This window comes from Haliotis rufescens, unplaced genomic scaffold (genome assembly GCF_023055435.1).
Source record: "Haliotis rufescens isolate VD_foot unplaced genomic scaffold, xgHalRufe1.0.p SCAF_2, whole genome shotgun sequence".
Taxonomy (NCBI): Eukaryota; Metazoa; Mollusca; class Gastropoda; order Lepetellida; family Haliotidae; genus Haliotis; species Haliotis rufescens.
In genome coordinates, this window is record NW_025963890.1 from 61,238,669 (window position 1) to 61,308,874 (window position 70,206).

A 70,206-nucleotide genomic window follows, 5' to 3' on the forward strand; every position below is an offset into this window, starting at 1 on the left:
TCTTTTGGTTAGCACAATATAAAAGAACAATGATAATTTTACATTTCAACATTTGAGACATTCAAATAATATTACAAAACATGGGATATATTTAATATATAACATACTTAAATGAAATATATCTATTTTTCATTGGGACTTTATTGTACTCCGATAACTATATACATCTGTTAAGAGAATTATACATATGTACACATGTACACAATGATAATTTTACATTTCAACATTTGAGACATTCAATTAATATTACAAAACATGATATGGGATATATTTAATATATAACATACTTAACTGAAATATATCCATTTTTCATTGGGACTTTATTGTACTCCGATAACTATGTACATCTGTTAAGAGAATTATACATATGTACACATGATGGATATTGTTTCACATACATATGTCTTGTAAGCAACCATGATAACACAAACATATTACATGATACATACACTGTAACGGAACTTGATTGGACACATGCTCCAAGACAACGTTTTTTTCACCTTATCATTATTGGTGTAAAATACCTCTGTGTAAACATGCGCTGACTCTTGCCCCTACCTTCTTACTGCTAGAAACGTTTCTACTTTTAAAAGTCTAATTTGGGCTAACACGACTTCATCTATAAATAATTACATCATCCATCGCCTAGGCACAATAAAACCACGAGGCATAACCTATATTACATAACCACGAGGCTTCACACGCACACATTAAGACCAGATTCACACTTATTTGTTACAGGAAGACATGCCATTGTACATAGCTTTCATAAAGTTAAAAAGGAAAGGAAACAGGGTTGGCTCTAGGGTATTGGTGCATCGGTAAATCACAAAACAAGGTAAAATATTTTGTTTTCAGAGAAACAGATACATTCTGCAACACATGAAATACATTCTTTGGATAAAATAGACAGTATTTCTTTGAAGGTCATTACAAGGGAATATGTTTACTTTTGCAGCTTTGAAGGAGATGTACTGAATCAATACATTGATATATACATCCTGCTGACCTTCTTTACGTGAATTCAAAGGGAACTACGTGGCGAATGTACAATACGAGTACCAATATACCATGAAATGAAATACTGAATACAGATGTATCTCACTTTCAGTCAGTCAGTGAGTGAGTGAGTGAGTGAGTATGGTTTTACGCCACTTTAAGTAATATTCCAGCAATATCACGGCGGGGGACACCAGAAATGGGCTTCACACATTGTACCCATGTGGGAATCGAACCCGGGCCTTCAGCGTGACGAGCGAACGCTTTAGCCACAAGGCTAACCACCGCCCATCTCACTTTCATACAACATATATAAACTGATATATGATTGTCATGAGACACATACATGAACACTCCTTTCACTACAGCAAGTGAACACTTCAAATTATCTATGGACATTTCTGTAGTTTACTACCTTGATGCTTAACAAGGTCGTCATTTAACGTCATTTACATACAGCGATTGTTTCCATTTTACGTACATACACATGTACTCCATTAAGGATAAACATGTAATCGAAATCTTAATTAGTTTCCAAAGAAATGTAATACATCTGTTTTCAGGATTACAATCCATAATGTTCAGTATAGCAACGTAACAATCGTATAATCTAACACAAGGTGACACAAAGTCATTTCTCTTGTCGGTGAATATGATGTCCCTGTAGTTGTAGTTAATCTTCACTGGTGTATATATATACATTCAAGATATGAAAGTCCTTAAAGTCCCTCGGTGCCAACAGTCGTGTGTTTCGCTTGGTGACTTCCATACATTGGATTATTGAAAATGACTGGTTTTGTAAAATGTTCCTCATTATGTATATTGTTTTCTATGTTCTCTTCGGCTTCCTTCAAGCTCGCGTTTTGCCTATGTCTGAAAAGAAACATACAGAATGAAGGAATCTTATTCTCTCGTTGTTCTTATATGTAAATTAATTAACTTGTCTGACAAGTCTTGTCGTATATACACCATCGTATTAGTACTTACTTTATAAAGTGATGGGCAGAACTGAGGTAATAGATGGAGAGCATATTATAAGATCACAAAATTTCACTCAGCAATATTTCCAGCTATATGACGACGGTTTGTAAACAATCGAGTCTGAACCAGACAATCAAGTGATTGACATCATATACATCGTTCCACACACTTACGCAATTGGGATACGATGACATGTATCAAGTCAGCGATTCCCGTTAGTTGCCTCTTATAAGCACTTACGACAAGCATGGGCAGGTGAAGACTTATTCTAACCCGGAAATTCACGGGTGTCTGGTTGTGTTTAAAGAGCAGTTATAATTATTATCATTTCTTCTATTTACATGGTAATATGTAATTATGTATAAGTACCTGTACAGTTGTGTTCGTGAACTTCAAAACAAATGAACCGATATTCTCCAAACAATTTTCATAAAAAGGCAAACAACATGAAGTGGGAGTCTTTTTTTATATGTTTTGAAAAACTCCGTCTTAACGATAAGCAAAGATATGTAAACAGAAGTTCTGAAATTAAGATTAATTTGATCAAGGTTAATCGAAATATTAGCAGAATTAGCAATAAGGCGGGGGAGGGGGGTTTACATGCCGCGTTACGTACCTTCTAACATATACAAAGTAGAATACGGCGATGCAGATTAGAATGAAGGCAAACACGGAACAAAGGACCGCAGTGGGCACCTGCCAGTCAGTGTTCTGGAACAAAACATAGTAATAATCATGGCTGTTAAATGAACTTGTTGTGAAACAATAATTTTAATAACATGTCAAAAGCATTCATACGAAATATACGCGACAAAACATTTCCCCCAATCATAAGAAATCAGATTGTACGATTCCAAGTATATAGATATATTTATAAGTATATGTTTATGAATCACTATCAAATAGTGATGGTACCAGGTGTTCGCCAATGCGGAGAGCTTGGTTGGTTGGTTGGTTGGTTGGTTGGTTGGTTGGTTGGTTGTTTAACGCCGCACTCAGCAATATTCCAGCTACATGTATATGACGGCGGTCTGTAAATAATCGAGTCTGGACCAGACAATTGGGATACGATGACATCCATCAACCAAGTCAGCGAGCCTGACAACCCGATCACGTTAGTGGACTCTTACGACAGTCATAGTCGCCATTAACGGCAAGCATGGGTTGCTGAAGACCTATTCTCTACCCGGATCTTCACGGGTCTTCCCCGAGAGCAGGGGTTGAACACAAGATTATCACCTACAGCCTCCGTGTTGTACAAAATGTATCTACTTCAAAGGTAAGAAAGCGTGATACATGACATGACTTAAAGGACAACCAAAATTGATTTTTTTTAAAATGAGCATGACTATTATCCTTTTGCAGAAGGTTGGGTGCCAATTGTATTCCTTATTCTTGGATACATATCCAAATGATACAAAAGGTAAATAACCATTTTGATATTATGAGCATGGATCCACGCAATTGGGATCGATGACATGCATCAACCAAGTCAGCGAGCCTGACCACCCGATCCCGTTAGTCGCCTTTTACGACAAGCATAGTCTCCTTTTACGGGAAGCATGGGTTGCTGAAGACCTATTCTACCCCGGAATCTTCACGGGTGCGGAGAGCTAGATACAGGCGATTTCGTATTACACTACAGCGCTTAGAAAAAACACACCGTACCTCCATGATAAGCTATCTCTGAATATGAATATGAACTCTCCAAATGAATTATTTATGTTTTGTGTCTATGCACGTGCATGACTAGAAGATATTACAATAAATGTTCACATGAGGTAGTACCTCTGACGTTGGTGGTGTAATTGGCGTTTTTTGTTCGCTCGCCAAAGACTTTCCTTTTGCGTTTAGAGCCTCACTAAGGCTAGCCTCGGAAGGAGATGACAATGCCCCAACGTCACCGTTGTCATGACGACGGACTGCATATTTGACGTCAGAGACAGGTCCGCTGAAACATGTAACAGTTTATAGAAAAGACAAAAATTAATAAGACGTTCACGTTCATTTTTTGTTGACAATCGAGAAAGTATTTTAACCTAATCATCGAAATAAAATGAATGTAATCAGTTTTCCTCAAATAGTTTATTAACAGTGTAGGTTAATGATAATAGAAAATTGTTCGTCAATTTATCGGAGATTTATTTTTAACTGTAATGATATTTTACAGATTACCAATGAAAGACGATTTTAGGGAAGATTGCACCTTCTCTTCAATTGCAATGAAGAGGTTATTTTACAACACTTCTTTCAATGTTGTTCATTGAATGCCGTCCAAACAACTATTGATGATCAGAGTGAGCTGCCTTTATTGGAGGATTGGCCTCAGCTAAGTATGTCTCTTATAAACGTTCACGATATTCCGAAACCTGAGATCATATTATATATTATTAATAATTATATGTAAATCCCAATGAAGCATTGGTATTCTGTTCCACATTTCCTTTCAATATTAGCAATACGGATAAACATGAGGCTGTGGAAGCAAACATCATACGGATGAGATATACGTACCCGTCTTCATCGTGATTATTGACGTCAAGAATCTGAACGTCCAAATCTGCAGGGCTCACGCCTGAGAAGAGGGAGATTTAATCATACTACATTCCACATATTAACACTTTGAGAAACACAATACCGTACACTTTTTCTCAAAATATATAACTCGATGACACATTTATATTGCAAACGTAGTGATATATTTATTCAAATATGTAAAACCTTCGGAGAAACATTAACGTTTTATACATTCACTAAATAATTGGGTTGGCTGTTCAGTCATTGAACACATTTATCACTGTTAAAGAATCGAATGTTAAGCAAGCAAGGAATTGAGCTACCCTGCTGTTATTTTTTCTCGTGTCCTTAATTCTAGGTACCTGGATTGGACTTTGCGATGGCATCCTTGACGGCTTCAGCAACGTCGTTCTTCTCGGCTTCCTTGGTGGGGCCCTTTAGCTTGACGTGGCCGACCTTGCCGGGCTTGCAGTTGCAGTTGTCTATCCCACTGGCCTGGAGACTTCGGTCAATGTCTTCCTGGGAAGGTGGCTGCACAAACAGAGGGTCTGGCGCCTGTCCATCTATTGACACTGTGTAATCAGCTGGTGAGACGGTTTTCCTAAAATAATAATAATAATTATTATAATTTACAGATTAAAATGAGAAATGCAGCAAAGAGGGTTTGGGTGATCCTGGCCACAGTCAGGCTGGTTAGGCTCATCATCAGCTCAGGGCCCTTGCCCCCCTCTACACGCAGCCCAGACAGCGAATGGGACTTCTCCCAAGAAGCACTGCCTAGCCAAACCAGCCCAGAACATTTCGGAGAATGTAAAGACGATTAAATTAAAGACGATAAACGTAAGTAAGGAGAGTTTCAGCGATTTCAAAATTAATGACTATAATTAAGAGTCATGATAACAATGGTTGAAACAGAAAGTAAACCTTCTATTACTGTAGGTCAACTTAGTTCCTAGACTCATGCGTGTCGTACGAGCTGACTTAAGAGGATTGTGTGGCTGGTTGTGTGTGATCATGCTGAAAGCGTGGATCACTGGTTTGCTGGTCCAGACTCGATTATTTAAAGGCCGCCGTGTAAAAGCTCTAACATTGCTGAGTGCGGCGTTCACTCATAGCTGTAAGCCCCAATTCCCAAATGAATGAAATACGAGAGAGACGCACCCTTTGTCATCTACCAGTTCTGCTGCGGGAGTGACAGCTCTTCGTGTCCTCTTGACCTGCAACTGTTTCACATCCACTTCCAGGGAGGTCTCTAGACTCGAGGAGGCTGCAGAAAACATCAATCACAAGACCTAAATTACAACCCACAACTGACTGACAAAGGTGTAAAACTTGCATCATTCAGTAAATCATCCCCGTCTTAAAGATTTGATCTTCCTCCTCCATAAATTAGGCTTTGCATCAGGGTACCGTTTCTCAAAGCGATATCAACCATACAACTTCCATAACTCCTTAATCCGCGAGGAACCAGTTTAGAATTGGTCTTCAGCATTCCATTCGTGACGTACAAGGCGACTAACGGGATCGGGTGGTCAGGCTCACTGACTTCGTTGATGCATATAATCGTATCCCAATTGCGTAGATCAATGCTCGTGGTTTCAATCAGTGGATTGTCTTATCCAGACTCGATTATTTAGCTGGAATACGTTAAACAACAAACAAACAAAAAACAAATACATAATTCCTTCACTTGAACATAAACTTACGATACTCGTAGCGCTAAGGTCGATTTGTGAAACGGGACCGAGAATCACTTATATTTCGTCAGGTGCAAACCATGAAAATCTAACGGTTTCGTGGCAGATTTGAGCTTCCATGTACATGTAATATCAAACTCTGGTGAGAAATAGATACGTGGGATATTACCATTATTCTTGTCGATCCACGACTTTTTCACGGCAGCGGCAACGGCAGTGTAGTTCACGCTGGCTCCCTCCACATGCATCTTCCTCAGCTTCAGCCCCACGCAGTCGCAGAGATGTTGCTGTATGCCGGTGTCGGTGAGGGCTTTGTTAACGTCGTCAGTCGTCGGTGCTGGCCGCAACAGTAGGTCGGGGTCGGTGGAGTTGAGAGACACAAAGTACTGAACCCTTGTGAGCTTCTGCCTGGATGCACGGAGATTGGAGTTAATTGACATGAGATGAGGTGAAATGGGATTTAACTCGGTTAAACCGAACTCGGTTTACCAATGCAAGCCGAAAGAGATACCATGTCCCTGTTCAGCACTGATACCCAACACAGTAAACTGACTCCGCGCCGACCAGTCCTTGTTTTATCCCCTTAATGCCGAGCCAGGCAGGGAAACAACAAGTACCATATTTTAACGTCTTTTGCTATGACGCGGCCAGGGGATCGAACCACCGACCTTCCGTTCTCCTGACAGACGCTCTATCTACGAGACCACGTAGGCGGTCCTGGAGTGAACTGACACTATACAGATACCAAATAATGGTTTACACCGTGGTGTTTAATGTACTTCAGTATCTATGCTGTTTTATAAGATAAAATAATGTCTTTTACACAGAACATGGCTCTCAGGGGTTCGTGTACTGGTGTACTGGGGAGGCTGTGCTCCACGGTCAATGACCCATTTAGTGTCAAGGAATAAAGGTCATGCGATTTGAGACATTGCCTCTATGTGATAGGGTAACATTTGTTAGACTGAAATACACCATTAGATTTGGGTTAGCAGACAAAAAATGAAGTGTTGGAACGGCTTGATTTAGATATGCTAGGGCAACCAATTTGCCCAAGCCGTGCATTGGCGGATCCCCCAATCCCACCAAATACGTCCGTAGTTTGTTATCGGAAGTAAAATTATCTGAGGGAGGATTTTGATATTTTGGACCCCTCCCTTTTAAACAATGCTGGATCCGCCCTTGCTGTGCCTCTCTTTACCCCAAGTTACATACATGTAACGATGAAGCATAATAGCAAATGTCAATTCCCGATGTGTGCCTGTATGAAAATGATATTTGATAACGAGGAAACGAAATCACTCAAGTTGTGCAGTTTAGTATAGATTCTTACCATTGTTTATCGACGTAAACATTGACATCTCTGATCTCACCAGACACATTTGTTGATTCTCCTGAACAGGAACAGAGAAGTGACATTAATGGAAAAAGACCTGTCCGATAATACGAATGGTAATGTATCTCGTTTTTCGTAATCTTGAAATATAGTGATTGCGTTGAATTCCAATGCCGATTTTAGCAATATTTGAACTATATTAGGTGTTATTAGTGATACAGTGATTGCGTTGGGTTAAAATATTCCAGCAATATCACGACGTTTACCACTTTGGTGAAACTCACGAGCGCTGACAGACCATGGAACATAACAGAATCTTTCATACGAACTCTAGGTTTGATCATTGTACCTACTGCACATAATTGTGAACAAATTTAAACTGTGTTTATAACGAGCTGACCGATATATGGAACTTATTTTCTAGTCCCAGACATTTTTGTATATATGGCGTATATATGCTTATGACGAACTACGGTTATTACGAACTAAAATTAGTGGTCCCTTTGAGTTCGTTATAACCATAGTTTACTGTATATGAACATATACATGTAAAAGAACATCCCTTCACCACGTACCTAGACTACCCAACCATGCTTTGTGAATGCCGGTCCGTAACTTAACCAGGTCGATCTTCGAGGTGTAGCCAACCAAAAACAGGTTTCTAACTTTGTAGGTAGGACGAAGCCACACAGACACTCCTGCTGATTGGCTGTCGATGTTGACTGCCATGTTTGCCCTTGTTGGAGAACTCCGGACCCAAGGCGTGATGACGTCACCATTTCTCGTGATGGTGTAGGACACATCTGAGACACGTACGACACCAGAGCTGAATGACAAGAGCACAACGTTCAATCACAACTGTTTTTGAAAATAATAACATATGCATGGTGTGATTATATTTCTGTAAAGAATCGTTAACGGGGAGAAGATGTTAGAAGTTCTGTTAACAAGCCGAAATTATTATCCAAGACTTAAAAGAACACGTGATGATACATCGGTTGATGAACTTAGTGACTTTGGTCACTCGCTTGAACAGACACGCTAAAACTCCAGTTAACTCGGTTAAAAAGAGAGGGTGAGTAAGCTGGATGATTTTACGACGCTTTTAGCAATACTTTGGCTGTAACACATCGGGGACACCAAATATGGGCTTCACACATTGTGTATTCATTTGGGGAATCGAGCCCGGGCCTTCGGCGTGACGAGCAAACGCTTTAACCACCACCTCCTAGGCTACAAAGCGCAAAGATCACTCAAAATACACATTGTCACCACGATGTGAGTGAGTGTCTTTTTGTGTTGCAGTACGATCTCTACAGCCAGGTTACGGTAGTCTAGGCCAGCAAACCAGTGACTAATAGTGTGAGCATCAATCCATGCTGTATGGGTACGATGACACACAGGCCGCTAGCTACAAGGCGCTGTTACCAGATGGACACCATCCAACAGCTAGGCATACTCGACAGTCATTTTAGCCTCGTCGTAATTAGAACCAACAGTCTTCGACTCTTTGGAGTGTGTAAGCACTGACAGAACCTCTGAATGTACGTACCTGTTATAGCCATAATATGATGTCCCACCCACGACGCGGATCTGGCAGGATAGACACTCATCTGCAAGGAACGTACATGTGTTCAAAATTTTACCAATGCATCTAATGGCAAGAGAGTTAAGGCCAAACCAAGTAGATCTGTTGGGGAGACTTATAAGACCCTATGGATTTGTCAGGCGCCGTTTCTACTAAACTTTCATGAGTCGCTGCCAACAGGATATTTTAATACCGATAAAACATTGTGTGCGTCATCGCCAATGAAACAAAGTTCATCTGAAGCATGAGATACTAGTATGTTTTCGCCGTGAGCAATAGATACTTACTTCTGTACTGCTGTATCCATACACCGAGCAGAGCCGTCTCCAGTTTGACAATTTGTTGTGATGTTACCTCTCTCATTATCAGTGACTCTACTTTAATGCTATACATTGCTTCAAGTCTGTAAGACACCTTCCCAGAATACACTTTCCAAGATGACTTCGCATCCGGTTGATGAGCCTCGATGTCAGCATTGGTTGGCGGAAGGTCGTCATCTGCTTCTGAGAGCCGCGCGTTGATTCTTGCAGTGTATAACACCTGGGTCAGCCCAACGCTGAAATATGGGTAAATGAGTTGTTTCTGGTTTCAAGACACTTTCAAAAGGATTTCATCTCTATCATGGCGTGTGGCCGTAATGTTAAAAGAGCATCGATATGTTGTGCCGACAGACCAACTTAGGGACAGCCCATTTGATATTCCGGGGTGAGGTGTTGGGGTGGGTGGTGTCCCGGGAATTTTTCGAAAAATATATATTGTCCCCGAAAATTCTTGAAACAATTATGCTTCAGTCTATTCAGGCGTAAAGTTTTAAATATAAAAAAATATCTGGTTTTGTAGCTGTTGCTGAAACGTATATCTAATCTCGATTCAAAATCACAGGCCCCGATCCCCCAGATCATCAAATGGTCGGTCCCTTAATGGTAATCGTGGGAATTAATTTCCCAGGTACATCATTATGAAATGTTGCCATAGTAACTGATGTTCTCTGAACAATTATATACTTTGGCCACACGGTATTTTTACTTCAGACATTATATTGTATTTATGACATTATTACGACAGTAACTAGTATACACACCCGAATTCCCCGACGAATTTCTCTGTTTTGTGGACAAGAATCTCCATTTTGTCGTACACACCTGTCACAAAGGATAATTATATTCCACATTACAACTTCATTGTATTAAACTACATATCTATTCATAAAAGGCCCATTTCTGGTGTCCCCCGCCGTGATATTGCTGGAATATTGCTAAAAGCGGCGTGAAACCATACTAACTCACTCACTATTCATAAAAGGATTCTTGTTTGATTGATATAAACATGTTACATGTAATTACTTGTGCTCTTATTCAACTACTCACTGTACCTTCTCTCCCTCATTGGCTGGAACCAGTTGGTAAATGGTGAACACGATCGAAAGTTAGACTACCGTTATTGACATGTTAGAAGTGATTCTAACAAACATGTGGACACTTACCTGTTTTATACTGCCATGCTTGCTTAAGAACGTCCAGCAGATTTGTCTGCTGTGCCATTTTCAGAGTTCCTTTAACCAGTAACGTGAAACAGGACTCGTATCTGACCACCGTCCGACCAGTGTAGGCCACAAGGGAAGGGCCATTTGTTCCATTCATGGCACCAAGGACGTCATGTAAAGAGGGGGTCTTCATTGTGTCTGGATCAATCACGCTGGTCCCTCTCAGAGCGAACAAGGACAGCCGTGTCACGATAATGCTGAAATTAGTGAAGATGAGACATTGTTTTACAAGTAAATATAATATTATATGAAGTGATATTTATAAGACAAGGAATAAAGACTCGGCTAGCTTAAGACACAAAGTAGGATGTCCATAGTGTTTACTCTGAAATGACATATTAATCTTTTGAGATAATAAATTTTTGTTTGCTTATTTTAAATTCAATATTTGTGTATGTACAGTCCAGTGGTGTAATAATCTGCAAATAACTGTGCAGCGTACCCTCATCTTGCCAGAAACCTAAACCTAGGTTTCAAGTGATGAACGTCTCTGACCTGCTTTCCAGTTGGGTTTAAACCCTCACTAAGCTGACACATCGCCATATCACCGAAGTACTTACAAAGAGGCGATAACCAAACTCACTCACTCATACATTATTGTTGCAACGTGTATGACACACCCACCTGTTGTCTCCTATGTATTCCTCTGTTGACTGGATATTGATGGTTACAGTGTCATTACCTGGGAAAGGTCAAGTCAAAGTAAACAAAAGTTGTAAAATGAAAGATTATAGATTTCAACTGATTTGAACAGAAGGCAGATTTCCGATATATGGAGTCTTTTATTTATATAATATACTATTGTTTCAGCGCATCCATGATCAAAATCCTAATATAATTGTTTTGAACATTTGGGAGGTTCCTTCAACAAGTATATGGAAGCGGAATATACACAAATTAAAATGATAATGCATTTCTACAATCACGACTAGTCACCTTGTGTTATGGTATAAAGGAAATTAGTAGACATGGTCTGCTTTCATTAAATGGAGAATTTTATGTAGTAATTATAAATAAGGTGTAGATATTTGAAGTGTTTTAGCAATATGCTAAGAAAATATGGAAATATTGATAAAAGACTATGCACGCATCATGTAACCTGCACATTGGAGTCTTTTTAAAAAAGTAACTGAAAGTCAAAGATCAGTAAGATCAGTAAGACCAGTCAAAACACTCTGTTTCCCCCAGTGCTTTGTTTTGTTTGTTTGTTGTTTAACGCCGCACTCAGCAATATTCCAGCTATATGACGGCAGTCTGTAAATAATCGAGTCTGGACCAGACAATTGGGATACGATGACATCCATCAACCAAGTCAGCGAGCCTGACAACCCGATCACGTTAGTGGACTCTTACGACAGTCATAGTCGCCATTAACGGCAAGCATGGGTTGCTGAAGACCTATTCTCTACCCGGATCTTCACGGGTCTTCCCCGAGAGCAGGGGTTGAACACAAGATTATCACCTACAGCCTCCGTGTTGTACAAAATGTATCTACTTCAAAGGTAAGAAAGCGTGATACATGACATGACTTAAAGGACAACCAAAATTGATTTTTTTTAAAATGAGCATGACTATTATCCTTTTGCAGAAGGTTGGGTGCCAATTGTATTCCTTATTCTTGGATACATATCCAAATGATACAAAAGGTAAATAACCAATAATTATCTATTCGACTCACTGTATATCCTATCCCATGACGTCTGTAAGGCCATCTTCACACTTACTTGGTCCCTGGTTTTGATACGACCTATAACTGAGATACTAAACTGCTCGTCGGCACGAGCATAATGCATGGACACTGACGATCTGTTGATCAAATCATAATTATCTCCCTTGATCGACGTAAAGTTGAGAGTTATCTTTTCCTTGTTGAGACTACCGTAGTTGAGGGGTGTAATGTACTTATTGTTCATCTTAACGAGGAATAACTGCCTCCATGCTGTCGACCTGAAACAGAAAACGGTCATCCAGTCGCCCGAAGATGTTACAGTAAAATAACTAAAGTAACACTGTTGATGATGATTTCGATCAGGAATCATTGTTGCTTCTGCAGCTGTAAGTCTCTGAATTTCCTGTGTGAAAGGAGTCGGGTCCAAATTAGCAAACCTTTATCCCCAATCACATGATCACTATGCCTAAATATGAACCACGGATCACTCTAAAATCATCATTCTGCATATGCAGTAAGATGTCATTGTCAAGCCACACTGTGCATGATAATACACACTGCGTGCGTGCGTGCGCGTGTGGCTGCTTGTGCTAGTCCCAAACTCACGCCGGTTTCAGTGCCGACACACTGACATACCATGCCGCAGTTTAACATGGACACCCCACTCAGACACAGTATACTGACTCCGAGCTGACCAGGGCCCACTTGCACAAAGCAATCTTAGCGCTAAGACTATCGTAAGACTATGTTAAAGTAAAGGAGTTACGATCATCCAAGCGTAAAGACCGCTTCGTGCAAGAGGGTCCTGTCCTTGTTTTGTCACTTAATGCAAAGACCCACTAAGAGCAACAATAAGTACCATCTTTTAACGTCTTTTTGTATGACGTGGCCTTGGAACGAACTACCGGCCTTCCACCCTCCGGGCAGACGCTCTACCACTAGACCACGAGGTTGTTATTTGTTGATAAACCCATGGGGAATTCGGGTTAAAATACGTCGCCAGCAACCAATGCTTGACATTCGAGGCACATACATAAATCCCGTGGTGAGACTCGGTGATTGCGAGACGCTGTACCCTGAAGGCATGAGGCGCTGCTCTCAATACAAATCACTGGTGTGTCTGGGACACACCCCAGTATCTGCTACCCGCGGTCGTATAGCCTAAATATCGCGGCGTTAAACAACAAATAGACAATCAGGTATAAACGTCAAAACTAGCATATGAGGGCTTCAGTAGCTCTCCTGGTCGTCTCGTAGATGACTCAGTTGGCATTTTTAGAAGTTGGTAACCAGCATAATAGAATAAAGAAGTTGTCATCCATAAACAACCTTGTCTTTACCGATGACGCAATTGTTGTTTAGTTAGAATATATATGGAAATAAACATCCATGACTTACTTTGAATCCGTTATGTGTTTAAACTGAGTCTGCCCCTTCCATTCAACGTGTATGTTAGTTGAGTTGTCACCTGGTGAAATATGATAAAATAAAATAAGAAAAATATGACTTTCCCAGTCAGTTTGGAGAATTTCCAACCTTCTGATGCTAATGATTTTGAGAAACATTTAAAGAAGAGCTGCATCCATTAAACCGGATTTAAACAAATATATTTGATTGATTAGTGTAAAGTTTTGATCACTTTTCCGAATATACTCCTCCATCTAGGTTCCAAGAAGGCAAAAGGAACATTAATCCCCGACTACAATGACGTATGAAGCTCCCATCAGTCTAAACCCTTACATAAAGAGCCATAGCGACATCAGGTCATATTTGTTCGGTGATATTGATATGAAAATAACAAAATTACGACAAACCTGGCACAATATTTTCGATGGTCTCCTGCAGAGATGCTGTAAAATGAGTGACATCATCCCGGAACACCTTCCTCGTGACGTATAGTTGATACACTTCCTCCATCCTCACCGTCTCCGTGACGTCAACTATTGTATACGTCAGGCCACGAGGACTCGTGACGTTCACGCTCTTCATTATGACGTCAGCCGAGGCCTGCACTATCTTCTGTGACGATACCAAGGTGTTGTTCTTCTTTAGGACATATGATAACTTCCACACTGATTCACTACGACAGACAAACAGTAAAATATGAACGATACGCGAACATCGATGGCTTTCTTCTGAAGGCGACGAACAAATACATGTGTGAAAACAGATGTTCTTATGGCCGATAACAAAAAAAAACAGAAAACATAAAAGTCAGCTGATTTCATATTTTTTCTTTCTTACCGTTGAATATATCATATTATTATGTTTAAATCTGAAGCCCCTGATCCACTAAACGATACGAGCGCAGCTCACGTTAGAGTAAGTCTGTTTACAACACCATAATGGTTCTTTAAGTGAGTTTGACGGGGACCCTAGTTTGTTAAGGAGTGGCTACTCATCATTAAATATTCAGTGAACATTTCGAAACCTCGTTAAACCAGCAAAATGTAACATACAAGATCAGTGCTTTTTGTCATAAAATGTTTCCGAATCGTTAGCACGAAAACTAAACCATCATGCGGTCTGCGTGAACAAGGTTCCTCCATTGCTGTGTCTTACCCGTGGGAGTCGAGTTCTTCCTCTTGTTTGCATACTGTAGCTGTGGCACCTGTTGAAGATATATCAGATTAGGAAACGTTTTCTTGAGGATTTCTGGTGTGCTTTAGTGGACATTGACTGGACCAGTGTATTGAAGTATTTACAATACAAACATTATTCATGCAAGCCGATATCTTATAGGTTTTAGAAACAGACTTGTAAATGCGAGAATTGTTAAAATATTTGGACTATAAAAGTTTGGTTGGTTGGTTTTAAAATACCGAGGTTGAAATATTTTTAGATGCAGCGTTTGCATGTACATTGTACGACTGCTTCTTACACCGGCTTTCTCAACTGGTTGCGTTAATATAGCCAATCATGTACATATATTTTATGTAATCTACAGTGATTGGGTGGTGTGGTGTGTTACAGTTTTCTAGTCACATCATTAAGGTACCATAATTACAGTGTTGTTGAATGTGTAGAATTTTAACAACGGTGCCAATCTCACTGTGAAAACATTAACAGAAACTTTATCTTTCTTATGTTCTGCAGTACCATTTATGTCATCTTTCCAGAACGTCGCAAGGGATGTCTCGAACTTTGTATAATCTATGGCAGCCACTCTGTGTTTGATATGCAGGGAGAAGAGGTCCGTGTAGCGGTAGATTGTCTCAGCAACGGTCACGCCCAGGAGGATATGGGAGTAGTTGGTGGACGTCGTGGTGAATTTGGTGTTGAGAACTGCCTTGATCTCAGTGACGCTGAGTCCGACCTCTGATCTTGAGTCAACCTTTTTGGAGTCTCTTTCTGAAGAGTATGACACTCTCCAAAACGTTTTACTGGAAACGACAGAGTGCAATTTTAGCTCGTCTTTAGTTATTATATTTGTTGTTGTTTTCTATTAACGACATCCTAGGAGATACTTTATGTATGCCAACTTCTATATTGTTAGGAACATAATGTTTCGGAGAATATTCCTACTCACACATCATCTGATGAAGCAGTAAGCATATACCCCGAAACGTTGTAAAGAAGTCGAGATCCATAACTTCATTGTATCACTTCTACATGCCATTCAAATATCTAATGACAGTAGTTTTACTGCCAACACTTGAAGACAAACTAACAATCTGATATTGTAGAAAAGACAAACAACAACCAACCTGACCTTTAAATGAATAATAATAGAACAGCCATCAAGAGTTACGTCCCTTAGAATTTACATCCTAACATGGACAACTTTGACGAAAATTAAGTTGTATTTCTGAACGACCACCTCTCGAAATTTAACCAGAGGTCCAGCGAAGCACCAAGTGACAATGGCTACGGTGACCTTGGTAATAATACACAAGGAGATGTCAACAGGGAAGTTATTCCATGCCACAATCATACCTTAACGACGTTCCGTCAGTAAGCTCTTCTTGTAGGAGTATCCGTGAAGTGACATTAACCACACTACTTGATGCTGAAATGATAAATGACATCTCACAGAATATTCACTTATTACCTTCTGTGAGGTTGAATATAGATTACATGGTTTGTTGAAATGGATCGTTAGACACGCCAGAACGTAAGCGGGTCTCTTTAGTTGTACTTACGTATTTACGTATGCGAGACTCAAATATAAGCATCTACCCGTTTCGTGAACACCTCGTGAATTCACAGATTTTCAGTGATCCATTCATATTATTTCAGGGGCGGTCGGGTAGCATAGTGGTTAAAGCGTTCGCTCGTCACGCCAAAGACCCGGGATCGATACCCGACAAGGGTACAATGTGTGAAGCCCATTTATGGGGCCCCCCGCCGTGATATTGCATGAATATTGCTAAAAGCGGCGTAAAACCATACTCACTCACACACTCACTCATATTATTTCACCCTCTTTTTTGCCTGTTCCGCCTAATGGAATCTGTTTCGGCCGATAATCGAGAAATGCAGGTACCCTTATATGACTACGCGTTGTGATTTGTCTAAAGGTCTTGTTGGTCTGTGTGTTCACTAAGACTCACCAAACTTTGTCTTCCAGGCGACCTCTAGTCTTTGCTGAAACTCGTGCGTGTCCCGCAGCAGGACGGGCGATGCCATGTAGAACGCAAACAAACTTTCGTAACGCAACAGCGTCATTTCAGTTTCCAGGACAACTTCATACCTCTCCTTAAACCATGAAGTCAGTGTTGCTTGAATTCTGGTCTCGTTCTGAGGCGGGAGTTCGTCCGCGGTCAAAGTTTTTTCATCCATTTTGAGGAAGTAAACGAGTCTTGATATAGTGTTGCTGAAAGAGGAAGTTTTGATATGACGTACATTCCAAAAATCCGGTTACTAAGAACAGCGATACTTACGGGGGAAGTACCAGTTAGATATACACGAAGTCGTTTCAAAACACGCATACTTTAACAAAGTCGTTTCCGTGAAATCGTTCGAATTAACGTTTTTCCAGAGTGACGAATCGTGTGCATGGTATACTACATAGACATGTTTAAAATAGTCGCCATGACAACAGTATTTCCGAATAAGTGGGGTCCACTTACCCATTTATGTCTACGAGTTCCTCCTGTCTTGACACCTCTACAGTGATCGCTTTCTCCTCTACTGATTCTGGGGGAATATAACGAAATGGTAGGTTCATGCATGAATGATTTGTACCAAACCTTCTCTTTGATTTTTATCAACTGGAAATATTTTTTGTTAATTCGTTTCTGTCAAACATAAAATAAGGACCGGTTTTGACAATATGTGACCTGGATGATTACGTCATCGTTCCCGGGTGGCGATAATTACAGCTTAAGGTATCAACCACTTCTATGCCTGGCCTGGACTTGGTTATTCTCAGTTCATAATTTCAATTTCTCATCAGACGTTAGGCAACATACACTCACTCATTTGCAAATCAAACAATAATATGGAATATTATTTATTCCGGTGAAGACAAGTAATTCACCAACCTCTTAAATGGGGCACGGGTGGCCCAGTCGTGAAAGGCGCCGCAATTCGCTGTGCAGAGTTGCGTCCCTTGGGCACGCCAGGAACCTATGATTGTGGGTTCGAATCCCGGTTCGCCCTGATTATGTTTCTTGGTTTGTCAGCACCATACCCGTGCTCGTGGGTTTCACCGAAGTGGTAAACGTCTGAGACCTGCATCACTTCGGGCTTTCCTCCCACATTAAGCTGACACGCCGTGATATAACTGGATTACTGTTAAAAGCGGCGTTAAACCCAACTCACTCAATCATTCACTCACCAACCTCTTAACGTTGTATTCCACAGGTTTGTCAGTGCCACTGATATGTTGACGAAGTCCACAGTTTTGATGACGTTCTTCACAATAATGCTGAGGCTCTGTTCATAGAGACGCAATCCCTCTCCGGTAGTTTCCAACATCTCTACCACTCCGTGGACAGCCTCTATCTTCAGACTCTTCACCTCTGACATCAGCCGGGTCATATTGATAGTGACCGTCGCCAGCCCCCAGCCAGGAACATAGGACACAACGTTGTCCTTACCACCTTCGTAAATAAACACTGAAAGCTTCCACAACGACGTCCTGAAATCAGTTCATGAAAACTCTGTATAAGTGAGGAAAATCATGTCACGCAGGCGTACAACAAAACAACAGGAAATACCCAATTGGCCGTTATCGCAGTGCCAAACGAATAAGAGGAAAAGGGAAGGAGTATAATGTGCCACGATCGTATTATTAAAGCAGCAAATGGATAGATGGTAGTATGTGCAAACAAAGATGGCTGAGACACATGTCCATGGCAGAAATCAAAACATGTATACAGATCCTTGTAACTGGAGTGAATGGTTTGAGAGACACTCAGAAGAAATTAGTCCAGGTCCGGTAAATTGAATGTCGTAATAAGTAGGATGCAGGAATGAAGAAGACCCCGCCCAAACTGCTTCATAAAGGTTGAAATCGAAATCAGTCAATACATGATGATCTACACGACATATTGTTTGCGACATGCCTCCATTTCACACAGAGCGCTGAAAGTGAGGTTCAGACGGTCTAGTCACTTTTTGAAAAACTTAATTTATTAACATGTAGCGTGTACATTTACTTACCCAGAGATGTCAATCATCTCCTGGTTGCTTAGGATGAGAATGTCAGCTGAAACATGACAATCAATAGTGATAATGTCCAGACGAAAGGTGACAGAAAATAGTATACTATCCAAAGTTATATAGGGATACAAAGCTATTGTTTATTTGCTGCATATAAAAGTATTCAGTCTGTTGTATCGCTCACTAAGATGAGGGTGTTTTCTTTAACTGTAAGCATGTCTCAAAATTATAAAAGGTATGATTCATATTTAAATGTTAAGCAACTGGTAATCCACAAAACAAATCATATATATTTTGGTAAAATAAAACCCAAGTTTTTACTTACTGACAGTTACACTGTATGAAATGTTGACAGCTTGTTTGATTTTAATCAAATGTTCTTCCGCGATTGGAGCAGAGAAATATAGTTCCACTTTGTTACGATAGTCGATCAGTTCGCGTTTTTGCACTTTCTCAATGGCATAAGCGGAAGCGAAAGTAGCATGGATCTCTGATTGGACGACAGTGACGTTGACGCCAGTGGTGACCTCTGCATCCAGTGAGACGTTGTCCCTCAGAAGTTGATACTCCACCTTCCACAACACCTGTCTGAAATACATCCATTTGGAATCGATTATTATCTGAAGGTTTGACTCAATAGCAAAACTCACAAACTGAATAATAATCTCTTAAACAACTATGACAAATTTTGCCAGCGTTACCAAAGATGAAAAACACTTACCCTTTGACAGTAATGTATGGAATTTGCCTCAAAAACCGAACTGAGGTGCAGCATTCTGCAATAGAAGGAACTAGACATACAAACACAATTAAATAATCCATACAACATTTTATCTTATTAATCCGTTATCACTGCAGCTTTATAGTTACCCGACGTATTTCAATTTTCAAAATATTATTTATTATTGTTGTACTAATAATGATATGACTGAATGTTTTACTTGAGGTAATTTGATAACGGAAACGACATATACATTGTCATACATAGAGTCACATCTCAATTATCCAATTGTAAATTTCATCACGATTGTCATTGCTTTTGAAGAGTATACTTCATTTGAAATTTAGGAACTATTCACATGGTTTCAGAAGTAATTATGCTGTGGCAGAATTTCTGCATGACACATATTTTTATGAATATATCATCGGATCATAGGTTTTCGGACATCGTACGTTTTTGGACGGCCATGTGTATTATCGCGATTACTCGCGCTATAACGGGGGAATGGGGTGGGGGTGCAGCATCACACAGATATTTTAGACACTAAGATGACGGAAAACCCATAACACTGAGATACTATAAAATACCTCCTTTGTTGTTGTCCACTTTATAAGCCTTTTCAATCGATTTCTCCATCCTTGACCAATGGTCGATCCTGACCTTCTTCTTCAAGAAGAATCCAAACAGAGTATCTACCCTTGTGGTCACGCCAGCCACCACTTCCACAACACTGTTATGCTGACCCTGGACTGACCGGATGTTCTTCAGTTCCGATTTCAAGATGGTGGTACTCAGCTTCCGGTGTGTCATGGCGTCAACCATTGTGGTATTTTGTTTCATGAAGTACAGGACCTTGTAGAATGTGTTTCTGAAGCGAGTAAAGGAAATGCAAGGAAACCGGTATATACCGTGTGTTAATAGAGTCAGTTGTCACTGGAAGCGTTTCCTAAACTAGCGGGCAAAAGAAACGCTAACAAATAAATAATGGTCGTCAGTTTTCAACAAATTTGCCAAACAGCACGAAGACAGTTGGAAACACAAAGCTGAAAGCAACTGACTATTTCCTGTGAACATGTGCACGTGCTTCACGTGATTTGCGTGGAAAGTGAATTTAATCACTAAAAACATGCAACATGTGCACAACGTTACCCGTATGAAATTGTTTGGTGGCGTTTCTTTTGCCCGTTAATTTAGAAACGCCAGAGTTGTGGAATTGAAATATTTTGGAGATGGATAGAGTTCATTAATCATTCTTTTACTATTATGCACAACCTATAAACATATGAACTGTGTTTTTCAATTTATTGAGTTTATTTTTGCTATATATGCCTGGTACCTACCCCTTGCTGTCTATAACTTCACGTATGGATCCAAGAACAAAATCCAGGCATGCACACGCTTTGTACTCTGAAAATATTAAAATAGTAAACCATTTATTGTGATTTTTTATACGTGTACATGTACATTAATGAAACAATCAGATTAATATTATCAACCAGTTATTAAATATTGCTGCAGACACATGACGATGCACTAAAGCTCTTACATATAAATTCTACAAACAACGTTGTGTTAAAAAATACAATTGCATCATTAACCCGAAATATAAAACGGCATTGAATACATCGACCTACCGTTAAGGGTGGACCAAGATCTGTTGAGGGCTGACTTTATCTCTAACCAGGAAGAGAAAGACACATTTTTCTCCATGTAGAATGAGAAGCTGTTTCGGAAGTCGAAGTAAGAAGTGGCTGTTTGGTTTGATAGTATATTGACGCGGTGGCCAGTGGACGTCACCAGCTCAAAGTGGGGCCAGGTCCCGTTCAGGGTAGACAGGGGGCTTAGCGTCCTTCCATCCACCTTGATTGAGAACAGGTACTTCCAAGCACTCTCGCTATAGGAGAAGGAGGAGACGATATATGAATAATATAGGATCGACCATTTCCTATTTTTGGAGGATTGTAGGTGTGCGAGTGTGGTGTCAATTCAAGACCATATTAAACACAAACTCCCACATAAGAACTGCCAGCACGATATCATATTAAGTTTTCATTACGTAAACGTGTCATCATTAGACCCTTTTCATGAATAAAAGTATAGTAATATGACAATAATTCGTCAGTTTAGGTATCAGTGCAATTGTTGCTGTTATTTAGTTGGGGTTCTTGAAAAATTATGTCTGATCGAAATTCCCATTTTGACTGTGTTTTTTTCAAGTGAACAACTGGCTTGCCTTACATGTGTTTGTGGCGGGTTTCACAAGTGGGGCAGAATATGGGGCTTGGGATTTTTTAGTCAGGACATTGTTTGAACCATTGCTTCCCAAACGTAGTGTTTTGTTTCAGGACCGCTATCATGTCCAACCTGACAAGAAATTATTTTTTCAGGATCGAATTGATATATTTTGACAATCACACGTAGTTTAAGCATGGATGCTATGCACATCATACCCCAGCGACGGTTTGAGGTTCAGGTAAATAAGTACAGCAAGGTAGACTGAACTGGGGTAAACATACAATGTTCTCGTTGTCACTTCTTCGTGTTTCAGGACATCCACTGTGATACTTGCATTCTCCATAACTGAAAAGAGAGGTGGAAATATTTTATAAGTATGAAAACAAACAACAGCGTTCTGCTATTTATTATTATCAATACATGGTTACCACCAATGTCTAAGTGATACAATGCCACCCCTATAATGACATTATTACAATATTTTTCATGTAGTTTAGTTGTCTGATGATTGAACTACTCTAAGAACCAAGCACTTTGCCAGTTGAAAATAGGATTGGTACTATATTAAAACGGCTAACGCCTCCTGAAGCGTATAGATAGTGCAGTGTTATTTCCAACCTCGGTGATATGCAAGCATTGTTTAATTTCTCACATCTGCCAAATAGGAATACCAACACAAGTGAGAATGTACCTTTCAGCTGTTGTCTGACTGTTGTCTCAATTGTTTCTTTGAACTTCAGTTCTACCTTCTTGTCAAACTTGGCACTGAGGAACAGACTGAAGGTCTGGTCTGCCCGGAATAGGTGGTCAACAGAAGTCACCACAGTGTACGACTGTCCGTTTACGTCTGTCACATTGGCGATTTCTTCAGCTAGTAGAGTGGTGACATTCTTGTATTCCTCCACGCTTGAGTCCAGCACAACTGCAGTGTCCGTTGTGTTGGTGGTGGACACGAAGTATACCAGTTCCCAGTACGATTTGCTGAAATGTTCACAGTATTAAGAGTTGTCTTTTCTCATTTAGTCATGATCACACAGGTTTTGTCATTTGTTTTGTGTGTTTGATGTTTAAAGGACTCTATATTCCAGCTATTTGAAGGCGGCCTGTAAATAATCGAGTCTGAACCAGACATTTGATATTTCGAGCAGTGATACACGCTAAGGGGGAACGCGGGGTATCAACCAAGACACCAGACCACCTGATCCATTAAGTCGTCTCGGGCGGCAAGAAAGGGTTACTAGGCGACTTCTAACCCAGAATCTCCAATGTGGCAGATATTTTAAAAAGATGTGTCTAAATAACCCTGCTTTGAATATCAAGAGTCCAAAAAAATCACATACATTAATGTACCGTTTTTGTCAAAGATTGTATGGCACTTTGATTATTAATGCAGTTATTTGAGGACATCATTTTTTTTACCAATACTTTCATTTAAAAAAGTCTTTAGACAATTACGACTTACCCGGACTTGTCGATCACTTCTTTTTGGGTAGAAATGTCAATGCTTACGTTGATTCCTGAAACAAAGTTGTTCAAAGTTGTCCTCGGTCGTGTAACACCGTGTCAATGCTCGTTTCAAGAAAGATGTTACCTCTACGACCAGCCTCGGTCTGGAACACTGTTCAAAGCGAGGTTGAAACCCAACTCACTAACTCACTCACATACGCAACTAAAATATACTAAAAACAAGTTGAGGACCACCCGAATCTTTCACATTGCTTTTGTTAATCTGTCACGGAATGAAAGATTAACTACAGCGATATGAAAGATTTGGGTGATCCTCAACTTGTTTTTAGTATATTTTAGTTGCGTATGTGAGTGAGTGAGTGAGTTGGGTTTAACGCCGCTTTGAACAGTATTGCAGTTATATCACGGCGTGTCAGCTTAATGTGGGAGGAAAGCTCGAAGTGATGCAGGTTTCAGACGTTTACCACTTCGGTGAAACCCACGAGCACGGGTATGGTGCTGACAAACCTAGAAACATAATCGGGGTGAACCGGGATTCGAACCCACAATCATAGGTTTCTGGCGTGCCCAAGGGACGCAACTCTGCACAGCGAATCGCAGCGCCTAAGACGACTGGGCCACCCGTGCCCCCCAGTTGCGTACGTGGAATACACTATATTATCGTTAACGTGTATAACATACACTTGCATAGTTTAGCCACTTACCTTTCTTTAGGGTCCATGCACTTTCCAGTCTCTCCTTCATCGCTTCAATGTCTTTTTGTGCAACTTTTACACTGAAGTATATCGGGAAGTGTTTGGCGTATTCTAAGCTCGACGTCTCATCTACCAAGGTATAGTTGTCTCCCCTTGATGTAACAACAGCCACGAGTCTAGCTTTCAGCTCTTGCTTCAGCTTCAGCTCGTGGATGGAGAGGTCAGTGCGGGTCAAAATTGTTGAATTCCATTTCAGAGAATAAGTCCACCCCCAAGATGACTTCCTGTAAGTAAAGTACTGTTAAGGGAAGCGTGTATACAAACAATGTGATTATTTCAAACAAACCCGCCATTAAATACAAACTGGTGTTGATTTACATTCAAACCTATTATGATCCACATTCTAGTGTAATGTGTAATACATACATTCATAAGCAGTGTAGTACTATATGGTACTATAATCAGTCACACTGATAAGATCCGGGGTAGAACAGGTCTTCAGCAACCCATGCTTTCCGTAAAAGGCGACTAACTGGATTGGGTAGTCAGGCTTGCTGACTTGGTTGATGCATGTCATCGTATCTAAATTGCGTGGATCGATGCTCATGATGTCAATCACTGGATTGTCTAGTCAAGATTCGATTATTTACAGAACGCCGTCATATAGCTGGAATATTGCTGAGTGCGGCGTTGAACAACAAACAAACAAATTACACCTACCCGTTCTTCATGACGTATTCATTTGATGCTTTGAAATCAATCAGCAGTTCGGACTCTGAAAAACATAAAAAAATTCATCTGATTTTGTTGGCCATCAACAACTAGCGTAACATGAAAGACATTATCATAATTTCGAGTCATTAATATATTTATGATGATGCACATGCCACACATGGATACGCTTATGTCTACATTACTATGTTTAAACGTTGCAAAGTTTGGATGTGGAGATCACTGGCTGAAAATGTTGATGTTCGTACTATCAACCATTGGTTCATCTTGTTTATCGTGACTGTAATATTGCTGACCGCGGCACAATACAACATTTCGTCGCTCACAAACGTGTGTCTCGACAGCCAGTGAGTGAGTGAGTGAGTTGGGTTTAACGCTGCTTTTAACATTATTCCAGTTATATCACGGCGTGTCAGCTTAATGTGGGAGGAAAGCCGGAAGTGATGCAGGTCTTAGACGTTTACCACTTCGGTGAAACCCACGAGCACGGGTATGGTGCTGACAAACCTAGAAACATAATCGGGGCGAACCGGGATTCGAACCCACAACCATAGGCATCTGGCGTGTCCAGGGGACGCAACTCTGCACAGCGAATCGCGGCGCCTTAGACGACTGGGCCACTCGTGCCCCCCCCCCCCCCCCCCGACAGCCAGTGCAATAGAACATCTTAATAAAACCCACCGTAAACATTTCGATTAAGTAATGACTGATAACAGAGAAAACAAAGTTATAAAAACTTTCAAATCTTACCTGAAACATTCAGGACTTTAGCCCACGACGCCCGTACTGCTTCTGAGATTTTGGTGACGTCAGTCTGTGACATTGGCCTGTTGAGTCTTAGTTCATGGAGCGAGACGGTTGTGTGAGTCTCTGCCACACTGACCTCGGACACACCGTTCTCTATACCATTCGGTCCCTTGAATACCCATAGCTTCTCCAGATCTTTCCTACTGGGGATTTTGAGGTAAGAGGCGTCCACCTTGGCACCGTTGACGTACACGCCATAGTTCAGACGCCACACCGTCTCACTGGAACATGGCAGAAAACACAATGTGAAAATCGTCAAAATCGGATATGTGTTCACATTGGTATCCCTGTTATAAGTGAAAAACCCCAGAGGTATCCATACTAGTATCTCTGTTATAATGAAATAAGCAGAGTAATTACTCATAGCAAAAGTGAAGTGACACTGGCACAATGAGTGAGTGAGTGAGTTGGGTTAAAAGCCGCTTTTAACAGTATTGCAGTTATATCGCGGCGTGTCAGCTTAATGTGGGAGGAAAGCCCGAAGTGATGCAGGTCTCAGACGTTTACCACTTCGGTGAAACCCACGAGCACGGGTATGGTGCTGACAAACCTAGAAACATCATTGGGGCGAACCGGGATTCGAACCCACAATCATAGGTTTCTGGCGTGACCAAGGGACGCAACTCTGCACAGTGCACAGTGCCCCCCTCCCCTGGCACCGAGATTATTGTGGAAGCCGAGTCGAACGTCTCCATCCGAAACAGGTATTGTTTTGACCCCTCACATCCGTATTCAGTGCTACCTACCCTGAGTCAGTAACCAGCTCCTGTTGGCCAAGGATTTTCACTGACACCTTTGTGGTGTTAGACGTTATCAAGTCTGAAACATTGTTAATTAAACACGGTCATCTCTCGTTAAAAGGGTAGGAGACAACAGAAGCTGCTTATCCGGTTTGCAGCTTATCCGAGTGTTTCAAACTTGGTTTTATCAAAATGACATTTCAACATAAATGACAGATAGTAGTTATTCTAGATGTCTTTGAAAAAGATTTAAAACCATTTACCAAGATGCTTTCCTATTTATAAGTTGATTTCAATGATAGTAATGATCAGAGAAATCGGTAAATATCATTCAGAGTCAGTACGTGGTTGTCTCGTTAAAGTTTTGATAAGCTGATAAGTTGCTGTTTATTCTTAAACGGTAACATACACTTGAAATGTACAGCTTTATCAATTAATTAATAACTTACTCAGTTCTCCCACCACGATTTTGTTGATAGGTTTTGTCTATGTGGCCGTTATCTAAAGTTGATTAACGTCAATGGCCTTGGTCTCGTGGGATGGTAAACGCCTACATTTGTGGTTGGGCTTTACCTCCGACATTAACCTTACAAGCCACGACATAATTGAAATCCCTGTTCACAACATAACTAATGCCTGAGAGAGTTAACTGTAATATTCACCTGGGTTAGTTTTGACGATGACCTGGCTGAGTTTCGTCTCAATATCTGAGTAACTGCTGGTTGACACCTTGGCCTTCATATTGATTCCAAATATTGTTTTCTTGCTGTGGACGTGGGTTGTACTGCCGAACTTCAGCTTGTACTCCAAACCGAATCTGGACTTAAAATGAAACCATCTCAGGAAATCCTTCTCCTCTGTTGTGTTTATTGGTGATGGGCGAATCGTTTTTCCGTTCTCTTTCACGGAGTATGTGAGTTTCCATTCCGACTTGCTGAGAAGTTCAAAAATAATAATTCAGTACATGAAATAAATTGATGAAGGTCAAAGAAAATCAGGTTTAGAAAAGGTGTTTTTTAAAACCTGCCTTAGATTTTATTTAAACAATTTGTCCTAATCATTAATCAGTAATATATTTTAGTAAGTCAATCGTAAAGATACCATTAGGTTATACCAACTCAAAATATTTAATATTATAACGATAACAAGTGTGAAGGGATCCATTTACCCATCTTTCGTTATCACTTCTTCTGCGGGACCAACAACAATGGAGATGTTGGAGGATGCACCTGAAACGGATTGACATGAATCCTTAAAGCATGAAAGTTGTAGTGAATTTCTGGTGTTTCGTCATAGACGTCCCCCTATGATAATCTTATAGGTCTATATACCTTGGTATTAACGGTTAAATTTGGAACTAATAGACGAGCATTGCAATTTCATGTTCACTTAACATTAGTGTTCCTCATAATAAAGAAGTTGACATCCATATATTCTTTTCCTTATATGTATTACTTCAAAATGCCCTTCAAAGACACTAGGGGCGGTCGCTTACCTAGTGGTTAAAGCGTTCGCTCGTCACGCCGAAGTCCCGGGTTCGAATCCCGACATGGGTACAATGTGTGAAGCCCATTTCTGGTGTCCCCCGCCGTGATTGTGCTGGAATATTGCTTAAAGCGGCGTAAAACCAAACTCACTCACTCACTCAAAGACATTAACATAAGTTTATCCTTGACTAATCTAGGACGTTTCTAGAACGCGTTGTTGATAACATACCAGTCTTGTTCCTGTAGTACTCTTCCAGGGATGCTGTAAACTTGGCATAGTCCTCCTTGTGGATGGGAGACTTGACGTAGATAGATCCGAGGTTTTCACTCGACGTGTACGTGTTACTGCCCGATGCCTCTACGTTGACCTCGAGGCTGGTATTAGATGTCTTCAGGATGGTTTGTATTTGTGTCGTGTTGACGTGAGTTTCTTCAGGTTTGATGACTGCCCCATTCACCTCAATGTGGTAGCCGAGTCTCCACTCCCATTTTCTGCGATAACGTGTAATAACTAATAACAGTTTTGTCCAAAGTATTTGATTTCTATTTCATTGAGACTGAACGGTCCTTTCATTTCTATTTACTTATCTAACTCAAGTCCATTTAATCTGGAGGAATCTGTTTACTGATACACAAGGCTAAAATCCTCCACGTTATGTTAATAGAGCTGTTGGTTTACATATAATTACATCAATATATTTAACACGCACGTGAATGTATTATTTATTCAGTGATTTATTTACCCTGTCTCTGTGAGGACTTCATTCTGAGTATCAACAACAACTTTGATATTTGTTGAATTGGAATATTCTGGAAAAGAATAGATGATAAAATGACATCATGGCTGACGGTATAGCACAATTATTTCGTTAATTTATGTTTCCAAGCTCTTTGAGCCGGCAAGTTACATGTGTTTTGTTTGTTTGTTGTTTGACCACAGACTCGGCATTATTGCAGCTATATGACAGCAGACTTTAAGTAATCGATTCTAAACCAGATAATGAAGTGATTTGATGTTATCACCAATTATCCACGACGTTGGGGTACGTTGAAACGCTATCAACCACGTCACCGAGTCTGACCAACCCATTCACTAAATCGCCACTGACGACCTCTTGCACAGGTTGATGGGATCTGTTCTAACCAAACATTCCCACTGTGTTCAAGTTACATTGAGAATTTGCGACACATGATGTGTACCTGCATTGGTTTTCTTGAACGTTTCCAATATGGCTGCTGTGACGGAAGGGTAGTCTTTCTTCTCCACTCTGGATTTGAAGCTGAGAAAGAACTGGAAGCTCCAGAAGGAGAGGTCAAAGTCGAACCAATGGTAGAATCTAATCGGGAACCTCTGACCGATGTTAAGAGTAAATTTCTCAAGGTCGAACTTGGGCCACGTCAAGAAATCAATTTTGATGCCATCATACTTCAGGAAGTAGTATAAACGCCATATTGAAATGCTGAAACACCAATTGAGTAAGAACTGAAATCAAAATATTGAAGGAACTATACGATCATACATATAGTTAAGGCTGTACTTCTCAATACATTTCCTCACAAATGTAATTCCTAGATTGCGTGAAAAGTAATTATTACAAACCCTTATATTAATCGCAGCTATTACACTAACACAATTGAGGTTAGTTTATCAGGATAGATAACTAGATCTACAGAGTTATGAAAATGAAAAAAATATTACCCTGATGACAACTTTATGTGTGGTCTCCTGATTAGCACGATGTCCATATGGTCACAAGAAAGGTTGTACCCTGCAACATAACGAATAAAACATGTTGAACAAATTTCTCAAAGATATGTTGAATCTTGATTTAATTACTAATAGGGGCGGTCGGGTAGCCTAGTGGTTAAAGTGTTCGCTCGTCACGCCGAAGACCCGGGTTCGATTCCCGACATGGGTACAATGTGTGAAGCCCATTTCTGGTGTCCCCCGCCGTGATATTACTGGAATATTGCTAAAATCGGCGTAAAACCAAACTCACTCACTCACTAATTACTAATATGTTCAAGTGTGTCAAATATACATTGAATCTTGCACTCAGTACGAAGATACTCTTCTACAGACAGGAGCAGAGTGTTAGGAACCGACAAAGCTGACTAACAATTGTACCTTTCTACAGTTACAGTGAATATTATTAAATTTACACTATTGCTAGCAAGGTATATTATGCATCAGTGTATTACCTAGTCCATTTATTTTGTCACACCAGGTTTTACTGAGAGCTTTGTTAACACTCGAGGAGTACTCCGTCACAGATTCACTGGCGATCAACCGGAAGGCGGCTGAGATTCGCCTCAGCACACGCGTATAATCCACGACAGTGTAAGTATATCCGTAGATGTTGGTGAAGTCCAAGTGCACAGTCTCAAGATTCATGCTCTTCCAGTTTCCAGGATATATGGATGTGTTGGTGGAGGTATCGGTCATACAATACACCAGTCTCCAGTACGAAACGCTACACGGAACAGAAGAGTCATCATTGTATCTCGCTTTTGATTGATCAACTCTTCACCAGCAAAAAATACTTTGTAAACGTCGATCCTTAGAGAATATTTTCCTCATATGAGAAGTAGTTTGTACATTTTGTAAAACATAATTTTGTATGTGCAAACTTTGCACTTGGAAAAATGTTTTTCTAATGATATTAAAGTCCATAGTCTTTGACAGGCATTTTCAAGTTGAAAGAACAAAAATGCAAGAGGTAGCCCTGACACGTCGTTACAAATAATAGGAAGATGTTGCTCTTACAAGTTTGAAGTCCTTTACTGATAATAACGTCTAAATGATTACCCACCCAGGAATGTATTCACCTGGATACATCAACATGAAGAGTGATTAAGAAAACTTACCCTTCCGTACTTATAACTTCCTCCACCTCCTGGATCTGCACAGACACGTTAACTTCAACTGAAAACAAACTTGTTCATGTCAAAGCCAAAAAAAGATGACACAGTACTATTTTTCAAATATTCGATTACAGACAATATTCCTGTACAAATGATATTTACTTACTAACGGAAGGTGGTGGGGGGTCATCTATGGCATCCATTAGGTTTGTCAGCACCATACTAATGCTCATGGATTTCACAAAAGTGGTAATCGCACAACACTTGCATCACTTCGGACTTTCCTTTCACACCAAGCTGACACACCGTGATATAACTGACATACGTTTCAAATCGGAGTTAAACCAAACTCACTCACTCCCTCGCTATTAAAGAGATCAACCTTGGGGTTGAGAAACATTACTGAGGGCAGGATACGCTGACCTTTCCGCGGTCTCCTTATATCACCACTATTTGATAGTGACTGATAAACACTTTTATGTTTTTGGATATTCCGATGGTGTTTGTTTCGTGGTTTAGGGTACGGGGATTGGTGTTTACTGATCATAATTCTTACATTGAATCAGCCAAGCCTTCTCGAGTCGGGGTTTGATCTTAAACCAATCTTTTGGAGACACTCTCTCGCGGAAATGGAGGAAGAATTGGTAGGAATAGTCTAGAAGCTGAGTTGTCTCTCCTTGGTACAGTTTGTAGAGTCTGCCGGTAATCCCAGTGACGTTGAAGGACTTGGCCAGGTCTTTCACCTGAACCTTCTTGTGTAATCCTGGGTACACAAGAGCTGAATCCTGGTGGATCACATAGAAGATTCTCCAGTGCCGTGGTCTGGCCACACCACTCGTCCTGAAAAACAAAGGGTCAACTTAAAGCTAGCCATCGACGGACCATTTCTTTAACGGCTTGTGCAGACGCTGTGTTACAAAACTGAATGGAGGTACAATGTTTACTCTATTAAATGGTTTGTTTTGTTAAACACATTAGATTGCAGTGTTGTACAGCTGAATGGGAATTCCGTTATGATGCATTTAGGCCACGTGTTTCCTCAGTACCTCCAGGTTTTTTTTAGTGTGACTCGATCTTAACTTCAAGCATTGCATATAAAAAGCAACTGATGTTGTATGATAGCAAAAATATTGTCCCACGTTGATATTAAGAGCAATTAAGCAATTGATCAGTCCCCCTGTAAGAATCGTGTTAAAAATGTTGAATTTTATATTATTAACAATTATGCGTTATTTAGTGCTTGTGGTTCTAGTAAGGTTTTTGTTTCCACACACTGTACTTACTGCGTCACTTGTTGAAGAAAATATTCCTCCTGTTTTATTATCTTCACTTTCACGTCCTTGTTGAGGTCTATAATCACAGATAATTGTCATTAACATTCAAAACAATGACATCAAATATATTCGTTATGAATATATTACATGTTTTACGTAATGTTATTTTGCCAACACTACGGTGCATACACACTGGTACTGACACCGAATTGGATTATTGAATAAGCAAGATCCTGCCTCGAAATGTATTTCAAACTGTCCATTGTCACTTTTTCATTTCTTCTACATTGACTTTGCATTGATTTTGTTTTCCGAAGGTTAGTAACATGACGTCTATCTGGTACAAAAGATGCAACCACCTACATACTGGATATATGACTACTATAACACTGCATACACTATATCAATATGTGTGCCAAAATGTTACTCATCCTATATAAATCCAATAGTGCTAGTGAGAAGGTGTCTGTTTTGAGCAATATTCCAGCCATAGAGTGAGTGAGTGAGTATAGTTTAACGCCGCTTTTAGCAATATTCCAGCAATATCATGGCGGGGGACACCAGAAATGGGCTTCACATATTGTACCCATGTCGGGAATCGAACCCGGGTCTTCGGCGTTCCAGCCATAGAAGTGCATGGGGATGCTAAAATGGTCTTCACACTTCACTTATCTAGGTAATCCAATACTTTACTAAAATCAATAGAGAGAGTGAGAATGTCTCTGTTCTGTACAATGGTGCATATATATAATGAGGGAGCACAACTAAATGGTCTACACATCTAAAGAATCAAATACTCGAAGCCGGATCCTTGGCGTGACTAGCCAACGCTTTGACCACTAGGTTACCCAACCACTCACAAGAAACAATAACACTATTTATTGGAAACGCAACACAGTATCTATAAACATTCTTACTTAAATGTTGCTGCAGGTACTTGCTGAGCTGTACTTCAACACGAACGAAATCCAACCGTGCTAACTCCGTCTCAAAGTACAGATCGAAGGTGTATCTCCTGGAGTATAACGTCTCCTTGCCCGTGTACAAGTTGTAGTTTTGGTGTTTGTTGTAGCTCAGACTAAACAGATTCCTTTTAACTTTTCCATAAAATCTTTCTTTTGCTGTAGCTTTCTCAAGTGGGTTGGTGATTTTGACCAGCGATGCTTCCGTCCTTGTGAACGTGTAGAAGAGACGTGATACAATCATCCTGTGAAGAAGAACCAAACGCGTAAATGTACCTCCACTGCTATTGAAGAGGATGCTCATCAACAGTAGAATATCTACTGCGACCACTCGATAGATTATGTCTTTTTTTCCATATTTAGATATTCAAACACTTAACGCAGCTTTTCCATTTTGAAGGGAAATATGTCCATTTAAATGTATTATGGAAAACATGAAGTTACTTAACATGATCTTTATCTAATCTAGGTCTCATATAACGTTCAAATGTAAATAACGGACTTCTGTCACTGTGTATACACCCTTGGAATGTCCCCAATCACATCACCTTGTTGTAAGGAATGCTTAATCATGATTGGATGGTTGTAATGTGGGCCCTGACTGGCCCTGTGTCATCGTGCCCTGACTAGGTGATGGTCATGTTGTTAATGTTGTCATATTGTTAATGCTGTTATGTTGTCAAGCGCTGGTCAGCGTGGATCCCACTCTACATGGAGTGCTGGATCTACTTATAGGTCGTCGTGTTGTAACTGGAGTGATACAAGCGCCAAACAACATACAGAACTCTCAATGTGACATTGTATAGGTTGTTGGAAAAGTGCCATGCGTTCCCCTGTCCTGGCTAACTTACCCTTCTTCCGTTACCATCTCCTCCACTGCACGAATGTACACGTGCCTCAGTACAGCTGGAAAGGGATAAAAGTGTTACACTGACCCTTTATCAATATTTAAATGTTTTCCATATTATGAATCATGTGAATCATTAATTTCGCGAACACCAGGCGTCATCACGGAATTTTAGGGATCAATCATATAATTTACAACACAGTTTGAATTTACGGCCAATGAGTGAGTGAGTGTGGTTTTACGCCGCTTTTAGCAATATTCCAGCAAAATCATGGCGGGGGACACCAGAAATGGGCCTCACACATTGTACCCATGTCGGGAATCGAACCCGGGTCTTCGGCGTGACGAGCGAAGGCTTTAACCACCAGGCTACCCGACCGCCCTTTACGGCCAATGGAATCTGTTGCGGCAGATAATTGAAGTTGATTTTTTTCTGGCTTTGATGTTACATATTTAATTTGTTAGATGAGGTATCATCATAAAAAACGAATCCATCTAACCCTCTTACATATTTATTTCAATATTGTACGAGAACTCAACTCTCTTGGAGTCCGTGTGTTAACTTCAGAAAACTGTTGTTGAAAATTGCCCCCCTTGGAATAGCGCATATGGGAACTTATAGAAACGTTGAAATTCGAATTTAAAATTAAATCACTTCGTTTATCCGAATTCAGTGTGTACCTGTTATTCCTTCCACCTGTTTCCATGCTCCTAATATGACCCCCGTCAGGAACTTCCTGTCCTGTGTCAGCACGACGCCTTGTAACGTGATGGTGAAGTGTAGCCTCATTTCGACCAGGTCGGCCGACTGGGCAGAAACCAGTTGATAGCGCTCACCGCTCATCTTGGTCACTTGAATGTAGTTCTGCAGCACTGTGACGTCTAACTCCTTGTACTGGGTTCCGTCTACAAGCTGGTGGTTCTCGGTCATGAAGTACAGCAACATGTCAGCGAAACGGCTGCAAAAATGAACAGAAGGCTGACTGAGTAAATGGGTCCCATCACGAAGATTGACAAATAGAATGGGCTTCACGCGCACGTGGATCTATGTAGGGAATCGAACCCGGGTTTGGGTTTGATGAGCATCGCTGTAACTACTGGTTTAAACACCCACTCGACCAGCATCCTGGTCCCACATCCTCATCATCACTCCCGAACAGAACATTACAAAAAAAAACAAGTCTATTATAATTATACTTTCAGAAATGTATCCTAAGTATATGTGTTATTATTATATCTTTATCACGCTGTTATCCTTCGAAATCGAGGTAGATAAACATTACTAGTATACAATTCATATACAATAAAAATTGTATCTGATTTAATATGTGATTTTAAACGCTTCATTCTTTCTACACAAGTGTCAAAATGCTCTAAGAAAGATATTGTTTACTAATATGACAATAACGGTTTTGTCGCAACATATCCATGCTGAAAAGATCTTACCCATCTGCGCCAATGTATTGCTTCACCGTTATGTAGCGGACCTTGAAGTTTCTGATATCCCAGTCTGAATCACAAAACATAAACAATGTGGTTTCCGATATTTATATTTCCCCCACATCTGGTCGGGATAAGGCTTGTACAAAACGGGCAATGGGCACGTAACGACACGTCCACATAGGAATTCCGTGTACAATATATTAGGTTACTCGTATTCTTGGGTGCAAAAATAGCCGACTGATATGAAGTTTGGATTGTTGATCTTGCTGTCAATTACTCGCATCCCTGACTGCCGTAGTATAGCTAGAATATTGATGACGACAGGCTGACAATTCATTCGTTTACTCACTCACTCACTCACTCACTCACTCACTCAGACATTCAGGCATTCATTCATTCAAGAGATAAATACTATTTTATTATACTTACTATGACCATCACGTTCAGAGTGAGTGTGTGACTATGGTTTAACGCCGCTTTTAGCAATATTCCACAATATCACGACAGGGAACACCAGAAATGAGCTTCACACATTGTACCAATGTGGGGAACCAAACCCGGGTCTTCGGCGTGACCAGCGAACGCTTTCGAACGTTTTCCGAAATTGGGATTGATACCAAAAAAAAGAAACTTATCCATAAAGATATTTGCGCCGTGAATAGTCCAGGAGTGGCCCTCAAATCCGATTTAAACCCATTTTTTAATTGCAGCAAACATTTATTTGAAACAAGATTCTGTTCATACAGGTTAATTTTGTATTGCGTTTACATCAATGGCTCAGTTGCCTCTTCTACCTGCACAACGTATCATTTTCCCTGAGTATTCAAGGATAATGTACAATGTTTGAAGGGTTATTGTGTACAGAGAACTTAAAACAAAGAGATGACATCGGGATATTATTAGGTTTATGTCAATATGCTGTGTTCAAAAACTAGTTTTTGGCTTGATAAAGCCTGCAACGTTTTTTATTGTGATTTTGTGGGCGGGATTTTACTTAGCTTTTAGCATAATAATTTCTTTTCGGCGGACCCAAAGCACACATTGCATATGCAGCTCTGTTGGGAATCGAAGCCGGGCATTCGTCATGAGTAGCGAACGTCTAACCCACTTTACCCGCTACAGCCACAACGTTTTTTGAATAAATGGTGTATTTCTTTGACAATGTTTTACTGCTCCTTGGGCAAACAGGGTGATCAACATATACACTTACGTAGACAATACACTGTATTCACATGCGCTTGTTATGACTTAGTTTTAACTACAAATGAAAGTCCGATGAACGTTAAATCTCCTTATCATTTAACACATATAAATGCATACACTCAGATATACCGCGAGGTCGTCACCGAATGATCAGAATCTACCCCAATGGGGGGGGGGGGGGGGTTATACATTTTCCTTCTTTCGGTACCAAATTCTTTTGCGGAACACATATGTTCTTTGTTAGTTCAACATTTTACAAATTGTGACGGAATGTTATATATTTACTTTAACAATACCTCCCTATTATACAAGTGTTTGAAACGGATACAAATGTGGAATGCAATGAAAGGCTCGAATGTTTAATGTCTACTTCTCCTGTGACAGTCAGGAGGATTACGTCAAAATAAGTAAATAAGGCATCTCCTAACTGTATCATAAATCAAACATTTGATATGATTTTTGTGTGCACGGCTGTAGTTTCAAACGCCATGTACACATGAATAACTCACACAATGTCTGGCAGGATCTGTAATTGTGTGCGTGGGTGGGCCTTTTCACCCTGCCGCTATTGGGCAACGTTTTGTTTGTTAGTTGTGTGACGCTACACTCAGCAATATTCCAGATATATGACGGCGGTCTGTAAATAATCCAGTCTGGACCAGACAACCCAGTGATTTACATCATGAGCATCGATCCGCGCAATTGGGATACGATGACATGCATCAACCAAGTCAGCGAGCCTGACCACCCGATCCCGTTAGTCGCCTCTTACGACTAGAATAGTCGCTTCTCACGGCAAGCGTGGGTTGTTGAAGACCTATTTTATCCCGGATATTCTCAGTCTGTTGGGTAACGTAGCTGCTTTAGTCAATGTTAATAGAGTAGAGGTGGTGAAATGGGGTTTAACGTTGCGTCCAAGATTATTGCACTTATATAGCGACGTGCATGTACGTGTGTGTGTTTGTGTAGCTGCTTGTACTAGTCCGGACTGATGCCGATTTATGGTGCTGGCTAACTGAGATACCATGCCGCAGTTTAACATGAATACCCCACTCAGACACAGTATACTGACTCCGAGCCGACCAGTCCTTGTTTTAGCCCCTTAATGCCGAGCGCCAGACAGGGTAACAACAAGTACCATCTTTTAACGTCTTTGAGTATGACGCGGCCGGGGATCGAGCCCCGGACCTTCCGCTCTCCGGGCGGACGCTCTACCACCAGACCACGGAGGCGGTCTGATAGAGTAGAGCTGCCTTGTACTTTAGATTAAGCAATAAAACACCAGGTGTTGAGGCAGCATCTTGATTTAACATCAATGGATCTTAATGAGGACTATAAAGGTAGTCGTTGATGGTTAATCGACACAGAGATAATATTACGTGAATAAGATTTAAGGAGTTAGACATGTTTCTACGGGAATTTACGTTGTTTTTCACCATGAGGCCAAAGGGAGCATGAACACTCAACTCCTGTAACATCTCGTTTTGTCCGCTATTGAACCACGTACCGAACTATTCAGTACGTGTTCAACGGTTTTCTCGGGACGTCTTATCAAACATATGACGTCTTTGAATTCGTACAGTCCGACCTGCAGACGTTTACAGACGCTGCCAAATCAGAAAGCTCGATTTCATGTCGAGTAATGACAATGATAGTTGAATTGGACAGCCTTATTACTAGATACGTAAACTGCCGGGCAAAAAACACTATCCAACCATGTGTGATGGTGGCTTAAAATGGATCAAACAAGAAATTGTTAATCGTTTTGGACCTTAAGTTTGTAGTGTTTCTGCAACTGTTTTCAGCCCAGTAACGTTTTAATAGTTGGGGTCAAATCTAATTTTCAAATGTATATTTTCTTTTGCCCAGCACTGTACTAATTGTCTCCACACCTTGTGTAATGAGTTCCGCTTTCCAGGCGTTCTCCAGCCCCTCCACCAGTTTGTCGATGTCATGAGTGGTGTCGATCTTGTCAAGGACGTACAGGCCAAGGTGGAAGGAGTAGCGGAATAAATCCACTTCATGATAGAGTCTGAAGACTTCTCCACGTGTGTTGTTGACGTTCAGATTCACGTCGAATCTTGATGTGTTAGGGGGCGACTGCAGCACTGAATATACTGTGGAGTTCTCAGATGTTACTTTGTAGATCACCTTTGTGATGAAATCTCTGGAATGATCAGAAAACGACCACCATTTATTCACACATATGTTTTATATTTTACAGCTGATCGAAAATCAGACTGCTTTTTTAAAACTATGTAATTTGTGACATTGATTTTGGGTTACATGTATATAAAAAATATAACCCAGGTAATGTGATGTATATTACATCATAGAAATGTTACCATACTCGTTTTAATTAGGTAAAAGAACTAGTATATGTCTCACCCATTAGGTTCAATGTACCGCTCACACCTCAGCAGGATAATGTTCACATTTGTAATAAGCATGTCTGTTTCTGAAAAAGAAAACATCAATGATAAACTCACTGAATATAACGTTTAAGTAGCTTTGGTCTCTTTAGAATGAAAACAACCGGATCAGATGGTAACAGCCTCCCTCTGCTTACCGAAATATTGGGCTATGGTAATCATGCAATCATCTTATGTAGTTGTGCATTCGATGACGATTCTCCAGATGGAGTGGGGGTAGCCCGTCACCCTGAAGGCCCAGATTTGATATACCACGGGGGTAAAATGCTTGACGCCCAATTCAGGGGTCCCTCACTGTTTTTCATTTGTTTGTTTGTTTGGTTGGTTGGTTGTTGTTCAACGTCCTTCTCAGCAGTATTACAGCTATATGACGGCGCTCTGTCAATAATTGAATCTAGACCAGACAATCCAGTAATTGAGTGAGTGAGTTCAAGTTTAACGTCGCATCGGCATTATTTCAGCCATATAGCGACCATATTGCTATATGACATCGGTCTGTAAATAATCGGTACTGAACCAGACATTCCAGTGATTGAGCATTGAACTACGCAATAGGGATACGATGACACGCATCAACCACGTCAGCGAGCCTGACCAGCCGATAGTCGCCTGAAGGCCAATTCTAACCCAGATCTTCACGGGTTCCCCGATGGAATATTGCTGGTATAATGCTAAAAGAACCCTCAAACCCTACTGCCTTACTCAAACTCAGATGACACCCACCGTTCCATGTCAGATGAATCCTATCCCTAATGATGCTCTGGTCCATGCTGGTTACCTCTCCTATGATGTTGATACTGAAGGTGAGGCGGTAGCGGACAATACTGCGGCCCTCTTGGTGCTGATACAGCTCATAGCGGCCGAGTGTTACAAGCGAGGTTACGTTTGGCTGTGTCACTTCGGCCGGGTGTATCATGGTGTCATTGGCGTACAGGAAGTAGTAGATTCTCGTTATCTCTTCCCTGAAAGGTGCACACAGTTGAGTGAGCTGTATGTGTCAAATGTATGATGATATAACACTATGCAGCGTTTTTATGTTTACTTGGAGGAAAATATACAAAATATTTTGAAATCACACTTCGTTCCTTATTAAATTAATGCCAAAGTTAATATAACCACGCACATAAAACATTGTTATGGAAGTGATGACACAAGGTACGAGCCAGGTGCATCCTTCATATGTTACGGTTCGTTTCCTTGTTACATTTTACCTATCACATTACTTTCTATTGGGGGCCGTGGGTAACCAAGTGCTTAAATCGTCACGGCGAAAGCCCGGGTTCTAGCCCCCACATGAGTACAATGTGTGAAACCCATTTCTGGTGTCCCCCACCGTAATATAACTGCACTATTGTTAAAATCTCACTCACTCACTCACTCACTCCATGGTAATGGAGTGGGATCATTGTAGTGCAAAGTAAATACTCTTACCCATTGGCTCCGATGTATTCCTCTACGGCTGATGTTGTTATATTGAAGGTTTCTGTACCTGTAGGAATGATTGGCAATGTTTTACAAATCGTAAATTCTTTTATCAACACACGTTTGCTAATTTGGTCATGCTGCTAAGTATGCTGCGCAAACAATTGAACAATTGTTTCAAACAATAACATAATAGAATATTGTCAAAACAGTTTAACAATACAATAAACACTGACATTAGTAAAAAAGAATTACATTTTAACTCAGTCACTTCTCAGTGAGCATCACTAACATTACGTGAAATAACTAAAACTAATTTACTTCAGTCTGTACCTTTTGAGCATACATGTATATTACCCATTTAAGATATTTGTATAAACATATTCTTTGTTGATGTACTGTTGCGCGGGTTTACTGTATTGTTAAAGTGTTTTGAAATATATAATAGAAATATTTATCCAGATAGAATAATCAGGAGTGGTTATGATATCAGTACTAGGATCTATTTCTATCCATTTATTTTGGCACTCTAATTGACTGTTTGAATCGCTGATGGTGACTGGTAACGTACAATGATGCCTCAACCAGCAGCAGAATCCACGTATCGAAGATCACCGTTATACTACATGTTTATACGACGATGAAACCCAACATACCCATTGTCATATTCCATATGTCGTAAATATCCTGGTTTATCTCCAGATACTGGTCGACCAATGGGGGCCGCCCGCTGATGTAGAGGGAGAAGCTGTATTCCAGGTACAGGATGGTCACGCCGGTATACAGCTCCGTGTGGTAGCGTCCGTGCAGGGCCTTGGTAAGGTGAGCTTTGGTTGGTGTGACCAGACGGCTGACGTCGACTTCAGTAACATTGATGCTCACAGTGTAGGAGATCTCCACAACTAAAACCCTGCAATTGATGATATTTGTTTCATATTCCTTACGTCGAAATTATTGTGTAGATCCTCTCCGAGGCATCAGATATCAATGACCACATGTATGCACACGTTGATGTTTAATAATTCAATTTTTAAAGGACATCTATAATTTTAAGCAGGCGAATTACCTATTTAAGCAGACGTATATTTAAGATATAAAGATGTAAGATTCTCAAAGACACACTTATTTACAGAAAGTGAGTGTTGAGGAAATATTTTAGAAATACTTTTTTTTCTTTTTTTTTAAAAATATTTTTATTTCAATTCAGTAGACATAAATGTAACACTGGTACATGAGATATATAAGTATAGCAATTCATTGAATCTTAAAACATGATCAGATATGGGTATTTACATAAAAAAAATATTATATTGATTGACTGATCGCATGAGAAATTATAATAAGTAGGCTGATAATTCCTTCCATTTTCTGTCGAATCTATTAATACTACTATTTTTCATTGCGATAATTGTTTCTATTTTACATATATTTTTAGGAAAAAAGAAAAGCATAATGGAGTTTTCTTAATGTTTGACTGGTGAATGTATGTGTTTACAAGAAGAATTATATATATGGTTGAAAAGGTAGTTGTTTTTGTTGTAGCATAATAACTTATCCAGAATGGTAATATGAATATCATATGCAAATTTCGTGTTAAGGTACATTTCAATTTCTAACCAAAATTCCTTCACAATAATGCATTTTCAATCATTCCTTTTTGGTATATAGAGCTCTATTTATGAATCTGTACTGGAAATCTATTAGTTAACATCATTGGTACACATTCTACAATTAGAGAGAACATTATTCCATAAAATGCTTTGATTAAGTTAATTTTCCCATTTATCACACATCAGAGGAAAGTTAGTTGTGCTATGAGTTTATCATAAAATATTCTGGAGCCCTTTTTTCTTGTCAACAAGTCTCTCAAAATATTATTTATGTATAAAGAGATTTTAGAAATACTTACCCTTTCTCTCCTATGGCACCTTTCATATCCAAAATGCTGATGTTGTAGCCATGTTGATCTGGAACTGTGAAAAGAATTCATTTAACATGTTGTAACATTGTCATATCACCACGGTTTGGTGGTATACTCGATACCTAATATGAAAGTGAAAGTATCTAGTCAAACGACGCCTCTCGTACACATGTATGACTTAACACGTGTAATGTTTGATCCATTATTGTACGAGACTTTTCGTCCACTTGATCTTAAATTTAGATCCACATGCAAATGCAATATGTAAGAAGTGATTTCATAACGATTTTGTATATAAAATGTAAAGATCGAAATATTTTCAGTCGAATTAAAATAGTGCATATTGATATTTTCCTTTGCTGAGATGCATCATATTAATTTTAAGAAGACCTCAAACATGAACTTGATTTTCAAATTAATACCCTTAGTATGATTTTGCACAATCATCAAAATCTCTCCCCAGTGTCATTTGGTATCTTGTACTCGTATATTAAAATTCGTCAAAGAATAGAAAACTATATGACACTATAAATAAAGACACTATATTCTTATATTTAACAAATGTTATATTTTGGATAACACTTTCTTAGTAAAGTACAGATTCTAGTTACATTTGACCGCTTTCTAAATGGCATTGTGTGTTCATATTCCTATATAAGTACCTAACAGGATTTCCTAGACTTGCACATCTATATTCAAAAACATACTGTAACCCCATACAGGCCTGTGTTTAACATGTACACTGTCTTACAGATAAGAGCATTAGCTTCTTCCCAGGCCAGATTCAGGATCTGCACCAGATTCTCCTCCTCGCCCTCCATCTCCTCCTCCACAGCTTCAAACATCAGTCTGTAAACTTCGGTAGGCTCGAACACGGTCGGCTTCTCAGTTGTCGTTGGAGCTGTAGAGACAGTCGTAGTTGGTGTTGTTGTTGTTGTTTGCACTGTCGTTTCAGTAGTAGTTGGTGATGTTTGTACTGTCGTCTCTGAGGTAGTTGGTGATGTTGTTTGTACTGTCGTCTCAGTAGTAGTTGATGATGTTGTTTGTACTGTCGTTTCAGTAGAAGTTGTTGACAGAGTTGTAGTAGAATCTGACAAAGATACTTCTTCAACAGTGGACTGAGATGCTGACGTTTGTGGGGTTGTGGAGATGACTGCTGGTCCTTGAGAAGAGTAACCCGTGGTGTTGAAAGTAGTTGCTGCAGTAGCATTCTCTGTTGGTATTGTTTGTGTGATTGTCACCTTGGTCGAGGATCGGGATGTTGTCTCCCTGCTTGATGAATTGTCCGTAGCACCTTCGGTTGTAATGTCTGTTGAGGACATCATTTCAGAACTTCCCGTTGTTGGTGCTGTCGATGTTTTTACAGATGTTGTTCTTGATGTAGTAGTTGTAAAGCAAGAATTGGTCCCTGCAATAAGCCAACCAACAAGTGGTAACTATACACATATACAAGTATTCACCACAGGCAAATCCATGTGATCATCAGAATTAAAGGGGGACACAATCGGGTTCTCAATTCAGGACTATGTCACGATATTGTAGCTGACTAATGTAAAACTGAGTCATTCTCTGTGTGTAACAAGAGTAACTACCAACTGCCAGACATCACACAAAGGGCGATTTTGGGGAATGAATCAACCTCAAGCTCGGTAGGACTGCTAATCGTCCCCATTTAACATTTTAAACGTCACACGATATATAATGTTAATCAAGACTATCTCGGCTCCCAAAGGAATACATGTAATTGTCTTTTTTACTATGAAGGTAACTTTGGTTGCTCAGTGGTCAGACATATGAAATAGGTTTTGTTTACAAATACAAGGGCATTATGAGTTCTACTAGGGCAACGTTTAGTAATTGTGTTACTATGGTGTGATATTATCTTGGTTCAAATGTCTTTTTTGCGATAATGAGTCAACATTCTGTTATCGTTTATCAGTGATGATGCTTTAGGTAAACATATGGGCCACTTCAATTAAGAATATTTTATTTCGCTCAGGATTTCGTATATTAAGATGCAACACAATATAGGAGATAATGACATTTGTTTAAGTGAATTTCAACAAAAGCTTTATTATTATTTATATGGAGACTGGCATTCATCCTTGGAAAATTCAAAGTGCAACAACTATGGATAATATTTATCATTGCTCAGTGTTAAATCACATCTACAAACAAACACATCTCACTAATATTAAATTGAGTTAATGAATAAAAATAGGTATAATAACTTTAGATGATGTGTTGAGATTGGAAGAAACAATAATATTCCACAGCAAATTAGACATTTATGTGAACACACTTATCAATAAAAGCAAAAAAGACATCCAAAATAATTGCAATGCTAACCAACAACTGAAAAAAAGTATCCATCTCATGAATGAATGAATGAATGAATGAATGAATTTCCCCCAAGAAAATCTGAAGAGTCTGAAAGGATCAAAATTATTGGGAATAGTATTCCGCACATGTTCTTCATATATCCAGCATAGCACTGGACTATATTTAGCATAGATTTTTGAAATGAGGAAACACTAATTTCATAAAAAAATACCCTTTTATGCAGGAATTTACCTTTTAAATAATATTGTATTGTGGGTCGATGGCCTTTATTAGTGAATAAATGTATTCGTCTATCTATCTGTTATCCTTTCCATCAAAAATATTCCTGTATTACATACACCAGCAGACCAACATTATCGTTATATATTTACCATCGAAACAGCAGCAGTAGTAATCGCCTTTCCCCTGACCATATCGGATGCACGTTCCTCGTCCATCACAAGCATCGAAATATCCTGTTAACATGTATTCATAATCACCATGTGAACAATTAGACATATATATTTATTATCATGGCTTTCAATATCTAAAAACAAAAACAACAACATAAACAATAATCATTGAGTAGGATCTGAAACCAGTTTTGTTTTAAATGAAACTTTAATAATGTTTGATGGCAATGGGATATGGACATATACCAACCTTCTATCCTCAACAAGTCAATGGGGCATTCGGTGCTTCCTTGTGTTACCACTCCGGTGATGCCAGTGTTATTGTTCATTGTAGAATCAATCAACAAATTGTCCGTCACATCGTGGAGACGAAGACTGTTTCTATCACTGTAGAATACTCCAGTTACGGTGGTAGTGATCTGATCAATTGTTACATAGCCACTGACTTTGGGTATTTTACCCTCAGTTGTTTTTGTGATGTTCATGCTGAATTTTTTTGTGTCACCTGAACAATTCATCAAACCAGACCAGCTACTTGATACAAATCCTGAACCTGAAACAGCAAAGTATGAGTACTTCCTAGTAGTGTCCTATCTGAATACAGATCTGGCTTTGTCAGAAATGTGATGGTCTCGATCATTTACCTGAAGTTTATCGATGAGCCCACATGGGTCTCCCTTTCCAATCACGATGTGATTAGTTCAGTGTGTGAGACCTACAGACATCGTTTCTATGTAAGTTTGGTAATGATTTGCTAGATTTATAAGAATGATATAGCATGAGATAGAAAGCAAACTATCCAAGGTAGTGAGCAACAACTGGTTAGGGCTAACAACTCCTGCACATACACAGATGTTCGTGACTCAACAAATTCAGAGATGACAAAGAAACTTTTATTTCTTGAAAGGAAAAAAAACTTTATTTGGAATATAACATAAAGTCTTCAAATGAATTTTGGACAACTCTTGGTACGTTAAATCCACAAAATAAGTATAAAATGATACTGAAATTGATAATGGTATGATTATTACAACTGTTATTATAACTGTTACAATTCTTGATTCGCCTGTTACAAGAGAGAAAATTCAAAATATTATCCCACGATATGCCAAGGACAGGCACGGGCATCAACGGCTCGGTGGTATAATAAAAACACAAGATGAGAATAGGTTTAATGGCCGAGGGTGTGCAGGTACTAGTGGGCTACTAGGCTGCTTGTTGGGTATACCGAAAATGCTACCGTTTCGCAGCTAGCGCTGCTGGCCTGAGACTGCTATCACTGTCCAGCCCCCACGGTAGCATATTTAAACGCTACCATTGCTTGGCAACTACCACGCTGCCAAAAGCAACTACCGCTGCTGGCCTAAGTCAAACTACCGCTGCCCAGCCCCAAAACAGGTCCCACTGCCTGGCCACATTAGCAAAACCATTGTGTGACTACCGCTGTGGACCCAACTGTCAGCTACCGCTTGACAAGACGACTTCCGCCGCCAAGCCAATATACATGGCAATTGTTTGTCCCAATGTATGTTATTTTACGATTCCCCGTCGGGAAAGACAAGGTTCCAACTGAGAAGCAGGTAACCCCGGAAAGGTTCCCGCTGAAAAGCAGGTAGCCTTAAGCACGAGTATTAATTTGGTAGCAAGTTAATTTGTTACTAGCAGTGTAGCCCACAAGAACCCCGCACACCTTGACATAGTTTATTTTTGAGACAGGTATTCGCATATATACATATATACAGCTATTTAGAATTCATGTTTATTTACATATATCAGAATTGTTTAGAGGTATGTACATATATCGAGGCGCCCTGAAAACCTATTTCACATATGTACAGGTTTATTTACATATATACAATTTGCTCTGCTGGTACCTGTAATAGAAAAACGCTGAAGAAAAAAAGTGATTAGCATTCCAGGTTAAGAGGACATAACCGGCTGAAAAGGAAAGAAAAGGAGTGGCAAGCTGGATGGGTGGGTGGGAAAACGATTATATACAGCAAAACACGTGTGTAGTTGAAGAGAGACGGTGCGCCAATGATGGACTATAACTAAGGCAGGATGATGCTTGCGCAGGATTATTGCCCGGGCACGGTGCAGGGTGATGACCCGGGGGTGATTCAGTTACAAGGGGTGATTGGGTTACGGGCGTAATTAGCCAATGGTTGGATACGCGTGATAAAGTCATTTAGTAGTTAGTACTAAATGTAATTATCTGGCGATATGCCAAGGAGAGGCACGGTCGACCGAGCCGTGGATGCCCGTGCCTATAATAAAAACACAAGATGAGATTGGGTTAAATGGCCGAGGGTGTGCAGGTACTAGTGGGCTACTGTTGCCATGGCCACTAGCGTGGCGATTCGCAGCTAGCGCTGCTGGCCTGAGACTGCTACCACTGTCCGGCCCCCATGGTTGTATATTTTAAACGCTACCATTGCTTGGCAACTACCACGCTGCCAAAAGCAACTACCGCTGCTGGCCTAAGTCAAACTACCGCTGCCCAGCCCCAAAGCAGGTCCCACTGCCTGGCCACATTAGCAAAACCATTGTGTGACTACCTCCGCGGACCCAACTGTCAGCTACCCCTTGACAAGACGACTTCTGCCGCCAAGCCCATATACATGGCAATTGTTTGTCCCAATGTATGTTATTTTATGATTCCCTGGCTGAAAAGACGGGAAAGACAAGGTTCCCACTGAGAAGCAGGTAACCCCGGAAAGGTTCACGCTGAAACGCAGGTAGCCCTAAGCACGAGTATTAATTTGGAAGCAAGTTTATTTGTTACTAGCAGTGTAGCCCACAAGAACCCCGCCACAAAGCTCTAGAGTGCTACCCCACACCCACGGCCACGCGATACGCGGAGATAGCATTGTTGCCCAGCTTGCCTATGTACTGAAAAGAAACACTAACCTGTGGAGATAACATCCTTACTGGCGCAAAACAAGTGCCAGGGCATGCAATAAATTGTCCGTAAACACACACAGTCCTTTGTCACTTAGGTGGACCCCCTCCCAGGCGTACCATGTCTTGTCTGATGCCAGGATCTGGGGATGTGGCACTATTGTACCCCCGAGCTCTTTGACTCTGTTGGGCAGTCGGCGGTTGATATTCTTCCGCACACCCTCGATCTTTATTGGATCCCTAACATCGTGCCAGTAGCTCTTTGGCAGCATTAAGGATACGATGATCTTGGTGTCAGGAAGCTGGAGTTGTATCCAAAGGATTGATACCACCATGTCAAGGTAGAGTTGGCTGCCCTTGACCGAGCACAGATCCTTGGAGCCCAGGTGAATGATGAGGGCTCTGGGGCTGCGCCGTGTCGCCTTGACCTGTGCAGTCTGGCTTCATATGCTGATGAGCATATGTGTGGCAGATTGTTGGTTACTACCTGCAGCAGATCTGCAGTGATCGGTTTTCTGATGTCTGGTCGGCCCACTGATTTGTGTAAGCGTGTTTAAATCTTGCCCACTAGGATATGGTTTGTACAGTCGGTGAGCCCGCGGAATTTGTGCTGTGAAGACAGCACAACAATGTAAGTCTTGACTGTGTTAGGGGAGTGGTGAGTGACTGACAGATAAGCAATAAAGTTTACAACCTGATCCAGCGGGACTGGCCACGCCTCCCGGAACTGGTGTAAGGCATTGATGCCTGTTTGGTAAGTGGACCATGTGTTTGTAGACAGAGATTGTTGTATGAGTCTGCCGGCTTCCTGCCTCAGATCAGCCATATGTTGCACGGGATAGGTGTGGGGTTCTGGTCCGCGGCTGGTGCTGCCTCTCGGAAGCGTTTGAGCTGAAACCTCGAGAGAGCATTGGCAATAGTGTTAGCAGTGGAACATACATACTTTGCCTTAAACAGAATATTATATCGGAGGCACTGCAGGATTAGGCGGCGGAGCAGGCTCATCGCTCTGGGGGCCTTGATAGACTGTTTGTTGATTATTGCTACACCGGCTTGGTTGTCTCAGTAGAAGAGGACCTTTTTGTTTGCAAGTTGCTTACCCCAGAGTTGGATGGCCAGTGTGATGGGGAACTGCTCCAGGAGCGTTAAGTCCCGTGTAGTTCCATCCGTCACCCACTTGGTTGGCCATGCGCCAAATGGTAAGCATTTATCAAAATAGAACTCACCTTCGAATCTGATGCCTAGCAGCTCGAAATCGGATGGATGGGCTGGTATAATTGTAAAGGCCGACTGAATGTCGACTTTTGCTAGTAGTGCTCCCTTTCCCAGTTGTTGAACCATATGAGTAGCTTCATCAAATCTGGCATACACAGCGGAGCAGGCCTCTGTGTCTATGAAGTCGTTTATAGATTTACCCCTGGGATAGGATAGATGGTGAATTAGACGGAATTCCTCCGCATGCTTACCCAGATGCTGACCATAGCCTGGCTGCTTCTTGGGCACCATGCCTACTAGGGATACTTTGAGGTTGTCCAGTGGGGTGTCCTTGAAGGGGCCCGCCATCCTGCCAAGGTCGACTTCCTTTTGTAGTTTTTGTAAAACCAAAGCTAAAACCTACCCCTAAATAATTTGCATCTCTGTAATTGACCTTAGCATATCGGTGTAACCAGGGTACCATTTCATTGAGATCCACGGGGGAAGGGGCCTTGGCAGCTGGTTTCCTGTTAGAGAAAGGCTGATTGGGCTTGTGTGGGGTCGGTTGGACCCCATTCCCTCGAAAGCAGGTCCTAGAGCTGTGGGAATTTTTGCCACACTTATCGCATTTGTGAGTGTACTTACAGTTGACCCTGCTCCAACCAAATTTATTGAAATCCCAGCATACCTGACTGGCGATGTCCCCCTGTACGCGTGTCATTGCGCCCCGTCCGCCTGACTCTGGTTGTCGTACCGGCTGTGTGACCATGTACTTCAGCCACAACTCCCGTCAATGTTGTCCCAGCGTCGTTAGGGGTCCCTTGACATTCTGTGTCAGAATTGTTGGTCGTAGGTTGACCAGGCATCCCCCCCGAATCGAAGTGCCGCCGTTCTTATTGTTTCCATGTAGGACAGCAACCCCTGGGTTGTGCGAACCTCGGAGTGCCTACTAACATAGATATATATTATTATTTTTTATAATGTGGAAAGCTGAAGTCCAGCTTGCCAGGGACAGACGCTTTGGTTGCTGCTTTATTGGTTTAAAAAATACCTTCCATGAGGAATCGTACGCCATGTCAATCGTACCATCCTCGTGGCTTTCCTCGGTGATTGGTAGGATTGTGCCGAGGTCGACAAACTCGCCACGCCAGATTTTTTTCCCGCACCTTCGATATTTCCGTAATTGGAAGACTCACCATCAGCTGTTGCCTCCTATATAATGTGTACTCCCGGGGTTTGTCTCCTGGTTGTCCTGGCCAGCTTGGCTCCCCTCACAAGCTTGTGGTTGACGGCATCACGGAAGATCGAGGTGGTGAGTTGGTATTCCACAAGAGTAAAATGTCCCGACGATGAAGTTCGGGAGTAGAACGAAATAAATGCGATACGGCGAGTGCTGAAATAGGTGGTATTCGAAGCGTAATCGACGAAACGGTCGCGATTGAGTAAATGCGATAAGGCCAGTGTTGAAATAGATGTTATTCGAAGCTTAATCGGCGAAACGGTCGCGATTGCGTACAAAGGAAACGTTCAAAGCGAAAGCGATTAGATACAGCGAAACACGCGTGTACTTGAAGAGAGACGGTGCGCGAATGATGGACTATAACAAAGGCGGGATGATGCTTGAGCGGGATTATTGTCCCGGCGCGGTGCAGGATGCTGACCCGGGGGTGATTCAGTTACAAGGGGTGATTGGGTTACGGGCGCAATTAGCCAATGGTTTGGATACGCGCGATAAAGTCATTTAGTAGTTAGTACTAAATGTAAATTTTTGGAAAGAATGCATAAAAGAGTGGACTATTAGTGTGGGTATTCCACTGTACGCATGTTTAAAGATTTCGAATAGCCTCAGCATTATTTGGATGCAGCTCTTATAGACTAATGATTGAAGTAGGCATTTGTAAGCAATGTGATTTAATTGTAATTGAAGATGACTGACATTTTCTGTTAGTCTATCCAAAAAACAACTATCTAAGAAGTAAATATGTGGAACTGCTCTTTTATGTACATCCCACTCACCCCAAAAATATATCTATCATGTCAACAACAGTTAATTGTACTCTTAAAGAAACAATCATTCATTATTTATGCTATGTTAATTAGAATATAAACTGTAAAAACAATTGCAACCACTCCCGAAAATAGAATTCTACTTTGGGTCTGTGACCTTTCAGTGTGGAATAAAAGGTATCCTTATCCTACCCCTATGGTTATCCTAACAACGCATCAATTTAACATTATCCTAATGTAGACGATATAGCCTTACTTTGGTAGATAGAACAGTCTGGGTAAGATCCTGATATGAGTTCCGTGCAGTTGGGCCCCCTCCATCCATTACGACAGACAATGTCGCCGGTGTCCTTGTTGCATGTGTAGTGGCCGTTACAGTTGTCTGCCGGTACACAGTGCTTCGTACAGTTGGCCAGGTAGTAGTACTGGTCACACGACGTCTCCGTGGACAGTGTAATTCTACATAACATTGTTTGTGGAACACATATAACTCAATGAGACGACATTAGTCCAATGGTATTGTGTTCAGAAAGGAGAAAATAGTTATATTAGAAGATTTAACCTACATTCAACATTCGAATGTAATAGAAAATCGAATAAATTTAAAGATTATGTTCAAGAACAAATCATTTCTGGAATATCTAATAAGAGAAGAGACATATTTACGTGGTTGGATTCTTCTGTCTATTGCCCAGTGTTGTAAAGTTCACTCTGTTGTCGTCTCTCTTTATGTCGACGTTGATGAAGTCTACAGGAACCTTGCCGTTGGTGATGATATTAGTCACGTTTACTGTTAACTTGTATTCTTCCTGAAATGAAGAGATAGGAGTTAAATAGTTAAAAACTCTTTCTTATTAGTTCATTACATAAGTCAACACTGTGACACATACATCTCGGATATACAATGTAGTCATTAAATATTTGCATAAATTCTTACCTCAAGGACATCAAGAGAAAAAGTTTGAATTGTTTCTGTTTTCGCATCTGTAGGTGCACCATGTGTTGAGCAGCTGATCTGTGTTCTGTAAATAAACAGTTCAATGACAAGCCATAAACTTTTGCGGTAGGTGTAAAATGGCTACATTCATCATTCGTATAATCATGCCTTAATAATTTGTTTGTATTATGCTTAAACATAATCAGACAAGATGCAATTGTTTTGCACATCAGTTTTTACCAAAATGTTTCACTTGATGGTTATTTTCATTGTTAAACTTTTTTTCTTTTTTTTTAAACTAAAAAGTATCCAAAGCAAATGTTATCTGGTGTTTACTGAGAAAAGAATATGTGAAATGCAGGACATCCTAGTAGATAATATCAATGTCGAATTTGGGGATAGGACATTTAGGCAGCCCCATGGGCACCAATTCTGACAACTCCTTGCTGACTTGTTTCTTTTTTATATGAGACAGATTGTTCAGATTGGCAAAAACTAAAACAAGGGAATTTGGCCAAGATGTTTATCTTAAGCTTCGGCTATATCGAGTATCTGAAATCGTTTTTAAAAGGTCAAAAATTATTTTCCCATCACTTATTTATCCACCTGAGCAAGAAATAAAAGGGACCAGTGAAACCGCTTGACCTGCTTCATATTTTGACCTTAAAACATCCACAAGACTGTATGACAAGAGGGGTGACTTCAACTTGCCAATACTAAACTTTTCCTTTTCATCCAGCAATATTCCAACTACTCCAGTCCTTGGCGTCATACGACTCTTGCTCAAAGGTTGTTTTAATAGGGTTACACCATTCCAAACCTCAGTAAAGCTTTCCAAATAATTATGGTAGACGCGTGGAGTGTATTTCTAAATTTGATGCATCGGTGACAAAAATTATGTCTGTTGTAATTCAATATAGTACCATAATATGTTCCCGTGGTTTTATTCAGGTGAACGATAGACATGCGTTTGGATGTGTATGTGTTAGTGCTACCGATGGGGAGGGCGAGATACGCACATCTGATATCATCACTATTTGATAGTGATTCATAAACACATGCTCATGATATAGTCGGAATCGTACAATGGACTATGCTTTTGCCAGAGATTTCCTTAGATTACGGGTTGTGTCGCTTATATTTATTGTGACATAGAAGACATTATGAAGATGTACATGTAGGTGAAATGAGAATGTGTACTGCATATCGCGACATTTAAGTGACTGAGGACCTCAGTCCGATTCTTATTTATTTTCGAGACATAACTTTCAACTTACAGACAGTTATCTCCTGGCGTTGTGACAGCAGATAACATTCCAATGTTACCAGATTGGTTGCACATTTTGGGGCAATAGTATTTGTGAACTATCAAATCGTGTACAGGGTGTGCTGACACCAACACGATAACACAAAGTTTTACACGGCCTTTACTGGCACTGTTTTTTTAACGCTGCACTCAGCAATATTCCAGCAACATGAATGTGATGAGGTCATGTAAAAAGTCGAGTCTGGACCAGTCAATACAGTGATAGTAAGATCTATCAACCAAGCTACATGATCACCACCTGGCCCTCCCCGTACCATCAGCATAAGTGTGAGTGAGTGAGTATAGTTTTACGCCGCTTTTAGCAATATTCCAGCAATATCACGGCGGGGGACACCAGAAATGGGCTTCACGCATTGTACCCATGTCGGGAATCGAACCCGGGTCTTCGGCATCACGAGCGAACGCTTTAACCACTAGGCTACCTGACCGTCCCAGCATACATGTGGGTTGCTGGGTACTTATCGGAACTCCGAGTTTCCATGGAGTATCTTTAACTGAGTTCAACATGTTAATACATCTCAGCATGAAAATGTTCTTTGTGAATGAGAAAAATATATAATTTGGAATCAATCGGTGAATATTGGATACGCTTAAAATGTGTATGTTTGTGCTAAGGCAAGTGTTCAGTTTGAGCTCAACGCAAATACCTAAACTCCATACAACGTTTAATGGGTACTGAATATAAATGTGAAAGTCATAATAAGTGTTCAATTTGCTGGGTGACTTATATAAACATTGTTTGTAACACCTGGTGTCATCACTTATTTGTAGGGGGCACGGGTGGCTCAGTCGTCCAAGGCGCCGCAATTCACTGTGCAGAGTTGCGTCCCTTGGCCATGCCAGAGACCTATGATCGTGGGTTCGAATCCAGTTATGTTTCTAGGTTTGTCAGTACCATACCCGTGCTCGTGGGTTTCACCGAAGTGGTAAACGTCTAAGACCTGCATCACTTCGGGCTTTCCTCCCACAATAATCTGACACGCCGCGATATAACTGGAATACTGTTAAAAGCGGCGTTAAATCCAACTCACTTACTCACTCACTAATTTATATGCCTTTTACGCCAAATGAAATCTGTTTCGGCAGATACTCGAGATTTATTATTTCTGGCGTTGACGTTTTATATCTTAAAAAGATAATATTTCAACAAGTTATATTTACTGAGCTTGAACATTTTTTAAACTGTAAACACAAAACATTTCAACACGAATATAAGCATTATCAACTGGTAATATTTGACATTTAGTTACTTTTACTTATTAAGGTTTTGCCAGTCAATAGTACGTCTATCTTCCATTCTTGGGAAATTATGACTTGTGTATTTCATTACCCTTGCATGTCTGTGAAACAGAACTCAAAGCTGTGTTCACACTTTCTAAGTGGACATCCTGGTATGTCTATCCCGCCACAACAGCCGCCATCTTGTTCCTGTCCACTCGGGTTGTCATATCCCAAAAAGGTCACCTTGATCTTTGCTGTACTCCATACCGTTGTGGTCTGTTAATCACAAATTATTGGGTATGTCAGACGTTTACTCAAATCAAATATTAATCTGGATATACTTTACAAGCATAAACAAACATGTGTATAGCTCAGTGAAGAGTTGTCACTAGGGTTATGGATATGATGGCACATACGTAACTACTTATAATTAATGTGTGTAGTCAAGTCAAAGTCAAATATATTTATTGCATTAAGGCCTCCGGTCCATATACAAGAGAGTTACAAACAAGTAGTTTACATATTTGGATATATACTCATGTTTAACAATTTGTTTCTGAGGGAAATTGCATTTTTAACATATAGCCAGTTTTAATATGAAAGCATCATCTTTTGAAGAAAGAAGAGAAATAAAATCAGGTACAGGATATTTTGACAGATAGCGTTCTTCTATAAACTTTCTTTTTAGGTCACAATAATAAGGACAGACAAAAGCAAAATAAATTTCATTTGCTATAGCTGAATGACATAATGGGCACACCCTCTTCGACTTTTCAGTGGACATTTTCTTCCTTCATTCAGTTACTGACACTGCGCTAGCCCCCATACACAAGGTGTATTCTAAAAGCGCTATCATGATAACCCCTGTCAATGGATCAGTGTGCACTATATTCAATCTCAGCCCCTAGGGGAGTACTTAAACATACTTAAACTTTACTTGAACATGCATTACTTATTTCATAATGAACACTGTTTATAGCTGTATTACTTTTACAAAAGACAAAATAATAATCCCAAATTAAGCGTCTGTTCCATCAATGCAACACAAACTCAAATTAAAGACTTAATATGTCTTTTGAAACTAACTGGGGCGAGCGAGTCTCGGTTTATGCTGCTTTCAATAATCCAGCAGTAACATCACGAATGGGGGTGAATGGAAGCCCGACATGGAGCAGATTGTAGTGAGTGAGTATTGTTTTATGCCGCTTTTAGCAATAGTTAAGCTCTATCACGGCAGAGAACACCAGAAACGGGCTTCACAAATTGTACCCATGTCGGGAATCAAACCCGCGCCTAGGGCGTGACGAGCTAACGCTTTAACCACAAGGCTAGAAAACAATGGGGATAAAATCAAAGATATAATGCTTAAGTGAGTGAGTATGGTTTTACGCCGCTTTGAGAGTATTCCGGAATCTCCTATATCGCCCTGTCTTTCGGCGTCACGAGCGAATTCACCACCACGAGGCTATATCACCACCCACGAGCCCGGGTATGACGCCAACGAACCAATGGTCACAAGCGAGACGATTCTTGGATTCGAACCCACCGTCAGGGCATCCTGACACGACTAAGGGAATGAAAACACCTCTGCAGTGAAAGATGTTGACAGTCTATTCGCCTTATGTCGACTTCATTCGAACGATGACTTGGAGACTTTTATGTATTATTTTGCCACCCAGGACAACCATATGAGGACAACAGGATGAGGAATGATAAAGACCATTTATACCCCACTGGATGTGAATAAGTTAATCAGGCTATCAGGTTTTTTATGTGCATAAGAATTAGATTTTGTTCTTTTCAACACTTGTTGAACTGTTTGAGAACCAAATGTGGGTGAATGGATCAAAGGCCCTACTTTTCGTTTTATTGTTGCCTAAAAAACCTTTAAGATCTACATAGCGTCTTATTTCCTTCTATCCATTTGTGTACGGAATACACACATTAACAGACAAGACAATTACGTATCTCCATTTTACAAAAACAATTTAAGAACTAATATACTTGTATACTGACAGAAAGAAGCAAATATGAATTGTTCACGAAACAGTAAGGATGAATTATCAGTGAAACAACCGATGATTATCTGCACGTTCACGTGTATACATGTTTTGTACCTACATACATTCTTGCTGATAACAAAAACCACGACACATTAAAATAACTCATGATTTTAAAACGAAACATATGAGAACCAATATAAGAACTTAGTTCCTGCCAACAATCCACACGTTGTATAGTGCACTTGGAAAGGAGGACACTTTTTAAGCAAAAATCCCAGATACGATTGTCTTCAGGCGTTACATAGTGCTTGTTTCTACTGGGTGGTTATTGATTGGTCAATATTGATTCTGTCGAAGCCGTTGTATGATTGATGGCTCACAAGCAAACACCGCGTTTCATTTTCCTAATTGACTTCTCTGGGTCCATTTTTACCTTCTGAGAAAATATGTTTTATGTTCCTATTTTGTATCGATGTCGTGTGATTATTTGCCTCGCATTATCTGGGTTATGTGTAACCTCACACATCTACATATGAATAGTCAACGCCAGAGAATAACGCGTCTCAATTATCATATAAAGCCCCGATACAATTTTTTTTGTTTTAGTAAATATATCATGAAACACTAAATACGTTAATAATGACATAACCAATCCTACATGTACGTTGATCTGTTGCCATTTCTGTTTGCCTGATTCAAATCAAGTCTCAGCAATATGTCCTCAGCAATATCGACTTGCAGCCCATCGGCAAAACGGTCGTTTAGACAAATGTCCAAAAGGTTGTTTAGGCGTTGGGCGAAAAACATTGACTTACTTATTATGCAAGAAAAGTGTGATCCCGCAGAGCAGGACATTCATAGCCTTTTGCTAACCTATTTTCAGTGATCCATTCATATCAGTTTCACCATTATTAAATTAATTCTCTGGCCCTGCACCATGAACGTTATCATTTCGTTTGAAATGTCTGCCTGTGATGGTTATACGCCAGGTGCATATTCCTAACCCAGCCTCCATTTCAACTGCACAATTGTATCTGTACCTGATTACCATTGTATCTGTACCTGATAACCATTGTATTTGTACCTGATTACCATTGTATTTGTACCTGATTACCATTGTATTTGTACCTGATTACCATTGTATTTGTACCTGAAGACTCACTGAAGTATTCGTCAACATAACCTAGAAGTTCCCACAAAGGCATCATTGTCACTATGATAACATTATCATTATATAAACAAAATTGAAATTAAAGCTAAAGATTAAAAGAAATAACTACATAATGTCCAATACTTACACACGTAACCAGAAGAAAAAAACATAATCCCAATGCTGGTGTCATTCTAAATACCATCCATGAAATGTAGAAATAATCCCCAGAAAGACGTGTGCTCCGACCTTCTATCCAGCAACCTCTACACCGTTATCAGTAACTCTTGCTTGCACGAACAACAAAGTATGAAATGTCTTTGAATATTCCCCTCGAAGGATTGCTATGTTTACCCCACCCAAGATAAGTGGCTGGGGTGTGTCGCTGGTGAGTAAGGGGTACCCAACAGAGTAGGTGATAAGGTTCTTTATCCCGGGGATTATATCGTCAATGTACAACTGCATTGCGACATAGAAAGTGCGAGGCATACTGCAAATTGTGGTGACTGATTTCGAAAGGTTATATGGTTTCTGCGTTTCTGTGTGTGACAATAATGAAATATGTATAGTGTTCAGTTGTTCAAATATTGTTTTCGTTTTGGGATAGGTCATTGTTTTATCATATAAGGACATGGATCAATTTATCATGTTTTGATCTTGCAATAAACGTACCACCTCCGCTATGTTCAATGTTAAATCGGATACAAATGAAAACAGTCTCGGTTACAAACACTAGATTAACCTTTAGTTAATGGACAATGGTACAATTATTTATTCTTTTCTTGAAATGTCATTATATTCTAATCTATTTCGTTATGATCAGATCCTAATAGCTATTGATTTTCTTATAAATAGCCATATTGATTGAGTCTCTTCTCCGATACATGCTCTCTGTTCAAAGTCCACCTGATTGGGTGAACCGCCCAGCATAGATACACATGCATATTGTGGCATGTGGCGTAGACTGCACCATACTTCTTTTAAGGTATAGTCGAGTGGATCAGAAAATCAAATGTAAACTTCTCATAAATTTAGAGGGCAATAACTATTGCACAATGCATCTTGAAATGAATGTCAAAGTAAACACGTGTGGTCGCACTGCGTATTAAATGTTTCAATGAATGTACAAAGGCGGAGTTTGTAACTCCTTATCCGCACCTCGTTGACATGCAGGATATCAGAGGCATACATTATTGGTAACGGCGTCCCATAAGCCTTGGAAAACATATTTTTATGTAGGTTGTCTTGGATGCGACGCGAAACTTCGATCCGTTTGTTTGTGATGAGTCCTTGAGATACAGTGTATTGTGTATTACTGGGTATAAACAGCATGTCGTGGCATATTAAATATGTTTGAATTCAGGGGAATGATTTTCCTTATGCAGTGTACATTTTTAAAGATTTCTTTGCCGAACATTCCTCCTAACTGGGCTGCTGATGTGATGATCATCTATAGTCATGCATCTACTTGATCATCTCTCATACAATGGTCCCAAGCATGTACTAACGCACTGGCACTGACGCATTGACGCACTGACACACTTATTCAGTTATGTACTGACGCATTGACAAACCGACTCAGTTGTGCACTGACGCACTGACGCACTGACAAACTGACACACTCTCTCGCGTGGCCTAATGGCCAATGACATGCGATCTAACGTCAATATGATTATAGTCATGTTGGGATCCTATGGGTATATGATGCTAAATTGAGGCAAAAAAACTCAGTTACTTTCACCCTCATCCTTGTCAGAGTGCAGAGCTCTCCAGCTCTCGCATTGACACATCTGATAATTATAAAGTAACTGTCAGTAACCTCAGTTTCGCCCTAAGCATTATATCAGTATAATATAATACTTTAATAAGTTGGACAAACACTGAACGCCCACTGTAACAGTACTACGGTACTGACGTGGGAGCAAAACTCGAAGTGATGCACGTGTTTGACTTGGAAGGCAATTGTCACGGTAATGGTGCTGACAAACCCAGAACCACAATCAGTGCGAACCTGGAATTGGGCCCAAGAACATAGGCTTCTGATAAGCCCAAGGGACGCCGCTGTGTGTGTCGAGTTGCGGCGCCTTGCTGACTGGGCATCAGTGAAGATGAAATATACATACTTTAACATTTACGCCCTTCGCTGTTACAAAACAGAATGTTGAAAGTGTTGTTAAACCCAACTTCCTGGAGCTAAATAGCACTCTATTGCCTTGATCTTAAAGTCTAAAGGAGCTGTAATTCCTTCACACAAGGATCCACTGGTCGTAGGTTCGAGTCCCAGATGACGCAACCCATTATTATCACTGGTCTGTCCACACCCGTACTCGCACGTTGACCAAGGTGGTTAACATCCATAACGTTAACGTGTCTCCTTTGTTCCACATTACGCTGACACTAAATTCAACAGAGCTGCATTTAACCCCACTCACTCACATCTAACAGTTGAAGCATATATGGAATATCTCTGAATATGCAATACATGCTAGAAGTACAGCTAAGGCTTATAGCTGCCAATGTACAGAAACTGTCAATTACTTAGAAACGAGAGTCAGAATGAATGTAACTATCTCTTAAAATTTAACTCTGCTCGTTTCTTTGAGACCAGCTATATCTATGAACATTAGCTTTATCGTGTATTACCATGTACAACCCGAGTTTAGAGACCAAGTTTGAGGAAAATGTACGATTGTAGTTGTTCTGTCAAATATTAACCAAGCTGTCTAGGTGATGAACACAATATGCATGTTGGCAAGAAAACAGAAATACAAATGATCCTTTTTGGTGACCAAGTTAGTTTGGAAAAAGGCCGCTTTGAACACTATTTCAGTTCCATCACAGCCTCATGTGGGAGGAAATCCACTTTAGGGAAACCCTCAAGAAAAGTCATTTTGCTGAAAAACGTATATACACAGCGAATTCGCTCAAGTGCGATGACACGTCACACTAATAGCGAGTATGACTACCCACAGCTACAAGACACACAAAAACTTTCCGGCGCACAAAAAAGTCAATCGTCTGATGACGTCACGTGGGATACGTCGCCATTCATCTTGGAAGGTCTGGATCAGTTCTTGTCGGTTTGCTGGAGGATGTGGTCGCTGTCGAACACGACGATCCATGCCATCCCAGAGGTCTCCTATGGGGGACATGTCTGTGGAGCGTGCTTGCTACGGCAACAAGTTGACGTTGTTGGTTGCAAGGGCTGTATGGGGTCCGATGTTGTCATGCTGATAAAGTGAGTGAGTGAGTGAGTGAGTATGGCTTTACGCCTCATTTAGCAATATTCCGGCAATATCACGGCTGGGGACACCAGAAATTGGCTTCACACATTGTACCCATGTCAGGAATCGAACCCGGGTCTTCGGCGTGACGAGCGAACGCTTTAACCACTAGGCTACCCAACCGCCCCTATGCTGATAAAGGACACACGACGTGGCAGCTCTTGTAGATAAATGTCACCCATGACATACTGAGCTGTCAAATAACCTTTAACGATGACAGTGGTTTTCTCTCCTGCCCACAAATTCCTCCCCACACCATAACACCCCCTCCACCATAAGGCACGACCTCCCAATCGCAACATGTCGCCGTTCGTTCCCCCCTTCGGCGGTAAACACGTTGTTGTCCATCAGTTCTGAACAGGCCGAACCGGCTTTCATCAGTGCAGACGGCCCTCTTCCGATCACATCGCATCAAACGACGTACAGGCAGGGCCCATCTCAATCTCTGACGACGCTGTTGTGCTGTAAATAACTGTGCCTCTGCAAGGTGTGTAAGCACTGTTGCCACTGCCTGACGACTAACCATATCCCCCGAGGCATTCGTCGCTGATGACGTCACTATCAGGAATCGATTCCGGAGATGCAAAGTACGCAAGTACCTGTCTTCATTGGGCATAGTTACCCTGGGTCTGCTGTTCCAGGCATGTCTGATGTCTGCCCAGTCAGTCTGTAACGTGCATCAGGTTAGTTACAGCAACTCGAGAGCGAGGGAAAGTTCTAGCAATGTGAACATGGATGGCTCCCATTTGTATCATAGCCAGCGCCCGCTCGCGTTGTTCGAGTGGCATTTCGTTGCATTTCTGTGGTGGGTTTTAGTCAGTGTGAGTGTCTGGCATGCCACCCGTATCATGTATATACCCGTATTGCATGTGTATCCAAATCGGTACGTATTTTTCACTTTTTCTCATTTTCTAAAAAGTAAACGTGCTGTGGGCGTGTATCACTTTCTGCATAGGCCATTGTTGTGTTTGGATGATGTGGTTGGCATTAATTTAGTTTGAACTTTTGTTTTTAATTTTTTTTAAATTCATTTTAAAAGTGGTAAAGTTTCTTTTGGCAGTCATTTTTTTATGCATAATCTCGTTCAATAAACGTAGATATTGTAGAACAAAGAAATGTCATTAACTAAACCTAATAAGAAAAACATGTCTAATCAGAAACATCTCCTTTACATTTTGTGTCTTCACTTTTGAAAGAAGGTATTTAATAACCACTTTACTCGTCTTTCAGTCTAGTAATGATTGGCCACTCGAACTATAATTCCAATTCAATTACATACAAGTTAGAAGTAATCCTTATTCAAAACGTCAACGCCAGAGAATAACCAGTGTCGGTAATCTGCCGAAACAGATTCCATTGGGAGGAAAGGCAAAAGAAGTGAAAATTATATGAATGGATCACTGAAAATCAATAATGACACCGGGTGTTCGTGAAAAAGGTAAGCATGTCCTACCCTACCGGTTACACCGCTTCTCACACATTATTTTATTTAAAAAATAAGTGTTTGTTTTTTCCATCCCCACACCCAGCAACAGTCCTGTCATACGACGGCGGTAAACAACCGAGTCTGGACCAGACAATGTAGTGATCAGTTCCATGAGCAATGACCTACGTCGTCATGATATGAAGCCACGCTGTCAACAAAGTCACAAACCTGACCACCAGATCCATTAAAGTAAGTGCTAGTGTTTAAGGAGCGGTGTTTAGGCTTAGACCAGAAATGGCCATAAGAAACTTGAGAAGGAAGCCACCGTTATTTCAGAAAATCCAAAGAAAGGTTCTTTATTTAATATCAGGGACGATTAGATCAACCACATGCCATTGCTAAATGACCCTTCGTCGGTATCTCTGAAGAATATTTCTGCGTTAATGAAGTCACGTGTTCAACCTATCGGCTTTGTGATTGGCCCATTAGGATTACAAGAAGGGCACGATCCATTCCACACACCACCAGGCATCATGGTACAGTCAGTGCAAGAGCCAAACCACCAACCACTCTGAAATATAGAAGCACAGTTTCCACCAACATCATCGTCCTTGTCTCGGTCGAAGGTGCTGAAGGACCTCCCGACGGTTTCCGACATGCACTCACCTAATTCCCCTTTCTCGTTCCTCACAATTTGCACGGTGTAGTTGGAGTCGTTGTTGCCGATTCGGAACAGATCGGTAACTTGCCGTGTGAAAAGTCTTTTGTTGTTATTGGTCTCGTACAGCAGCTGTTTAGGTTCACTGTTGGTGAGGTAGTGAAGTCCGAGCCAGTGGCTGCTGTGGATATGGCCGAAGCCGTATCGATACTCGTCCCAACTCCGATTGAAGTTCATGAATGTCCTACCACGTTGTTGTATGTAGGTTCTTCCGCCTTGCACGAACCAACTTAAGACTTGGAAAGGGGTCGGGGACAAGGTGGGGTGGATGTTCATGGGGACACTCCCTCCGTGTCGATAGTAGTGGTACTTGAAACCCTCAGCGCAGTCTGAAACCAAGAGGAATTCATTGTTATATCGATGCGGGGATTATTGTCTAAATTTGCAATATTTGATATATTATTGAGTAAGTGAGTGAGTTTTGTTGAACAGTATGCCAGTTATATCACGACGTGTCAGCTTGATGTGGGAGGAGAGACTGAAGCGATGCAGGTCACAGATGTTTACCACTTTGGTGAAACCCACTAACAAGGTTCTGGTGCTGACATACCTAGAAACATAATCTAGGCGAACCAGGATTCGAACCCATGACCATAGGTTTCTGGCTTTCCCAAGGGACACAACCCTGCACAGCGAATTGCGGCGCCTGAGACGACTGGGCCACCTACCCACCCTTGATAAAAGTAATTTTGATTCAACAATCGATTAGCAAAACCCGAAAAGTATCGATACACCGAAACCAGAGATCCTTGACAAATCGCTATAACCACGAACCGTTGACTGCACATGAAGAGAATCTACTGATATTGGCTTACTTCCAACAAACACCACGCCCATTCGCGTATCATGACGTTAACCAACTGCCATGTTATTGGACAAAAGTAAAAAGTCAGGACACGTAAATACCAACTCAACCTTAAAATTCCAAAACCTATCCCAGTTTAAACAAAGATTGAACTTTTGAATCGTATCAGGTATCGGGTCACAATGTTCACACACATACTGTCCGGGGTAACGTCCGGTATAGCGGGGAACATTTTTATAGATACTATAGTTGCTGCGGTGACGACATCTGTGATATGAAGGAAGATATCTAAAGAAAATGACCACATGTTCAGCGTTGTCTGTTATTGTCATTGAAAGTGACATCTTTGGATACACCTTTCGTCAAATAAGGGGGAAGGGGTTAGGATATATGCGCCCGACTCAATTAATCTGTGTCTTGCCGTTTCGATGTTTTGAATCACTGGAAATATGCCCTGATTAGTGCTTTTGATGACCTTTTGTCCACAATGACCACGACGAATTCTTATAATCATTAGCGTCAAAACATTTTTTCAGAATCATGAGGAATCTCTACCCACAGCAGCGTCCATTGTACGAGTCCGTAGAGGGGGGTGTCCGAATAACTAAGTTTTTAATAGAATGGGGAGTAACGAGGATATTCCTCTAAAACATCTCTACTCATACTTTGACAAAACATTCTAAAGATCCATGTCCCATGCATTAAGATCATCTCGCGACGGAGCACGTGCAAGAGCGGTATAGAACACAATCAACTGTCCATTCCTGAATCTGTTCCAAATATTGGAGCTCTCAAACAATAGATTGACGTCACAGAAATGTTTAAGACCAGCATGGGACTGACTTCATCCCTTCTTGTCTGTAGCCGCATTACTTCTGGACAAGTAACATGCAAGCATGGTAACAGTCATCCCGCATGCTCATTCAGCAGTTCAACATACATTTCAATCATAGTCAGCTTTGCAACAAGGCTTAAATTCTTCTCTTGATTAATAACTCGGGTCTATTCTGCCACCTCATTTCAGCCAACACGGACAGGGATCCAAATAACATTCTGAGAAATATCTTTGGAATTCAGGTTAGAATCTATTCCCATGACATTAAAATAAACATCACTTGACCCAGCTGCTCCCGACTTGGAACCTCAAACAGCAGGCATTGAGTTCCATCAACGTGCCCCGAGGAAGGATAATGGCTCTGCTGCCACTAGTACAGGTTACCGAAAGCCTAGAGGCGACCATGGCTTCAGAGAACTCAGGTATTAATTCATTCATTCATTCATTCATTCATTCATTCATTCATTCATTCATTCATTCATTCATTCCATGGCTTCAGAGAACTCAGGTATCACAATGCTTCAGAAGTCTGATTACTCGAGAAAGGCTTAGACGTATCAGTGTATATGATAAGGATAGTTTTCAGGAATAGTCACTGGCTATGGTTTAAAAACATTAAGACTCACGATGTTTTAACAATGCTGTTCTGTTCTTGACCCACTTGCACAAAGCGATCTCAGTGCTAAGACTATCGTAAGTTTATGTTAAAGTATGGGAGTTACTATCATCTTAGCGCTAAGATCGCTTTGTGCATATGGGCCCCTCGTTATATAAGAAGTCACCAAGTAGAAACTGTTCTTAGGGCTGCGTGTCCGCCAGATTAGGATTCCAACATTGTATTACTAGGCCTTGAACATCTAGTCCAAAAGGGACTTAACCAAATAGTATATTCCAAATACTCATTGAAGACATCATCAGGAAATGTTTTAAAATTTAGAGATTTGAGCTAGAGATGGTTTTTTAAAGACTTCTGACGGCGGAGGCATAACGTCATGATAATAGAACATCATATATTAGCAATGAAATTAGAATTGTTTGAAAGTATCCTGTACATACTCTCGATGCCTTGTGATTGTGTAACGCCACGTTTTGACGGATGTCACCCTGTCGTAAAGCAGGTATTTAGATACTAAACACAAACCTAGGCACGCCCTTCGTACCATAATTTTAACTTGTACCAAATATTGGCCATGGCACGTGCTTTGGTTTGTCCACAAACCTAAAATTATGGGACAAGGGACGTTCTAAGGTGTGTGTTTAGGATCTAAACATACATTTCACAAACATGTATATCAGGGGAAATAATAATGGTAAAAGTATTACTGTACTAAGAACCAAAATATCAGAATAATTAATGTCCATTATGAGAATGGTTTGTGATCTGCTCCGTAAGTTTACCGCTGTTTTATAGAAATTAACTTTTAAGCCCCACTTTGAACAAAATTTCCATAATATATGTATTTTGTTTTGCAAACCAATAACACTATGAGAAAACAGACCTCTTTAACCATGATACCGACACTCCATTAAACACTTGCCTCTTTAACCATGATACCGACACTCCATTAAACACTTGCCTCTTTAACCATGATACCGACACTCCATTAAACACTTGCCTCTTTAACCATGATACCGACACTCCATCAAACACTGACCTCTTTAACCATGATACCGACACTCCATCAAACACTGACCTCTTTAACCATGATACCGACACTCCATCAAACACTGACCTCTTTAACCATGATACCGACACTCCATCAAACACTGACCTCTTTAACCATGATACCGACACTCCATCAAACACTGACCTCTTTTACCATGATACCGACACTCCATTAAACACTGACCTCTTTTACCATGATACCGACACTCCATCAAACACTGACCTCTTTAACCATGATACCGACACTCCATTAAACACTTGCCTCTTTAACCATGATACCGACACTCCATTAAACACTTGCCTCTTTAACCATGATACCAACACTCCATTAAACACTTGCCTCTTTAACCATGATACCGACACTCCATCAAACACTGACCTCTTTAACCATGATACCGACACTCCATTAAACACTTGCCTCTTTAACCATGATACCGACACTCCATTAAACACTGACCTCTTTAACCATGATACCGACACTCCATTAAACACTTGCCTCTTTAACCATGATACCGACACTCCATCAAACACTGACCTCTTTTACCATGATACCGACACTCCATTAAACACTTGCCTCTTTAACCATGATACCGACGCTCCATCAAACACTGACCTCTTTTACCATGATACCGACACTCCATTAAACACTTGCCTCTTTAACCATGATACCGACACTCCATTAAACACTTGCCTCTTTAACCATGATACCGACACTCCATCAAACATTGACCTCTTTAACCATGATACCGACACTCCATTAAACACTTGCCTCTTTAACCATGATACCGACACTCCATTAAACACTTGCCTCTTTAACCATGATACCGACACTCCATCAAACACTGATCTCTTTTACCATGATACCGACACTCCATTAAACACTTGCCTCTTTAACCATGATACCGACACTCCATCAAACATTGACCTCTTTAACCATGATACCGACACTCCATTAAACACTTGCCTCTTTAACCATGATACCGACACTCCATTAAACACTTGCCTCTTTAACCATGATACCGACACTCCATCAAACATTGACCTCTTTAACCATGATACCGACACTCCATCAAACATTGACCTCTTTAACCATGATACCGACACTCCATCAAACATTGACCTCTTTAACCATGATACCGACACTCCATCAAACACTTGCCTCTTTAACCATGATACCGACACTCCATCAAACATTGACCTCTTTAACCATGATACCGACACTCCATCAAACATTGACCTCTTTAACCATGATACCGACACTCCATCAAACACTGACCTCTTTAACCATGATACCGACACTCCATTAAACACTTGCCTCTTTAACCATGATACCGACACTCCATTAAACACTTGCCTCTTTAACCATGATACCGACACTCCATTAAACACTGACCTCTTTTACCATGATACCGACACTCCATTAAACACTTGCCTCTTTAACCATGATACCGACACTCCATTAAACACTTGCCTCTTTAACCATGATACCGACACTCCATCAAACACTGACCTCTTTTACCATGATACCGACACTCCATCAAACACTGACCTATTTAACCATGATACCGACACTCCATCAAACACTGACCATGATACCGACACTCCATCAAATACTGACCTATTTAACCATGATACCGACACTCCATCAAACACTGACCTATTTAACCATGATACCGACACTCCATCAAACACTGACCTATTTAACCATGATACCGACACTCCATCAAACACTGACCTATTTAACCATGATACAGACTCTCCATCAAACACTGACCATGATACCGACACTCCATCAAATACTGACCTATTTAACCATGATACCGACACTCCATCAAACACTGACCTATTTAACCATGATACCGACACTCCATCAAACACTGACCTATTTAACCATGATACCGACACTCCATCAAACACTGACCTATTTAACCATGATACCGACACTCCATCAAATACTGACCTATTTAACCATGATACCGACACTCCATCAAACACTGACCATGATACCGACACTCCATCAAACACTGACCTCTTTAACCATGATACCGACACTCCATTAAACACTTGCCTCTTTTACCATGATACCGACACTCCATTAAACACTTGCCTCTTTAACCATGATACCGACACTCCATCAAACACTGACCTCTTTAACCATGATACCGACACTCCATTAAACACTGACCTCTTTAACCATGATACCGACACTCCATTAAACACTTGCCTCTTTTACCATGATACCGACACTCCATTAAACACTGACCATGATACCGACACTCCATAAAACACTGACCTCTTTAACCATGATACCGACACTCCATTAAACACTTGCCTCTTTTACCATGATACCGACACTCCATCAAACACTGACCTCTTTAACCATGATACCGACACTCCATTAAACACTTGCCTCTTTTACCATGATACCGACACTCCATTAAACACTTGCCTCTTTAACCATGATACCGACACTCCATCAAACACTGACCTCTTTAACCATGATACCGACACTCCATCAAACACTGACCTCTTTAACCATGATACCGACACTCCATTAAACACTTGCCTCTTTTACCATGATACCGACACTCCATTAAACACTGACCTCTTTTACCATGATACCAACACTCCATCAAACACTGACCATGATACCGACTCTCCATAAAACACTGACCTCTTTAACCATGATACCGACACTCCATTAAACACTGACCATGATACCGACTCTCCATCAAACACTGACCTCTTTAACCATGATACCGACACTCCATAAAACACTTGCCTCTTTAACCATGATACCGACACTCCATAAAACACTGACCATGATACCGACTCTCCATCAAACACTGACCTCTTTAACCATGATACCGACACTCCATAAAACACTTGCCTCTTTTACCATGATACCGACACTCCATTAAACACTGACCTCTTTAACCATGATACCGACACTCCATCAAACACTGACCTCTTTTACCATGATACCGACACTCCATCAAACACTGACCTCTTTTACCATGATACCGACACTCCATAAAACACTGACCTATTTAACCATGATACCGACACTCCATAAAACACTGACCTATTTAACCATGATACCGACACTCCATAAAACACTGACCTATTTAACCATGATACCGACACTCCATAAAACACTGACCTCTTTAACCATGATACCAACACTCCATCAAACACTGACCATGATACCGACTCTCCATAAAACACTGACCTCTTTAACCATGATACCAACACTCCATCAAACACTGACCATGATACCGACACTCCATTAAACACTGACCATGATACCGACACTCCATTAAACACTGACCTCTTTAACCATGATACCGACACTCCATCAAACACTGACCTCTTTAACCATGATACCGACACTCCATTAAACACTTGCCTCTTTAACCATGATACCAACACTCCATAAAACACTGACCTATTTAACCATGATACCGACGCTCCATCAAACACTGACCATGATACCGACACTCCATAAAACACTGACCTCTTTAACCATGATACCGACGCTCCATCAAACACTGACCTCTTTAACCATGATACCGACGCTCCATTAAACACTTGCCTCTTTAACCATGATACCAACACTCCATCAAACACTGACCTCTTTTACCATGATACCGACACTCCATTAAACACTTGCCTCTTTTACCATGATACCAACACTCCATCAAACACTGACCTCTTTAACCATGATACCAACACTCCATCAAACACTGACCTCTTTAACCATGATACCGACACTCCATTAAACACTGGCCTCTTTTACCATGAT

At 40.6% G+C, this 70,206-nt stretch overlaps 2 protein-coding genes across 2 annotated transcripts; both read right to left on the reverse strand.

The window, feature by feature from the left end:
* Positions 1-216: 216 nt before the first annotated feature.
* LOC124143356 lies at positions 217-53,774 on the reverse strand. The gene is made up of 63 exons (XM_048399392.1): positions 53,716-53,774; positions 51,967-52,051; positions 51,696-51,838; positions 51,286-51,488; positions 45,178-45,480; positions 44,907-44,990; positions 42,944-43,600; positions 42,181-42,244; positions 40,928-41,181; positions 40,281-40,338; positions 39,573-39,811; positions 38,806-38,875; positions 38,310-38,584; positions 35,218-35,281; positions 34,453-34,730; positions 33,776-33,830; positions 32,880-33,169; positions 31,972-32,038; positions 31,245-31,528; positions 30,692-30,749; positions 30,026-30,297; positions 29,523-29,592; positions 29,024-29,283; positions 28,567-28,633; positions 28,053-28,315; positions 27,505-27,565; positions 26,999-27,270; positions 26,343-26,415; positions 25,540-25,817; positions 24,778-24,832; positions 24,067-24,341; positions 23,358-23,412; positions 22,587-22,876; positions 22,177-22,240; positions 21,295-21,554; positions 21,001-21,067; positions 20,248-20,528; positions 19,661-19,715; positions 19,265-19,527; positions 18,940-18,985; positions 18,117-18,415; positions 17,403-17,469; positions 16,884-17,146; positions 16,267-16,339; positions 15,430-15,713; positions 14,893-14,941; positions 14,145-14,410; positions 13,729-13,798; positions 12,340-12,608; positions 11,286-11,343; positions 10,602-10,858; positions 10,200-10,260; positions 9,406-9,674; positions 9,083-9,143; positions 8,106-8,356; positions 7,528-7,588; positions 6,364-6,602; positions 5,659-5,764; positions 4,860-5,098; positions 4,495-4,555; positions 3,769-3,931; positions 2,597-2,691; positions 217-1,872 (listed from the first exon to the last, which is right to left on the reverse strand). The coding sequence occupies exons 1-63, from the start codon at positions 53,772-53,774 to the stop codon at positions 1,719-1,721; spliced, it is 10,632 nt and encodes a 3,543-aa protein (XP_048255349.1). The 3' UTR covers positions 217-1,718.
* Positions 53,775-62,834: 9,060 nt separating this feature from the next.
* LOC125381986 (ryncolin-4-like) lies at positions 62,835-63,932 on the reverse strand. The gene is made up of 2 exons (XM_048399393.1): positions 63,911-63,932; positions 62,835-63,424 (listed from the first exon to the last, which is right to left on the reverse strand). The coding sequence occupies exons 1-2, from the start codon at positions 63,930-63,932 to the stop codon at positions 62,835-62,837; spliced, it is 612 nt and encodes a 203-aa protein (XP_048255350.1).
* Positions 63,933-70,206: the final 6,274 nt, after the last annotated feature.

Coding starts and splice junctions, on each gene's coding strand:
- LOC125381986 (XM_048399393.1), bottom strand. CDS start 63,932: ATGGGCGTGGTGTTTGTTGGAA. Junction 63,425..63,910: donor GGGCGTGGTGTTTGTTGGAA/GTAAGCCAATAT, acceptor TCTTGGTTTCAG/ACTGCGCTGAGGGTTTCAAG.
- LOC124143356 (XM_048399392.1), bottom strand. CDS start 53,774: ATGGAAACTCGGAGTTCCGATAAGTACCCAGCAACCCACATGTATGCT. Junction 22,877..23,357: donor GAAGTGATCGACAAGTCCGG/GTAAGTCGTAAT, acceptor TGAACATTTCAG/CAAATCGTACTGGGAACTGG. Junction 10,261..10,601: donor AGCATGGCAGTATAAAACAG/GTAAGTGTCCAC, acceptor CCTTTGTGACAG/GTGTGTACGACAAAATGGAG.